Source organism: Cryptomeria japonica, chromosome 5 (assembly GCF_030272615.1).
Source record: "Cryptomeria japonica chromosome 5, Sugi_1.0, whole genome shotgun sequence".
Taxonomy (NCBI): domain Eukaryota; kingdom Viridiplantae; phylum Streptophyta; class Pinopsida; order Cupressales; family Cupressaceae; genus Cryptomeria; species Cryptomeria japonica.
In genome coordinates, this window is record NC_081409.1 from 795,912,876 (window position 1) to 795,984,964 (window position 72,089).

Sequence of the window (72,089 nt, forward strand, 5' to 3'; positions counted from 1 at the left end):
GTTTATCATTTTCTAACCATGCTTGTAATGATCTATTAAGTGTTTGTGTTGTAGCTGTAGGTATCACACTTCATAGGCACGACAGTCATGAACTCTGTGAAGAAGAATGTATACCGGTAATAGATCTTTAACCGGTAATGATTTATGGTTTGGCGATGGATCTTATCATGTTCATAACTTAGTGATGACGTGTCAGAAATCGTGTGTAATAATAAAACGGTGTTTGAGCACGTACAAGGATTAGATTTCTTGGGAAACAACAAAGTGCTTAGTAGAATGTGACAAGGGTTTGATTGCTTATCAAATTGATGTGCGACGATCATTCAACGGTGCAAATTGTCTAGAAATTTGTTGTAATGATCTATAAATGTAAATTCATTGTATTTTGAATATAGTTAGGGTTATATAGTCCACCTAACTGAAAAATGAATCCAAGACTAGTTGAAGAAGAGATTGTGTGTCGATGATTTGAGAAGAAGGTGTTTCCGAACTAGATTGAAGTGCCTACATGTGTGTAGCAGAGATTGTGCTGAAAAGTATCTATACTAGCAAGAAACGAAGTGTTGTTATCAGATCATTTGCCTTGTTGTTCCCTAACAGTTACACCAGTTTGAAATCCCTTAATCCAGTAGATCCTAATAGGTCTTTATTGTAAATCCCTTCATCGGGTGGCTCATTAACTTGGGTTCAAAATCTTCCAACAAGGTTACTCCTAACAGGGTAGAGATCTTAACAGGGCTAAGGTAAAATACCTTGACTGGGTGACTCCTAACAGGGTCTGCTCTTAACCAGGCATATTGTAAGCTCCTAACCGGACTAGGCCTTTAACTGGGCGCATTCCGAAAGAGTGCAAATATTTTATGGATGCTAATTCCCACCGTGGTTTTTCCCAATTGGGTTTCCACGTGAAAAATATTTGTGTTCATGTGGTGATTGCATTGTTGATTTGAGCATTTGATATTTTTACTATGTTTTCATAATGATGAACACTTGAGTGAATGGTTTGGTAAATCTTCTAACCGAATTAGTTTGAGTATTTACCGATATAGTTTTTTGAAGTATTGCATAATTGTTTAACTATTGATTCAACCCCCCTCTCAGTAGTAACCGGATCCTCATAATAACAATTTCCCTCAACCATGTCGAGTGATCGGGTACTTGTGAAACTTGCGAACCCTGTGACAAAGTTAATAAGGCAAGGGATTGACAACTTAGTTTTTAAAATGTATAAAGTCACCACCCAAGATTCACATTATTAAAGTGGATGAAGGAAGACCCTAAGGAAAAACTTCAAGACATGGCAAAGTTTAAAATTCATGGGTAACAGTGCATTAATAATTGGATATAGTCTAATAAAATTAAATATAAAATTGTTACAATACTAAATATGGTGTAAATATGCAATTTATTTTAATTTAAGTTATTTAATTTCTTTTTTTTTAGTTTATTTTTTTGCTCGGTAAAAGGCCGAAGCTAGAATTTTATTAAATAATAAAGAACATTACATTCTCCGCTCAATGCGGGCATTGGCAGGAAAGAGCGAAGAAGAGAAAACCTCTAGCCTCGCCCGGGACATTAAGTCCAATCAAGTAATGGTACTAAATCTCTACAACAATTAAAAATTACATAATTTCCTTCTTAAGCCCTTCATCCTGTGCTAAACAGGCTTGTACCAGCAAGTACTTTTCTTTTCTAATTATTGCAATACAAGTGACCCATCACAGAGATACTCTTTTCTACATTCTGCCTCCAATTTCTATAGAAACTTGTCTCCTTTATCTTAATTCACAGACTTCTAGCTAGCACAGTCACCTGCAAAATAAAATCTCAACACAACCCTATGGCATACCACTTCATGATTTGTTAGTGCCAAAGAAAGACTAATTTTATATCAAATAGCTTTTAGTATACTTTCCACTATTGCTAGTGCAACCAAGGCATCTTTTATATTGAGACAACAAAGAATTCCTATAATGTTGATTGTAAGATGAAAGATTACCTAGGTTACAATAACATTTGTGAGAAGTATACCTGCATGTCACATAACCGACATTTCCATCTGTCTTGTTATCCATGTTAGCACCTTATTTGCTACTTAAAATTATAATCAATGGGGTCTCTTAAGGGAAATGATTCAATGAAAATTAAACCAACTAGGCTAGTTCCACGGTACAGTCTGGAACACAGTGATATTTACTGCATCTGCATACTGAAGATAATTATATCCAAGAATGACCATAATTCATACCTGATTAGTCATATCTGAATGCTAATATAAGAAAACTACCATTAGAGTATATGCATTACCGTAAGGGATACCCTAATTGTGACATAAGCTACTTCAGTGTCCTTGTCCTTAGTTATCTATACTAGAACAATATCAATATCATTATAAGCATGATTCTGTGTATTTAGCAGATCCAAGTCATCCCCTTTGTTTAAATGTAAACATAACCAGGCATTTGTAAAAAGTTTACTAACTATAGATACTTCCTTGCCTATATAATAGAGCTAATTATATCTGAATTCAAAAACCTTGCTATGAGGATATCCTTATCCCTCATTGTCCTCTGTGGCTTCCATACTAGAAGCTCGTGCATCTACAACCCCCATGTAGTTGGGGTTTTTGGCTCGTATCAGAGTCCAACCCTCATCGATCATATAGTTGACCCACCATTCTCCTTTTGGTTCTTTTACCACACCAAGCCATTGCTTGAGGAATGTGATATTCCTTCTTATATCTAGTTGTCATTGTAGAAAGGATTTTTGATCCTTGATAATGAGAATGGGCCTCTTAAATTATATTTTGAGTGATTCACCTTTATCGATGGCCTCAAAAACCCTAACGTATTCTTTCGGGTAGGGGATAAAGAGATTTTCATCTACACAATTAATGGCCATCTCCAGATTTACCAAGTATTCGTTGTTAAATATTAACCTGCATATGAGGTTGTAGCTACCTTATCATCTCCCATTGTGAGTAGAATGGCTGCAAACCCAACAGGGATGTCACTATTAACTCATTTCCTGTGCTCTATATTCATAATCTCATTACCCAGAATCCTCTTGGTCGCATGGATAACCAAATCATCCTCCGATCTCAAAATAACTGACCAACGTTTCTTAGAGATCTCTCCAAGAAAGGGCATCTCTCATTTATCTGGACACAAGCAAATACTAGAATCCATTGTTTACGACAGAGTGCAATGTTGGAGTGTAGGTATTACCTCTAGATATAATGATTTTGCTAACCGACTCTATCACTCGATACATGGGTTAACAATAAACCCTGGTTAAGAGATAAGCTATTCTGCAATGAGTGACTCCTCACCTCATGATAGGTGAATATAATTATTATCGGATATATGTACACACACACAATATATATATATGTGTGTATGTATGTATGTATATGTATATGTGTGTGTGTGTGTGTGTGTGTGTGTGTGTGTGTGTGTGTGTGTGTGTGTGTGTGTGTGTGTGTGTATGTATATGTATATGTATATGTATCTGTATGTATATGTATATGTATATGTATATGTGTATATATATATATATGTGTGTGTGTGTGTGTGTGTGTGTGTGTGTGTGTGTGTGTGTGTGTATACATATACATATATATACATATACATATAAATATAGACTATATATACGTATACATATACATATGTATATGTATATATGTATATATATACATATACATATGTATATATACATACATATATATACATATACATATACATGCATATATATAGACATATCTATCTCTCTATATACATACATATACATATACATACATATACATACATAAACATACATATACATATATAAATATACATATGGATATATATGTATATTTATATATATATATATGTATATTTATATATATATATATGTATATTTATCTATATATATATATATATATGTATGTATGTATATGTATATGTGTGTGTATATGTGTGTGTATATGTATATGTATATGTATATGTATACACACACACACACACACACACACACACACACATATATATATATACACACACACACATGCAAATATATAAGTATAAATATATATGTACATCTCTCTCTCTCTCTCTCTCTCTCTCTCTCTCTCTCTCTCTCTCTCTCTCTCTCTCTATATATATATATATATATATATATGTCAATGAGAGTGTGGGGATGAAAATATGAGAATGTGAGAGTAGGGGATGAGTGTACACTAGTACTATATATATATACACACATGCAAATATATAAGTATAAATATATATGTACATATATATCTCTATATGTGTATATACATATATATATACATATGTATATATGTTAATGAGAGTGTGGGGATGAAAATATGAGAATGTGAGAATAGGGGATGAGTGTACACTAGTACTAAGATCTAGATGTTTTTTCAAGATGCTCCTGGATGCAAGGGAAGGTGAACTCTTAAGACTGACCAATTGGAAACAACCAAACACAAGAGTTGACTACTAGTGCCGGTAGGGCTCTACCCCGTTGAAAAGACCACCGTGGGTTGCCTATTCTGAGTGCACGGGGATTAAGGACATGGTTTTATTCATTCCATCTGCCCCTATATTGGCTAAATTATCTGTCAATGTGTTAGCCTCTCTCTCTATATATGATTTATTATGTAATCTGAGAAGCTTTCTAGTAATGACAGAGCTTTGTCCAAAAGTTTAGCATTGTTTTGATTCTGATTTCATTGATTGTAATGGCTGAGTCACCTCATATTTCTAATTTGGATATTTTCATTTGCCTACAAAGGTTTAATCCTTCTATTAGGCCAAACATTTATGCCTTATTGTTGGTGCATAGTCCTAAATGTATGGATTTAGAGCCAATGCAACTCCCATTGTCCAAATGTATTATACAACCTACACCTGCCAGCCTTGGGTTTCCTCTGGATGCTCCATCGAAGTTGAGTTTATACTACCCATTCCCTGGGGTTACCCATTTGCATGCTTTCCTCGCATCAGTTTTATCTATGCCATCCTTCCCGGTAAAGGGAGGGATTTTAATCCCCTTCCACTACTTTCTGATAAAGTTATCCTAGTCTGTAAATATCTTGTAATGTTGTGGGATAGTTGAATTCTTGTTGTTGGATATTTCCGTGATGGAGGCTTCTATCTTTGCTATGAGATTCTCCACCTACATTTTTGTATCCTTAAATATTCTCCTATTCCTCTCCTTCCAGATTTCCTAGATGACTATAGTTGGACTGCAAATCCATAAGTTGTGGAAAACACTGTTTCTTTTGATGATCGACCAACCTTTGAACCACTCCATCAAGGAGGGAATAAGAGTGTCTGACCATCCTAGTTGGGCCATCAACCAGCACCAGCATTTCTGTGAGTAATTGCAGGTTGTAAAGATATGGTCATTTGTTTCCTTGTTTTCCTTACATAAGAGGCAAATTGAAGGCCCTTCGTAACCTCTAAGTTTAAATTGTTCTGCAATTAGAACCCTTCCTTGAATTGCAGCCCAAGCAAAGAAGCCAGCTTTTGGGAGACAAAAATTATCCCAACATAGTGTAGTCAGGATGTAATCCTTACCAATGTTTGCCTCATCGTATATGGTTCTGAAGCCATCTTTAGAGTTGTATTGTCCATCCTTAGATTTAGACCATATTAGTTCATCTGACCCATGTCTGAAGATTATCATTCTACATTTGAGAATTTGATGTAGTTCTTGGAATTTACTATCCACAATGAATGGATGCTTGTCTTTCCATTTCCATCCAATTGTCGATTTTGGTTCCATTGTTATATATTCCCTTACATAATTACCCCATAAAGTTTTCAATTGTTCCTTTATATCAGTAGTATCCATAAGCTTGTCTATCAGAGGATGTCCCCCCATGAGTCTTCCCAGAACAAGGCAAATTTGCCATCATGAATGTCCTAGGACAGGTAATTAGATATGAGTGTGCGACGTTCTTTTATGAAATTCTAGATTCTGGAACCCTTGGGTGGATCCATATCCCTAAATACTGCCTCCCTTTGATTACTCATTAGATATTTGTTCCTAAGAATTCTGGCCCATTTGGCTTCTGAGGAGGTATATACTCTCCAAGCTAGTTTTGTCCCTAAGGCCTTATTTTGCCATAGAAGTTTCCTAATCCCTGTACTCCCATCACTCCTATCTCAAAATATTTTGTCCCATGATATCAGTTTAATTTTGTTCTTGTCCGCCAATAGAAGTTTCTGATTGTTTGAGTCAGTTTCTTGTAGGCCCCTTTCGAAAGTGGGATACATGATAGTAGGTAGATGGGCATCGTTGCCAAGACTATCTTAGTAAGTGTTAATTTTCCTGCCACTGTCAGCCATAAACCTTTCCAAGATGACAACTTTTTCCTAACCTTCTCATTTAGGGGGTCCCAGAGTTTATTGCTTCTGATACCTTTGTCCAAGGGCATTCCTAGATATGTAAATGGTAAATGACCAATTTTGTAACCTAAAAATGATGCTATTATAGATTCCTCCTATACTATCATGTTGAAAAAGAATATCTCAGATTTTTCCTCATTGACCTTTTCTCCAGATGCAAGCCCATAAGAGTGTAAGATTCTCTTGATTTCCTTGGCTTCATTCAACTGTCCTTTTTCCAGAATCATTGTATCATCAAGAAATTGTTGGTGTGTGCATGGGTCTACACCTCCTGTGATTTAGATACCTGGTAGCCTTCCAGCTCTTTGTGATGTGTCTAGGCATCTTCCTAGGGCTTCAAACATAATAATGAATAAAAATGGGGATAGTGGGTCTCCTTGCCTTAGTCCCCTAGTCACTCCAAAAAACCCTTCCGGCTTCCCATTCAGTAGGATTGAGAACCTTGGGTTTGATATGCAGAAATGGATCCAATTTACCCATTGTTTGTTAAAGCCAAAAGCTCTCATGCAGCTACAAAGGAAATACCAATCCACTTTGTCATATGCCTTTTTAATATCTATTTTTATCGTCATATTAGGTTGGCCTTGGACCTGACTGGAGTGGCTAGCTTCCTGGACTATAACTATCCCATCCAAAATTGATCTATTGGGTACAAAACTAGTTTGCTCTTTTGATATTATGGCTGGCAATAGTTTTTTCAACCTATTGGCCATGACCTTTGATAGTAGTTTTAAGTCATGTTGCATAAAGAAATGACCCTGAACTCTTCCCATTTTGAGGGGTTCTCCTTCTTCGGGAGTAGGGCTAGGAAGGTGTTATTGATTTCTTTCAGGAACTTCCCTGCATTTCGGGCAGATTCCAGGGCATCAATGACCTCGTCACCTAAAATGTGCCAACATTTTTGAAAAAAAACCGATAGGGAAACCATCCGGCCCAGGGGCCTTATCCCCTTGGAATTGAGATAGAGCAGTTTTAACTTCTTCATGGGTGATTTTGGAATTCAACATATGATTATCATCATTTGTTACTAATTAAGGTATTTTTTTAATGAGGCCCTATTGTTAAGGAGGTTTGAATGCTCCCAATTATTGAGAATATTTTTAAAATACTAGGTTGCATCTTCTGCAATAAGATTCTATTCTGTAATGGTCTGACCACTATCATTGGTGATCTGAGTAATTTTGTTTACTGCCCTTTTCAGTTTGACACTGTTGTAGAAAAATTTGGTGTTTCTGTCTCCATCATCTAGCCAATTTTCTCTAGATTTTTGTTTCCAGAATATCTCTTCCTTGGCCAAAATATCCTCATACTCACATAGAAGCTTTTTTTTTTGCCTTGTATGTTGCTTGAGTCATCCCATGTTGCATAACATCATTATTTACTATTTCCAATTCCTTTTCAATTCTTATCTTCTCCTTGAAGATGTTTTTGAATTTCTTTTTGTTCCAGTCTAACAATTTATGTTTAATCTCTTTCAGCTTTCAGACAAGACATTACATTTTAGATCCCACAAAGACACCTTCATTCCACCATTTCTTGATATTAGGGAGGAATTCCTCATGTTTGAACCACATCAGTTCGAACTTGAATGGGCACCCAGTCATCTTTGCTTCGCCCATTAACTCCAATAGCACCGGGTAGTGGTCAGAGCCTAACCGTGGTAATACAGTGGTTTTTAATTCAAATTTAAAGTTAGTCAAGTCTCCTTTGAAGAAAAACCTGTCAAGTGTTTCAGCAATATTGCAAAATCCCTTTCTTCTATTATTCCATGTGTGGAATCCCATCTCAGTCCTGATTTCCAAGAGGTTGTTATCACTTATCTAATAACTCAATGATGAACAATGAGTACCAAACCGGCACTGAGAGGGTGGGGGGGGGGGGGTGAATCAGTACAGCCAAAAACACTTTCCTTGAACTGGTTAGGAAGCAAACACTCCAAGTGACTGACAAGCAGTAACACCAGTTTGAAACAGAGTACAATCGGTAAAGCTAAGAATGACTGAGACAAGCATTAACCGGTTGACACTTATCTTGTCATACAATCTAATACTTCATTTCCATTTCACCCTAGTGCATGAACAAGTAATCTATCATCAAAAATATAAACAGCTAAATCCACATGTTTTACCTATAAACACAAGTCACTTTAACCATCAATGAATAACACCACACATGACACACAAATTTTTCACGTGGAAACCCAACTGGGAAAAACCACGGTGGGGATGAATACCCACAAGCTATTTTTGAACTCTTTAGAAGTCTGCTCTGTTAGGAGCCTTGTCCAGTTAAATACTGATACAATAGGTTCTGATAGGAACCGATCCTGTTAGGGATCACCCGGTTAAGGGATGGCTATAATACCCGGTTAAGGGTTAAACCCTGTTAAAGGTTACCTTGTTAGAGGATTTAAAGAACTCAATGGTTTCGAGTCACCCCGTTAAAGGATTTACAGTAAGCTGGTTAAAGCTACCCTGTTAAGGGATTTACCAACTATTGAAGTGGTTAAAGATCAACAGGTATTACAATGATCTGATAACAACACTCAATGCTAATGCAGATCCGCTTTAGCTCCTCTTCACCTTCTTCACTTACACTCTGCAGATATCACTTCTCTCCTCTGGTCTAGCAAGAATCACGTATCACTTCACTTGGATACACACACAACTTTTTGCCAACAACCTTAGACAGAAACATAACCTCGACCTTATAGGAAATAGGTAGGTTGGAAGCAAAAGCCCTAAACCCTAAACCTGTTAGGTTAAGCAATTCAAACGGTTCAATCCTGACCGTTGAGCACATTGCAATAAATGCAATAGTCTTGAACTGATCTCAAGACGTTCTCCATCGTTCGTTTTCCACCATTTTCATGGCGGCTGATAACCCATCACGCGGTATCACCGTTTACAGACTTCGCACATTCCTGAGGTAGATAGGAACAATCTCCTTTATGCAAGATCCTTCACGCGCACAAGGCTGACATGGCAACATGATCTGTTCATTGTTACAGTGCTAACTCATCACACAAAGGCACCGGTTGAATCACATAGGCTTGAAACACTTCAACCAGAAACCCTGAAGTTGAGACTACCAACCGGTAGTCATACAAAGCTTCCATGTACCGATTCTCATACCAACATGCCGGTTCACCTTGAATGAACATACCACTTCACTTTGGCACACACGGGTTCTCACATATACCGGTTCTTATCGGTTCTCTCTTCTTCAGCATATTGACATCAATGACAACATACAGTGTCATCATGTCCTCATACTGGTTCATACCAGTTCACATAATGCCAACAATCTCCCCCTTTGGCATTGATGGCAATATACACAAATATCTCTCCACTTCACATCTTCTCCCCCTTTGACAACAATGCCAAAGTGGAGGCACAAGCTTCCCTGATCCATTATACTACTCCCCCTGAGGAGTAGCATCCTTCAACACATCAATCCTGAAAAGATTTGCCCATGCAATACCTGACTAATGTGGAGCACATACCTTTAGTTCACCTCCTGAAGGGGCAACACCCCTAATTCACCTCTAAAGTGGGTAAATGTGGCCTTTGGGAGAGGCTTGGTGAATATGTCTGCTAATTGTTCCTTGCTGGAAACATGTTCCAGCGCAATCGCTTTGTTTTGAACCTTTTCCCTCAAGAAATGATACTTAAGCTCAAAGTGCTTGGTTCTAGAATGCAAAACCAGATTTTTGGAAATATTGATAGCACTTGTGTTGTCACAAAATATGCTTACCGGTCCAAAGATAGGAACTTTGAAGCCATTTAGTACATGCTTCATCCAGATTGTCTGAGTGCAGTTCATGAAAGCTGCAACATACTCCGCTTCTACTGTAGACTGAGAGATACAACTCTGCTTCTTACTCATCCATGAGACTAGTCTACCACCGAGAAAGAATGCACCACCGGTTGTGCTCTTCCGATCATCCACATTACCAGCCCAATCAACATCTGTGAATACTTTCAAGTTGAAATCATTGCTATAAGGATACCACAATCCATAGTCAACAATTCCCTTTAGATATCTAAGAATCCACTTGATTGCAACCAAGTGAGATTCTCTTGGGCTTTTCTGGAACCTTGCAATAATGCCAACTGCATGTGCAATATCCAGTCTGTTGTGCACTACATAGTGCAACTTACCAATCATTGATCAGTATTCTTTCTCATCAACCAAGGCTGAGTCATCCTCTTTGGATAGTTTACAACCGGTCACCATAGGTGTACCAACCGGTTTACTATCTTCTATGCCAAAGGTCTTCAGTACCTCTTTGACATACTTGGACTGAGTGATAAAGATTCCATCTATCATCTGTTGAATCTGCAGTCCAATGAAGAACTTAATCTCCCCTATGAGTGACATTTCAAATTCTTTCTTCAATCTCATCTGCAAAGTCATGACTCATCTTGTCATCTCCACCAAAGATTATATCATCAACAAATACCTCACATATCAGAATCTAATCTTCTTCAGATTTCAAGTAGATATTGCTATCTTCACTTGTTCTCTCAAATCCAATCTTTACAAGATGAGAGTGTAGACGTTCATACCATGCTCTAGGTGCCTGCTTTAGACCATACAAGGCTTTATGTAGCCTACACACCATGTCACTGTCTTCAGATAGGGCAAACCCATCTAGCTGCTCTATGTATACCTCCTCTTCAAGTACTCCATTTAGGAATGCAGATTTTACATCCATTTGGTATACTTTGAATCCTTTAAAAGCTGCATATGCAAGAAGCATACGAACTCCTTCGAATCTTGCTACTGGAGAAAAGGTTTCTCCATAATCTTCTCCTTCTTCTTGAGCATACCCCTTACACACCAGTCTGGCTTTGTTCCTTATCATTGTGCCATCTTCATTCAGCTTATTTTTGAAAACCCATTTGGTTCCAATGATATTTTTATGCTTCGGTTTGGGTACCAAGGACCATGTACCATTCTTTTCTATCTGATCAAGTTCCTCCTCCATTGCCTTGATCCAGTCTCCATCTTTATGTGCCTCTTTGAATGATTTAGGCTCAAATTCAGAGATCATACATGAGTTTTCTTTGACCTTTCTTCTTGTAAGGATTCATGCATCCTTATCTCCTATGATCTGCTTAGGATCATGATTCAGCTTGACATATCGAGGAATGGTCTTAACAGATTCCTCTTGCTTTTCTCCTTCATCCTCTTCTTCATCAGTATCAGCATCTACATCTACCAGTGTAGGAACACTGTTACTGGTACCTGGTTGACTGACAACCGGTTCCTAGAAGGTTACAACCGGTTCATTTACTGCTTGCTCACTGCCGGTTTCCTCAGTTTTCTCAAGGGTTTCATCAACTCTCACATTGATGCTTTCCATAATTCTCTGAGTCCTATTATTGAAACACTTGAGAGCTTTGCTCTTGGCAGAATATCCTAGGAATATTCCTTCATCACATTTTGCATCGAACTTGCTCTGATGTTCACTCCTCTTGATGTAGCATTTGCTACCAAATACTTTAAAGTAGCTTACCACAAGTGTCTTACCGGTCCAGTACTCATAAGGAGTCTTATCCTTTCCCTTTTTGATGAGTACCCGGTTCATTGTGTAGACTACAGTGCTCACCGCTTCTCTCCAAAAGGTGTGAGCAACCTTTCCTTGAATCAACATTGTTCTTGCTGCTTCAACCATAGTCTGGTTATTCCTCTATGCTAGGCCATTCTGTTGTGGAGTCCGGGGGGCAGACAGTTGCCTCTTGATGCCATGTTCTTCATAGTATTTGTTGAATTCACTGGAAGTGAATTCCCCTCCTTGATCAATTCTAAGGCACTTGATCTTTTTACCACTTTCATTCTCCACTAATGCTCTGAAAGCTTTGAACTTTCCAAAAGATTCAGACTTATCCTTCAAGAATGTGACCCACATCATTCTTGAGCAGTCATCAGTGAGAATCATGAAGTACCTATCACCCTGCACACTCCTAATTTTCATAGGACCACACAAGTCAGTATGCACAAGATCAAGTAAATTGTCAGCAGTGAAAGATTTACCTTTAAAGGTTGAGGAAGACATTTTCCCCAGTTGACACTCTCTGCATAGGGTATTTTCCAGTTTGCTCAGCACCGGCAACCCTCTAACTACCTTGATCTTATTGGCCTTCACAATGTTATCAAAGTTTACATTGCAGAGTCTCCTATGCCATATCCAGCTGTCATCAAACTTAGCCATAAGACAGGTACTGATATTTGCATTCAGTTGAAATAGGTTTCCTTTGGTCTACATACCGGTAGCCACTAATTCACCATTCTTTCCTTTGATTCTGCACACTCCATTCTTGAACTACAGAGTGAGTCCACTATCATTCAGCTGGGCAACACTCAAAAGGTTGTGTCTGAGACCATCAACCCAATACACATTGTCAGCACTACTCTTTCCATTTAGAGAGATGGACCCTCTACCCTTGACCATACATGGTGCATCATTACCAAAGCGAACCACACCACCATCATACTCTTCCAGGGATAGAAACTTGCTCCGGTCACCAATCATATGGTGAGAACAACCACTGTCAATAATCCACTCATTGGAATTGTCAAAGCGGGAGACAAGAGCCTTCTTGTTTGACACATCTTCCTTGACAGTGACAAACATAATATCTTCATTTTCCTCATCTTCTGATTCCTCATCAGTGACACCTTCATCAACTGCCACAAAAAAGTTTCTCCGGTTTCCTCCTTTGAATTTCTTGAACCTTTCTGGTTTGTCCTTGTTGTCACCATTAGGATAGTTTACAGCAATGTGTTCTATCCGGTTACAAGAAAAGCATTTCAAAGGGAGCTTGCCTCTGTATTTACCAGTTCCTTTAGGAAGTTTCCTGGCAAGAAGACCTTCAAACTCCATTAGAATCTCCTCATCATCCATTTCTCTGCTCTGTCTTGGTTCACTGTTGGTGCATGCTTCTTTGCCTTTTCTAGATGGTGCTGCTGATGCTCTAAAAGATGATTCAGTCTTCTACACACTGCCATCAAAGCTGTTTAACTCATAAGCAGTCAACTTTGCAATGATGGAGTCTAGGGATACCTTAGTCTTGTATATTGACCTCAACTCCTAAATAGTCGCAACCCTTGTTGCATAGACCGGTAATAAGGATCTCAGAACTTTGCTTACCACAGTGGAATCTTCCATGGTACTACCTGCACTCTTGATATCTCCGACAACAGTTTTGATTCTGATTCCATACTGTTGAATGGTCTCACCTTCAACCATCCACATGTCTTCAAACTTCCCTCTAAGGCTTTCTTCCTTAGCTTGTTTTACATGGTCATCACCGCCATAGATATTTTCAAGAGTATCCCATACTTCTTTGGGATTTACTTTATCTTGGACATCAATAAACTCAATGTCAGATAAACTACTAATTAGGGCTTTCATGACTTGCCCATTCTCCTGTATTTCTCTCTTTTGGTCATCGGTAAGAGTACCGGTAGGGGCTACATAAGCATTCTCAACATAGCTCCAGTGTTGAGCACCCATGCTTCTGATGTATATCTTCATTCTGTCTTTCCATATACTAAAATTATCTCTGTTGAACTTTGGACCTTCCCTCTTCATCATTTCAATAGGATCTTTTCCTCAAGCGGTTAAGCTTACAACACAGAGGACCTGGAAGTTTGCTCTGATACCAAATGATAACTCAATGATGAACAGTGAGTACCAAACCGGTACTGAGAGGGGGGGGGGTGAATCAGTACAACCAAAAACACTTTCCTTGAACCGGTTAGGCAGCAAACACTCCAAGTGACTGACAAGCAGTAACACCAGTTTGAAACAGAGTAAAACCGGTAAAGCTAAGAATGATTGAGGCAAGCATTAACTGGTTGACACTTATCTTTTCATACAATCTAATACTTCATTTCCATTTCACCCTAGTGCATGAACAGGTAATCTATCATAAAAAATATAAACAGCTAAATCCACATGTTTTACCTATAGACACAAGTCACTTTAACCATCAAATGAATAACACCACACATGACACACAAATTTTTCACGTGGAAACCCAACTGGGAAAAACCACGGTGGGGATGAATACCCACAAGCTATTTTTGAACTCTTTAGAAGTCCGCTCTATTAGGAGCCTTGTCCGGTTAAAGACTGATACAATAGGTTCTGTTATGAACCGATCCTATAAGGGATCACCTGGTCAAGGGATGGCTATAATACCCTGTTAAAGGTTACCTTGCTAGAGGATTTAAAGAACTCAATGGTTTTGAGTCACCCTGTTAAAGGATTTACAGTAAGCCGGTTAAAGCTACCCTGTTAAGGGATTTACCAACTGTTGAAGTGGTTAAAGATCAACAGGTATTATAATGATCTGATAATAGCACTCAATGCTAATGCAGATCTGCTTTAGCTCCTCTTCACCTTCTTCACTTACTCTCTGCGGATATCACTTCTCTCCTATGGTCTCGCAATAATCACGTATCACTTCACTTGGATACACACACAAATTTTTGCCAACAACCTCAAATAGAAACACAACCTCAACCTTATAGGAAACAGGTAGGTTGGAAGCAAAAACCCTAAACCCTAAACCTGTTAGGTTAAGCAATTCAAATGGTTCAATCCTGACCATTGAGCACATTGCAATAAATGCAACATTCTTGAACTGATCTCGAGACGTTCTCCATCATTCGTTTTCCACCATTTTCATGGTAGCTGATAACCCATCACGCGTTATCACCGTTTACAGACTTCGCATATTCCTGAGGTAGATAGGAACAATCTCCTTTATGCAAGATCCTTCACGCGCACAAGGCTGAGGTGGCAACATGATCTGTTCATTATTACAGTGCTAACTCATCACACAAAGGCACTGGTCGAGTCACACAGGCTTGAAACACTTCAACCGGAAACCCTGAAGTTGAGACTACCAACCGGTAGTCATACAAAGCTTCCATGTACCAGTTCTCATACCAACATACCGGTTCACCTTGAACGAACATACCGCTTCACTTTGGCACACACCGGTTCTCACATATACCAGTTCTTACCGGTTCTCTCTTCTTCAGCATATTGACATCAATGACAACATACAATGTCATCATGTCCTCATACTGGTTCATACCGGCTCACATAATGCCAACAATCTCCCCCTTTGGCATTGATGGCAATATACACATATATCTCTCCACTTCACATCTTCTCCCCCTTTGACAATAATGCCAAAGTGGAGGCACAAGCTTCCCTGATCCATTATGCTGCTCCCCCTGAGGAGTAGCATCCTTCAACACATCAATCCTGAAAAGATTTGACCATGCAATACCTGACTCTTGTGGAGCACATACCTTTAGTTCACCTCCTGAAGGGGCAACACCCCTAATTCACCTCTTAGTTCACCTATGACGATGTGCTTCTCATCCTAATTTATTAAGAATTGTTCTATTTCTTGCCAAACTAATATTTTCTTGTCTGTTGGGATTGGACCATAGACATTCAAGATTATAAACTCAAGGTTTAGGCTAAGGAATCTTACTTTTCCAACCATCCAATTCTGCATTTTGGCATAGAATGTAAATGTGATTGAGTTCTTTTTCCACATTATTGCCAGCCCACCCAAAGCCCCTATGGAATCCACCATTTTCACTTGCCATTGGGTGAATTTTCTACTAAAATTGGTCATGTCAATCTTTCCCAATTTCGTTTCTTGCAGCATTACTAGGTCCATAGTAGATTTTAGTATACTGCGCTTAATTAGGCACAGTTTGTTAGGGGTCCCCAGGCCCCTAACATTCCATGTCAGTATATTTATTCCTTTACGGGCGGTGGGGGGGACTTTCTCAGACCCAACAGAGTTGTGATTTTGGTCTGCCCCTCTGCTTCCCCATCCATTTTCATCTTGTCTAAAAAAAGACTTTCGACCTCTTTTTTTGGTAGTGGACTTGGCACAGTCTCGAGTCAATTTATCACCTACCATCTGGAGGATGCCTCTGTTACACGAATTACTTTGGTTGTTGTTGTTTAATACCATATTATTTTCCACTTCCTGCATATTGATCAGTTCTTTGATTACGAATTCTCTCTCCTCATTTTCATTTAAGCCTTCCACAGCAGGAGAAGAGTCCTCCATATTGGGAGAATCTAAGATGATCTCATCATGTGCAACCTTAGTTGAGTTATTGCCCAAAGTATGAGGTCTAGGGGGGAGTCCATTCATAATCTAAATTGAGAGAGATGTTATTGTTTGCAACGTCTGCCAGAGCATCATTGTAAACCTCCTCTATAAATTCTTCTGCTAGTTTTCCCATTAAGTTATCGATGACGTTGTTTAATTCCCTCTTAATTTGGTCCTCATGCCTACACTCAAGGGACTCGTTATTATGTTTTATCTTGTCTGGATTATTTCCTGCATGTAGATTCGAGGGAGGAGGGGGGGTTGCATGATTATATACCTCTTGAGGGTCAATATTTATGATGAAACCGCCTATATAATTGTTAAATTGAATATCCACTTTGTCAAACATTTCTTTATGCTTATCTAGTTTTGGGGCCTTAGGCTTTTGTATGCTAGGGTTAGTCCTTTTGCAGAATGATAAATTCTCAGAGATCGGACCATGATACCATACCGAAGATAAGATATAATTGCCATCTACTATATCTAGGGTTATATTATTTAAATTCTTCATGCCATTATCTACTTCTATTAAAATTTTGATATTGGATTTTTCTGACCAATTCGCTTCTACGGCTATGAATTTGCCTAATTTATCCCCAATTTCTATGAGAATTTTGGAATGCATTAATTCAACAGGAACATTGTGAATTTCAATCCATTTTGAGGTTGATTTGAATTCAAATTTTTTAGCATCGAATTTAGATTGCCAGTCGATGAAATTAAAATTTATTTCTTTGTAAAAAACATGCTCCTCATTCAATGGCTTAGATTTAAAAGATTTCTTATGACATTAGATATATAGAAAATTATTAGCTAGGGCAGTGATACTTACCTATCCTTGGAATGTTTCTTTCCACCATTTGGCTATTTCTGCAAGGGGTTGGTCATTTCCTCCCCATTTTGCAAAAATCCCATGCTCTTCGCAATAATTCCTCAACTCTAGGGCAACATTGGGAGTAGAAATCTTAATGCAATCTAGGTTGGGTGTTACCGGCTTTAGGGCACACTTACTCCTTCTTGCCTTGAGGGCAACATTACTTACATGGTTAAGAGAATTCCTAATCACCGGAGTAGGCTCGATGTCTTTTACATTGTGGCATTGATGTGGCATGGTTGTTCCTCCACCACCGGTAGGTTTTATGAAACCCTCTGCTTGATTGATGCATGGTTGTGAAATCCATAGGGGCCTTTGAAGGGATTGACATGAGCCAGATGCAATCGACCTAGTTCCTAAGGGGATGTGATTTACCTTTGTGGTGCAGCTTGGGATTCGTGATGTAATGGGAACCGCCCAAACATTCGACAGGTCTATCGAAACCCTAGCCTCCCTTCTTTCAGCTCTAGCATCTCGCCTACTTTTCACCATTTGCATGGTTGATTCTGCAGAGGGGGAGCCCTACCAGTAGATGAAGGAATTCCTGTATTGTGAATATTGAAACCCCTATTCTGGTGATTGCTTTGTCCGACGAATTGCAGAGCCATTTCTCCTTAATTTCATTTTATTTAATTATTTTAATGTAAGTTATTTAATTTATTTAGTTTCATTTAAACTATTTAGTATCATTAAAGCTATTTAATTAATTTAATTTATTTTTGTATTAAGCATAAAAAAATAGCAGATACAAAATTCGAGAGTTTGGGCTGGAAACCACACAGCCAGTCTACAAAGTTAAAACATAAGATGTAGCAGCTATATCAGGCAGGAGCTCAATATACGATATACACACATTTAGATAGGAGCTGATTACAAAATTATACAAAATGATAGACTTGTCCAAGCGTCACGGGGGGTACATCTAACTGAACATAAAGGAGGAAGCAGGGTCATTGTTGTCGCCCACTGGGGGGATCCATGCAGTCCAGCCTAGCTCTCCTTCACACCGAACCAATACATTCCCTTCGGCAAACTGATCTCTGTAAGGGTGAGAGGGAAGTCCTTCTAGCTCTAGCTCTATGAAGTCTTCTCTCTGTTGTCATGCCTCCATCTCTTGCATGAACCTCATCAGCCCTTGTTCAAAATGAGTCTTATTGCTTCCCATGTGGTCCCATGTGAAGCCATGTGAGAGTTCTCTTATAAAGACTAGAGTAGAGCCATTCTTTAGCCACCTATCAAATTTGTCCTCCTCCAGTCTTAGTACCACTGTGACCTGCATAGCAACAAGGTAAAAGATGAGTCTCTTAAGAGACTCAGTGAGGTTCCTGCTCTTTCCATTAAACACATCATCATTCCTATATTTCCAAATGATCCACATAATTTCCAGAGAGAGAGCAGACCAGAAAAGATTAGCATGTTTCTTGCCACCTCTAATATAACCAAGTACCATCTCTTCAATAGTAAAATAGTTGTTATTAAGTGAGATCCCAAACAGATTCCATATTTCTCTAGCAAAATGATAACCAAAAAAGATGTGGTATACAGATTTAGGGATGCAGCAGAGTTTGCACAGCAAGGGGTCTTCGTTGATGCCCTTAAGAGGCAGTTTATGCAGAAGGAGTCTCTAGGCAAAAAATTTCTTCTTTGGCTCAGTTGGGGAAGACCAGAATCTCGATAGGGTAGAGTGCCATAGTTTGGAGTCCCAGGAAAGATTCTAGGAGCAGTTAAGGTGGTCAAGGATATCCCCAGAATCAGTAAGGGCTGAGTAGATCATTTTGGCTTTGGTTTGTAGGAGGGGATATCCATCTATCCAGCAGAGGGAGGCTAAGGGGGGGGAGGCAGGGGCAGGAGCAAGGAGGATGGGAGAGTGCAAACTTAAGGACGAAGTAGGTTCTAGCCTGGGAGAGGGGGAGGTTGAATTTAGAGCTAAGAGATTCCTAGGAGATCAAGGTGCCATCTTGCAGAATGTGTTCAAATGAGATCAGTCCCAAGTTGTGCCATTTCAGGGCAAAGCATCCTTGAAGATAGGCTAGCTGTTTCCCATTGTGCAGAATATTCCACCATACAGACCTTTTCAGGTTAAGGGTTCCTTCCTTATCTATTATGTCTTTATTACTATTGAATTGCCTAACATGGTTCCAGGCTTTCCATATCAACTTGAATACTTCTAACGCTGTAGGGGATACCTCAAAACTCCCAACAATCAGATCACTGATGGATAGGTTCTTCCATTTTTTTGCTGATTTTGGGGTGGATCATTGAATATTGTTTCTAACAAGCACTTTCCAGGGCTCGTTGCCATCAATGGCTTTACAAATCCATTTGGCAGCCAGGGCAATTCCTTGAAGTTTGAGGTCTTTGAGGCCTATACCTCCCTGAGTCTTAGATCTGATACACCAATCCCATTTAACTGCATGTTGTTTCTTGTTGCCTTTTCCATCTGACCAGAGGAAGTTCCTGATCTGTTTTTGAATGTAATTGAACTGGTAATTGCTGAATAACCAGGCTGAGGAGCAGTATATGTTATAGGAAGATAGGAGTTTCTGGCAAACTTGATAGCGACCTACCAAGGAGAGGAAGTTATGGTTCCACTTGGTGAGTTTCTTGTCAACCTTATTTCTGAACCATTCCCATATTTCTTTCAAGTTCGGAGAGACAGAGAAAGGGATTCACAGATATCTAATGATGGTATATGGGCCTCCCCACTTTAGGTCAAACTTAGACAGGCAGATAGGAGGGGCATCAGTCCAACCTAACAGGGCAGACTTGTGGAGGGCAATTCTACTGCCTGATGCTTTGCAAAATATCTCGATATTATGAAGAAGGTGTGATAGATTCTCCTCTTCTAGAGAGAAGAGAATAGTTGTGTCATCTACAAACTGTATATTGATGACTTCTTCTTTGTTAGGGAGTGTTATTCCTTTAACCTTAGGAGATAAGCTGAAGTCTTTTAGTATGTAGTGCATAGCATCCGCAGCCAGGACAAACAAGGCCAGGGCAAGAGGGCACCCCTGCCTAATTGATCTGGATAGAATGATGTTATCAGATTTTAGTCTGTTTACTTCCACAACTGCATTGGCATCACTAAGAAGTGTCTGCACAATCCTGCATAAGGAGTCTGGGAAGCCCAAACTATATAGCATCTGTGTAATGAATCCCCATTCTATCCTATCATATGCCTTCTCAAAGTCTATTAATAACATAGCCCCATTCTGACCGGAGGCTTTGGCCCATTCTAGAGACTCCCAGCAGGTCACCAAGTTCTCAAGGATAAACCTGTCTTTCACAAAACCTATTTGGGTAGGGCTGATAATCTTAGGTAGTATTCTGATTAACCTGATTGCTACTACTTTAGCTAATATTTTGTAAGATACATTTAGTAGCATGATAGGCCTCCAATTCTTGACCAAGGTCTTGTCTCCCTCTTTGGGAATGGGTTTGATAAGCCCTTGGTTGATCTCTTTACCAAGGGTTCCTTTGGAAATGGCCTCCAAATATAGGGCATGGAGGTCATCTACAATCCATTTCATATTTTTCATATAGAACTCCACTGGGAATCCATCTGGACCAGGGGACCTATCATTACCCATAGAGGAGATAGCCACGACTATTTCTTCTTTTGAAATAGGGCGCCCCAAAATCTCACAGTCCTCCTCATTAATTTTGGGTGGGGTCAGTTGCTTAATAAGGATTCTAGCTTATCTGTGCTCTTCATTTACTTCCTCTGAGGCGAAAAGCTTTTGATAATAGAGGGAGAAACATTGCAGGATCTCTTGGGAGTCTGTGATGTGAGTGTTATTGTCCCATAAAGCGTTGATGTTGACCTTAGCCTCTTTAACTTTGAGCATGTGGAAAAAGAATTTGGAGCCCTTGTCCCCCAAATCCAGCCAATTTAGTTTGGCCCTGGTTTTAAGCCCTTTAATTTTCTGGTTCTGAAACTTCCTGAGGTGGTCTTTGATTGTCATCAGAGTGCAGGTGAGGTTTTCATCATTCGGAGAGTTTTGAAGATTCATTTCTGCATTACATAGATCCTCCTGGAGAAGTCTTTCAACCCTCCTGGCATCCTTGCCCTTTTATTTGCCCACTGTTTGACAAAGGATGGTCCAAGTTTTAATGTTTGCATTCCAGGCATCTAGATAGGATGGCTGCATCCTATCCTTTTTGTTAAACAGTCTGATAAAGGCCAGGGCAGAGCAGAGGTCTTCATCTTCTAGAAGTCTAGTGTTTAGGATAAATAAAGAGGCTCTTGAGGAGGAGGGGGGGTCTCTGGGGAGAGGTCAATTCCCATTATTATCGGGTGATGATCTAAGAGGGTGTATGGGGAAACAGAATAATGGTCACCACTGGGGCCTTTGTCTATCACAAAGTGGGCTTTATTGAGGTAGAACTAATTTAAATTATTTAAATTAATTTATTATTTTATTTTATTTACATTAATTTGAAATAAAATCTATTAAATATTTAATTGATTTCTATTTATAAAGAGAGAAATTTAATTATTTTCATTTAAGTTATTTAATTGAATTTATTATTTTATTTTATTTACATTAATTTGAAATAAAATCTAATATATATTTTATAGATTTCTATTTATACTCTATAATGAAAGTTTTAAATATTTAATTTGAGAGAACTCTCATTATAACTAGTTGATCGGATTAAAAATATTTAAATTATTTAAATATTTTAATTAAATTTATTAGTTTATTTTTATTATCACTATTAAATATTGAACTGATTCTAACTTGTTACAATACTACATGTGCAATTTATTTTAATTCAGCTTATTTAATTATTTTTATTTAAGTAATAGTAAAACTAATTGTAATTATGACATGTGTCATACAATATGATGGGTGTCAAATTTAATCATAGGGGGTTTTTAATCGTGCATATCTATCAATCCATTATGTGAGTATTAATACGCCTCTCGTGCAATTAAATTATATATATATATATATAGAGAGAGAGAGAGAGAGAGAGAGAGAGAGAGAGAGAGAGAGAGAGAGAGAGAGAGAGAGAGAGAGAGAGAGAGAGAGAGAGAGAGAGAGAGAGAGAGAGAGAGAATTATCAATAAAAAATGAAAAATGTTAGTTAAATTATTTTTTAAATATTAAAAAATATAAAAAAAGCCAATAAAATCTAGCCATTCCTATAAATTTGCTCCTATAACACCATTTTTTTTAATCTAGATAAATAATTTCTAGTTTAAAAATATAAATCTCAACTTTATAAAATCATGTTTATTTTGAAAACAAAAATAATGATAACTTTTGATTGGTGCAAAAAATCAATTAATTAGGCTTGAATGAATGCAACAGTATTAGCATAATTGCAAGTACTAACAAGAGATGCATTGTTTATTCCATAGTGAGTATAATTAATTTTGTTAGGACATGAAAATAAATTTAAAGCTAATTTTATTTAGGTAAACTTTTATTTTTATATTAATTTACTTTGTCATATAGAAAAATGTTATTGTAATGCAGACAATAATGTCCATGTCACTATAATCATTAATAAATCTAAAAAATGATTTAATGAATTAAATGCGTTGGATTAGCTATGTGCTTTACAAAAAAGTTAATTTAATTTTAATTTTTATACTAAATATTTCCAACATGAACTAACAGAAGCAAATATGTGTGTCATTTTTACAATTATTTAAAATAGAAAATTAAATGTAGATTATAAGATTGTTGCTCAATTTTTTTAATTTTTTTTGCTCGGTAATAATTGTGATTTTATTGCCAAAAAAAAGTAAGTACATAAGTCTAAAGCTCAAGAACCTCCAATCCACCAAATCAAAATTGCCTTTACGACTTCTACCCAAACCACCCCAACAACAAAATAATTCATCTGTAGTTACATTCATGATCATCTACATAAAAACATACTAAAAAAAACCCCAGCATACATTTATCTACAGAGTCGGCCATACTCGTAATAACTATCATTTCCCATAAACATAAAAAACTAAAGAGATGCGGGTTACACCGCAGAGTTCATACGAAATATAAACTAAACACATCACACCTCGATAGACGAACAATCAAAAAAGAAAATTTGCAATTGAATCATCCCCTGCGAGAGGAGCACACCACACCACCGGGACTAGAGCCAACCTTAGCCTTCCTTGGATGAAGAACACGCCTTCCTGCTTCTGCCTCCTCTGCCTTTGCTTGCTCAATCACCATTTTCAGCTCCTTAATCTCAATCAATAGCTTTCGAGCTTCCCAACCTCGCCGTGCCTCCAAACTGCGATGGTATTTGGACCATCCTCGTGCCCATCTCAGAAATGGTTTGATGAATTGCTTTATACCTTCACCTTCATGCTTTATTCCTTCCCCAATGTCGAAACCAACTCCTGGGACTGCCCATTCAAGCAGTAAATCCAATTCACCCAGGTAGGCAACATGAACTAAGGCTTCCATCACACGCTTCACTGTCCCTGTATTGTCATTGCTCTGCAAACCCCAAGCCATCACTAATGAATAAACATCCATTCTGGTCTTATAGTGGTGCTTTGTTCCCTCAAAAGCACTTCCCACAATCAAATAAATACAGGGTACTAGATATTCATCCCAAAAATTAAAAAACCTCTTCACCTTGCGAGTAGTCAGCTCTCCATGTAACGGGCAAAGCTATTTTTGTGTCTTGAGAGTGAAATTTGCTTCCATCTCATACCCTTGCTCACAAAAACACCTCCGCCACCTCTTTACAATATCACCACCACACTCGGATTATGCTTCAAACCCTTCACTTCCGTTTCTTGCTTTGTTTGCGCATTAATTGGCATGAAGCAAGTAGTTAAATCTCCCTTTAACTCAGTTTACACTCCCTCTTTAAGACTCTGTGTGACATTAAAATAACGTCGCCTTCCATACCATCCATCACCCACTTTCGTACTCTTCACAATCTCAGGGATCTCAAAGCTGCTTTCAACTAACATCATCACCTTGTTCGTTAATCTTCAAAACTTAGTTGTCTCATGTCTTCAATTCTAACTTCACCAATTTCATTAAAACCCAATGCCCATTTTGATAAGACATCCACTTCCACATTACCCATCCTTTTAATATGGCTAATTCTAAAATCTTCAAAATTATTTGTCTTCCACAATGTTGAGAATGGAGTTTTGCAAATGCCATGCATCAATCGATCCCTTCATGATTGCATGTATGATCACCAGTAAATAACCTTCAAGATGTAATTTCCTCACCCCCATCTATTGACAAAATCTTACTGACATCAACGTCACATGTACTTCTGCTACATTATTAGTCCCAGATTCAAGTATTTTTGCCCCTAGAAACAAAACCTCACCAAACCAATCCTTTACAATGAATCCTGCCCCTGATGGTCCTGGATTACCCTTTGAGGCACCGTCAAAATTTACCTTCACCCAACCTTTCAAAGGCTTTTCCCACACCACCTTAGGATGCACCAATGAACTGGATTGAACCCAACCATGCCCATTAACGAGCTCAACTTTTTTAATTCTATATGCTCATCGACAAACTAGTAAAATAAATTGATGCATTAGTATTACTCCTCGAGATAGATTAAAAATAGATATAAAATATATTAAAAATATATGATTATTCACTAACCTTAATTAAATATTGTCGTTAGAATAATTAATTTGTTGATACTATTAATATAATAATATAATTATATTAAATGAGATTTGTTGAATTACTTTCAAAGTTTTGCTTATAAATGATCTTTAAAAGTTAATAAAAGAACTTGATTAAACAAAAATTGAATTATGTTGCAAATGTTGATCAAAGAGAGAGAATGACAAATGAAAATTAGAGTTCTAAATATGATGCAATTTATTAATTACATTTGAATATGAATGCATTTAACTTTAAATTGATGTTAAATGTTAGAATTTACAAATTTTAAGTATATTTATTTGCTATTTTTTATTGTTAATTTTTAAAATAATAGATGCAAATTTTATTTATATTCTTAATCATTTTAGGCACACTCTCTTATATTTTCTTTATTTCATGTTTTCAATAAATTAAAATGATCTCAATTATGATTAAAAAAGATAATTCATTGCCCACAATCTTTTAAATAAAATATAATGTCAGCTATCAAATAAGATGCTAAATAGTGACATGAAAATAAGTTTGCACTATTAACTTTTTTATAGTCAAAATGACAAAAGTTAAAAGATTGCATAGATTACATCACACACTGATAAACTCTTCACATCTTTCATCCAATGGAATGGTATATAATTTAAATTTAATATTTTAAAAGAAATTTGAGAAAAAATATACATTATAAAATTTGATTGAACTATTTTAATTTTAGCATTACATTGGTTCATTTGGTATCCATTGATAAAACCTAGTTAATGCATTAGTATTTCGTGGTGAAACTAATAAGCTAAGTAGTCCCATGAGATCATAGTGATACCATTAAACAGTTAAAAAAAAGATGATTAACAAGGAGAATCTTATACATCGAATTGAGGAAGTCTTTGATTTAACCTTATAAAATCTCATGTGAAAAGTATATACAATTCAAAATACTATAATCTTTGTGTCAATAATGGTGATCTCACTGTAAAGCGGAAAATCGCGAGCGAACCCTAAGTGTTCCCCCCACCACTCCGAGGAGAGGGGAAGGAGGTCACTAGGGTTGACGGTTTTCACTTAGGGGAGACTTTACATTCAAAAGAGGGGTTGAAACCCACAAGATCCAATCCCACACAATGCAAGATTGGATTCTAAATGAGTTTCAAGGGTTAAGACAGCAAGGCTACCCTCTTTTGTAAAGAATGTAGATAGAAGGATTAAGCTAGGAATGCATAGAAAGTGAGAAAGATTCGCTTATGAACAGAGATAGGGATATAGGATGAAGTTGCGGACCTGGAATTAGCAGTAAAATGTCAGGACGACGCTGTCCTGCAAATTTGAGCGAAAGTTGATGGGACGATGGCGCCCGGCGTGCACACGGTCCTCCGAAAAATCCGCGAAACGAAGGGGGATCTGTTCGTCTTTGCACAAGGATTCCAGATCTTCAATTACAGCCGCGTACCTACAACCTACACACAGAAAAGCGAAGACGATTGGGGGGTTAGGGATTAGGGGTTTGCCCTTAGGTCAAACCCCGGTTGTGGAATTAACCAAGAAATGAGAAATGCTGTAAATGTAAATGATTGTAATGTAAAACAAGTACTAGTACCTTGTTGTAAGAATGTTTGTATTCTTACATGCGAAGGTGTAGATGTTGTTGTATGTTGTATGTTGTATGTGATCTCCTCTTCAATGGTTGAATCCTTGTCTTGAATGCAACACTTAGCCTTGAATGGAGACTTAGAATGATCAATTGCTTGAAGGAATGCTTGAATGTTTGAATATCGCTTCCGCCTTTTTTTCCTCTTCTAAAATGAGAGAGGAAAATGTAGTTTATATACTTGTCAATTAGGGTTGATAGACTGATTTTTCCGACCTTAGGCCGACCAGGAAAGATTATTTTCCAATTTGCAAACATAAAGACCCGAGGCCCCAAAAGAGACCGGGCCCAAAATAGGGCCAGGGACCAGGGCGCTGGGCGCCATGGTCCCACCTCCAGGGACAACAGGGTGCAAGGAGGATCAGGCCAGGGTGCTGAAAAATGCAATTTTTGGTGTCATGGACAAGTTTCGGGGTCTCCATTCAGGTTCAGTGTTGCGTCGCCATCGTGAAGACCCAAATGCAGTCGAAATTGCAAGTGTCACAATTTTAGGACGCTACACTCACACAAAAGCGCCTAATCACAAGCAAGTTTAAAATCAAAAGTTTGGTTAATTATGATATTTTGGTAAGTGAAGTGGGGGCAATGCCTATTGAAGCAATTGCTTTGATGCGTCTCATAGGATATTAAAAATGAATTGAAACAATGGAAGCAAGTAGATGGCCTACGCTTGTTTTTGGTGATCGTTTGAGCAAAAGAAAGAAAACATGGACGAGACAAAACACTAGATGGACATGAGTAAATAGAATATCTATTTAAATGTGTGCCCCATAGACAAAAAAGAGATTAAGACCTTTGTTACAGATAAATTTAGTAAGCATACTTGGAATAAAGAGTTGGGGAAAAAAAAGAGTTATTATATCAAGGAGTTCAATTCCACATGTGATCTTTTTTAGAAAGCTTACATAAAGGCTTGTATCCCATGATGAGCCAAAATTCTTATTGCTCAATTGAGAACTAACTCTCATCAACTCTAATGTTAAACAAGGCGGTGGAAAAGATGAAAAGAAACCTAGGAAGAAAGGGTGTGTATTTTTTGCACTTTTGAGGCAATTGAAAGTGAAAGACACTTTATTTTGGAGTGTGATGCTTTATAGAGACATTAGGAGCATTTATGATAATGTTTTGATAGTTGGTTCTTGGTGTAGTCTTTTCAGTGAGGGGTAGTTGAGAAATTGGGGGAGCTCATCATCATCTTGTATAGAAAAAAATAGAAATGCAAAAATCAATGATGGCAACGCTGATTGTTTAGCATCATATACATTAAAAGTTCTTCTTTATAAAGATATTCTACAATGAAGAATGAAGTATAATGGGATGGGTATGTTTACAAAAATTCTAATCTTTTATTTCAAATTAATAATAAGTATAAATATACTAATAACATAAATGAAATATTTTTGACATCCTCTTTCTTTCATACAAAATTAAAAAAATAAAATAAAAATAAAAATAAAAAAGAAAGTATCTTAAATATTGTCGAGCTTTCCCTGCTAACTTCATCGTTTGTAAACCCTTTAACCAAGAAAACAATTATAAACGCGAGAAACATTTCGAAGCGCAGGGGACCTTGCAGCACAGCTTTAGATGAACTGGTATGGCGGCTGTTGCCTTGTTCATTCAAATGCCTGTTATTCTTTCGTAATATTGCCTTATTTCGAAATTTGATGCTTTATATGATATGTTACGGAAATTGTCATTCACTCCTCTACCATTTTTTCCCTAACCAGAATGAATTTGAAACGCTTACATGTGTTTGGGGTTTTAGAGTTTTAGGCCAAGGGTTTCTGAGGCTATTAGGGTTTGATTTATACGTCTTGAAGCTTTCAGTAAGAAACGGGACGACTTTGGACTGTAACTGTTTGATAAAGTGCGTGAAAGTGATTTTATGATATTTAAATGCTGCTCCATATTTGCATACTTGGAGATATGATGCTTTAAATGGTATGTTGCTAAAATTGTCGTTTACAGCCCTATTTTCTGCAATTTTTTTTCCTTGCCAGAATGGATTTAAACCACGTAAATGTGCATTGGGTTCTTGGGTTTTAGGGCAAAATTTTGTGAGGGTTGGGTTTGAATTTTACAACTTAAAGTTTCGAGGGACGTATTGCACGAGGTTGCACGGTAAGTGTTTGATAAAATGATTTTATGAAATTTGAATGTATATGACAGATTGTTTAAAAAATGGAAGAAAAGAGACAAATGGTTCATGGTTTTTGTATCAAGTGTTTTTAAAAATCTATACAAGTATATGGCAGATATTTGATGTACTATGTAGTATGTACCATGAAAACATTGTTATCAATACATGTGTGTATGCATGAATATATACTGTGGGTCAGAGTGCTAAGGGTTTTAGGATTTTAGGTATATGTTTTGAAGTTTTGTGGGGTAATGAGTTCAGGTTGAAAGATGATTATTTGACAAAATGCTGGAAATAAATTTTATGAAGTTTGCATCGGACAAAATTGTAAATCAAGAAGCTAAAAATAGCGGTTCAATGGTTAATTTACAGAACTAAAAATATAATCCGGTTGACTTCATACTGAGGAATAGGGTTTCCCATACAGTTACAAACATAAATTGTTAAACACACGGTTTAAATATACATGCTTACAACCATAAGCATATGATTTTAAATATAAATTTTGGGTTATAGGGTTTAGGGGTTTATGCCGTGGATTTGGGTGGGCTTTAGGATTTGATGTTTAAAGTTGTAACATGCTAAAAATTTAAATAAAACGTTTATTCAAAAATGTAACTAACTGAAACGAATATAGTGGTTAAGATAAGCATTGCAACTTAACATAAAAAGGAAGAGATTTTTTTTTTTTTTTTTCGGTTTTAAAGATAAAAATAAGATAACTATAACTGAAAGTAATTACATTGATCTAAACCAAACATGTACGTAAAATAAGGAAATAAATAACATTGCATTAATTGAAAGGGAAAGGGTTTAGAAGGTACAGTTCATCTGATGCTAACATTTGAACTTCATAACTTTATCAAGATACCAATGAGGAGGGAAAGTATCATCAGGATGCTTTTTCGCTCAACCACAGACTTTTAGTCCCCCGTGCCATATCCAACTGGATTGGCTCGACCTTTCGCAGGGAGGTAACGGGAAGAGGAATTCAATGCCATCTGAGACTTGGTGTTTAGGACCTACACATGCTAGTCGGCCATACACTATGGGTAACTCCCAACTAGTATGATGCTCCTGACCAGAGGTGTATCTGGTACTAATGATCTGACGGTTGCATGCTTTACGCAGCACCACCTTGGCCAAGGTTTAACACTGCAAGCATGAATTCACGTGCTGTCAATGATCACCACCCTTCTCGGCAATAAGTCTAGGGTCAAATGAGTTCAACTAAACTCAAAAGGAAACTATAAGGCCAAACTTATGTTTAGCGTTCATTTGTTATCAGTTTCAGTATTCTTAAAAGTAATCGTTATTTCTTCCTCATTTAAGATTGCAATGATAGAGATGATTCAACTAAACCCCTGGCATGGGAAAATAGGGGGCACAAGAGCCGCCAGCTGTACATCCAACTCATAAGTATGGATTATATAACCGTGCCTGACATGTTTCTGCTGTCCTGGCATCTTGAGAGTAATCTCTCAATAGTAATGTTATCTGCATTGAAGTACAACGGTGCCCTTCTATCCACTGCCTTCCTAGGCTAGGGTATTAGTCGATTACATAATTTAAAGAGGATAGTCTCAATTAGATGGGTTGTCCGATGTTTTTGTTTGACTGATTAGACTTAGACAAATTTGAATTAGCTCAGATTAAGGTCAAATTCTTCATAACACAGTCTCGGTATGAACACCCTCCAATTGAATGGTATAAGGTTGCACCTCCATGCTGATTGTAAACTTTATTAATGATTTTCAGGTTTAGTTTGACTGAATGGTGCATTTCTGCACCTTAATACTGGTTATATTCTTTATGCATTTTCAGATTTAGTTGACTGAAAGGTGCAAGCAAATCTAGAACATAGACCTGCAATATGTCAACAACATTTAAATATCTATATTTATAGATATAAATACACACATGAAGTGTACTAACATATATAAATATAGACCCCTGTTTGCTAGTTTTAAGCCGGCTTAAACTTGCTATGCAATTGAAAAATCTAAACCCCTGACTGTTAATTTTTATACTTTCAGATTAATGTAAAACTCAGAAATCAGAATTTAGTTTCTAATTAGATTGTTTGTTGTAAAATTTAGAGATTTCTAGATTTAGGCATAACATGAAATGAACAAATAAGAACAAAACACAATTACCCTGCGAAAACCTCCTAGGAGGAAAAACCCAGCCAGAAAAGATCCTCAGATCTGATTATGGATTATATTCAATATTCTGATTACAATACTTATCTCAGGTACTTGTAGAGGTTTGAAATGTTCACTCTTAGGGCTGATGAAATCTTCAATAAGTCTACTCTCTTATAAGCATTAGGTCTGCCCCTTTGGCACTCTAACCAGCAATCAGGTTCATACACTAGATCTGCACTTTTAGTGCATCTTAAGTCTGCACTTATGCTTGAAACTGATCAGTAACCCTAGTGCCTTAATTCTGGAGTAGTTCGCTCTCCTTTACGACAGCATGTACTTGATATTGGCACCTTCAATGGCAGGTATGATTTGCATAAGTTCCTTCTTCAGCCTTCACATTAAGCAGATGTATATTTCGCATCATTAAGCAGATGTATATTTCACATGAAAGGATGTATTGATTGTGTGTAGAATGAGGTGAAGATGCCCTTTATTTATATGTGGTGCAAAGACTAAGTAAGTCGGCCTTTACTTAATTGATGGCTTTTAATTATTAACATCTCTTTTTATTGAAATGCCTTATTAGAATAGGGTAGGCCCTATTAATGGGAGCACGCTATCTTGAGTGTGGCGTGAAGATTTAGGAAGTGCCGTGAGAGAGGACCCAACCCTACACGCTAAAGGAAGGCCCAGACCTTTGGGCGGATTCCAATGTTGCCTAAGGCAATTGGAATCCGCCATTCCTACCTAATTATAATCAACACTCCCTCTTAATTAGGGAGGAGAAAACATAATCATAATCTTCCATCTTGCACACAAGCAAAGAATGGATTACATAATTAGAATATTGTAGTCTTCCATCTTGCACACAAGCATATAATGGAACTACATAATATAATCTTCCAGCTCGCACACAAGCATAGACTGGATCCACCTTACATTGCCCGCAGAGGGTGGAGAGGATCTTTTCTACCATCTTACATTGCCCACAGAGGATGGTTAACAATAACTCTTTTCCCTGAGAAGATTACAATACCACCTTACATTGCTCGCAGAGGGTGGTTTGATACAACACAATGTATCACTGAGGTTGAGACTCCCTCTCAACCAAGGCGGTGTTCTCCACAGCTCCAAGTCTATCTTTTGAAGTACTCAAGCTTCAAGAGACTTGGTGAGAACATCTGCAACACAACATTGTCCTGCCATAAAACATTGAATTGTCAGGCATCTCTATACAACCCTGATGATAAATCAAAACAACATAACAAGAATTTTGAGAAACCACACAGCTTCTCTTGATGCAACACTTGCAACAATGTATTTAGCTTTAGCAATACTCAATGCAATTGAGGACTGTTCCTGTAGGTTCAAGAGATCGCAGCGGGTGAATGCTTGAAGTGTTTTCCTTGTCCGTAACACTTCTTAACCATTCTGAACCTAAGTAGTCTTCTAATGATGGCAGCTTTAGCCCATAATCAATTGTGTCTTGCAAATATATCAAAATATGCTTAGCTTTGATTAGCTGAAGCACTCACCAATCAACCTGCATCTATTCAGATGAATCTGCAAGATCATAGTTGGTTGCAGACATACTCAACTTCTTCAAGTTAGTTTCCATGTAAGTTTACAATCCATACTTCTATAACAATAGAAAACTTGACTTAGAATAATTTTATTAGATCCTTGCCACACTTCTAACCTAGAAGTAATGCATTTTAATTTTAGATCTTCCATCTCAATTCTGAGCTAATTCTTTCTTATATCAAATCATGAGACTATCTTTATCAGTTAGAGTTAGATCACCCACATAAGGAATCAAAATTAGCATTTCAAATACTTTAAGGAACAAGTTTTACAAAACCCTAGGTTTATCAAGTACTCTTTCATACCAAGAGTTTTATTGAAGATCATAGGGCTCCCTCTTAATCCTCAATGTCAGACTGATAGCCAAGCATCATAGTATCATAAGTATTCATAAACAAGGATGAGAAATGCCAACTTCACCTTTTATGAATTGGACCCATGGCGCAATTATGATCATGACATATCTTCAAACTTCTTCTAATTGAGTGTGAAGATCCTTATGCCTTATTTCAAAGCTCCCTCTGAAGCCACATCAATCCAAGCTTATGGATTTCTGATGTCAGTATGACCTTGGCCCTCGACATGCATCACCTACTATATGAGGTTATATAAAAATGACCTTGGGTGAGGATCACAACATTCATGATAAGTTAGATGCATCCCTTTAACAATATAACCAATGATACATAGAATGCTGAGACAATACTTATGTGACACAAATTAAAAAAAAAAAGGCCAGCTTGTAGCATACAACCTGAAACTTGTACATCACCATACAGGTTATAACAAAAACTCAATTAGATCATAGATGAGGAATTACTAATACCTTTTAATAGTGAAGTACCACATGATGGTGACATAGAATGTTTACAAGGAGAGTGAAGTATACTTACCAATGAAGATACTAACCAAGCAATGATAGTTAGAGCCTGAAAGAGAACTATACATCCATGGATCAATAGCAATTAGTAAGCTGCAGTATAATCAAAATAATTTTGATAAAGGATATAAAGGTATTTCAGACCAAACCTCTAGTCATACAACAACAAACACATCAAAGGAATTAATCTTCGGATCAAGCATAAAACAACAGTCTAATATTATTTTCAGATTTGCCCTTTTTAGCACTCCAAATTCCAACAACTGCTGTATATATGTGTGTGTGTGTGTGTGTGTGTGTGTGTGTGTGTAATGTCCCCTAATGGGACCCTCTTATATTAAGATCTGTGCATAGTGATTACAATGTGTGTGTGTGTGTGTGTGTAATGTCCCCTAATGGGACCCTCTTATATTAAGATCTGTGCATAGTGATTACAATATGGGAACACTATTGTCAACCAAGCTTGGTTTGGACCCTGCACAACAGATTAGTCAACATTTCCATTATGCCTTGATAGACTATGTACATATCATAGTTATGACACAAATATAGAGTATCATCTCTATCACTTTTATAACATCTTTGTATCACTTGAGATTCAGAAGCAAAGGTACAACATATATAATGGAAGTTAACTTATAGCATATGCATTATACATACAATGATATAGTATAGTGAAATAATGCACTATAGTGCCGTATAAATTTTCACAATATGCTGATATTCAAAGTAGAATAATCATGCATTTGAATCACTGCAAATCAATAACTCTCAATAGAGTATAATCAAGAATGATATCACTTTCTGATACAACTAAACTCATCTCAAAGAGTGCCTACAACAATATGCATATATAATGTTCTTTATTCAAAAACTAAAATAAAACTGTCATCCTCTTAAATAAAAGAAGTAACAAAATATACAAATGCGTCCTTGAATACCTTAACAAATAGTACTTCCTTTTCAAATCCGTTTTGAATTTCTTTTAACAAATAAACAATAATAGTCATCTTGGAAATTGCTCAACTAAAATAGTGATCAGCTTAACAGAATAGAAGAAAACCTGTTACCATAATACAACTTCACCAAAATTGAGCACCAAATCTAAACTAGTGTTATTGAAAAGTAAACATTGATCATATAACCACAAATCCTTGAACGATCAAACTAAACCATAGGCCGGAGACATCGAACAAGGGTTAATTGGAACAAGGTATGCAAAACTATGATAAACATAGATTACAATAATCAAACCCTCAATTCATAATACTGGGGTATACAAAATATAAAAGGGAATTTGAACTAGGGTTTACATGAACAACATTAACCACTGTCTATTCCAAACAGTATACCCGAACAAGGGTTTGAATACTAGTCTTAACTTTTAACATAGTAAGTCTTGAGGACAACATATGGGTTCAACTCCATAACAAAGATTATATAACTTTTCTTGCAACAAGCCCTAACAAGGGCTTACAAAAACAAAACTAAATACATTTAACAAAAATGTTACTTCAGAGGCGAAACCCATACTAGGGTTTAACGAACAGTTGCAAATAATCTTTCCTTAATACACAGCTAAACTTGTTTTTCAAAATTTAAGTTTAACACAAGCAAAACCACAATAATGCAAAGATAAACAACAACACGCAACTCTACTAACACAATAACCTTTTTCAAGATTATACAAACAACGATAAAGTTTAGGGAAACAAAAGCACCTGAAACCGCCTCATGTTTCATGTTGTGCTCATACTGTAGGTAACCACCTCCAAACTACCATCATGATGCCACAAGCCCTAGTTGCCCTGCGTGCCCTAGCTCGAGGGCACACAAAGATGAAATAACAAAATGCATGATTAAATCTGATCACTGGTTAGTACGAACCTGGTTCTGATACCATGTTAATTTCAAGCAATCAGATGTTAATCTAACCAATTAATTATAATCAGACTGTGAATAAACAGTAATAATAATAAAACATAAGACACAAGACGCGAATACCTTGGGAAAACCTCCCTCGTGGAGGTGAAAAACCCAGCCTTAAATATGATATGTATTATCTCAATTGTAGGCAATTACAATATAGCAAACTTATCTCAGATTGCTGTCCAAACAGCAAGTTGACAAGGTAATGAAGGATGCAGCCCTAATCAACAGTAGATGACCAAAAGAGAGGATCAACAGCAGATGACAACAATAGGCTGGAGCAGAATTGCAAAAGATCTTGACAACTTCGTCCAACAATATCCTTGACTGAATTCGCACAAGTGAAGAGTTTGCTAAAGTGTAGGAGAGCAGATTGCATTTGCTAAGAATGAATATGTAAATGACTTCATCTTCAAGTGGATTATACACCATCCTTTTTGGCGCTAAACATCCTCAAGTCGGCTTGCAAGATAAATAATTAATATTATACATTTTCCCACGTTAGGTATTGGGTCCAACCCAATAGCCACCGCGTTACAATTGAGCCCAGCCCAAAACATAGTTAATTGTTACATTTTGGTCTACCCTATCTATAAGTTACATTTAGTATAGGACCACAAGTTACATCGCCCAATTAGGGTCAGACCAAATTGCAAGTTACATTTATAGGGCCTGTCCTATCCACAAGTTACATTATATATAGGTCTTGCCCAAACAAGACATAATTACAAGTTACATTTATTTGGGCCCAGCCCTAAGTTCAATTTACATAATAGATAATACATGTGTATTTTAATTGTCATTGACAACATTAAAATACAATAGATAGGTATCCGAGCTAGCTACTATTTCAACAATTCATTCCATTTAAACATGAAATCTAGGGCACATTTGCTCAAATTAAACATGAAAACTAGGGCACGTTAAACATCTTGCAAGTATAGCATAAATGCACTAGGGCAAACATGTATCATGGTGTAAATACTGCATATTAACTAGGGCACAAGAGGGATGTAACAAAAGTGCAACTATTTGAAAAATTGTTGGATAGAGGTTTTATGAAAACATGGACCATTTTGAAAAAAACCCCACATAAGGAAATAAAAAAGAAGTGGGCTATATTCTAGGCAATTCTGAAAACGTATGGTGAATTTATGGAACCTAACATCTATTAAAGTTCACCCTATATTATAGAAACAATGTTATTCATACAACTAGAAACAGTGTCACAACTATTGGCTCATCTTTCATTAAAAAAAGATTTAAAATTTATAATTGCCAATTATTGTTTTATTTAAAAGTACTAGCCAATTGTTTGGACAAAATATGCCTCAAGTTATTAGATTCTGCTAAAATTGATTAGTATTAGTCATAACTTCAACATTTTTTCTAGAGTATTAGCTCATAATACCCTTCTTACAAGCAAATGATAGTATTAACTCAATACTTGGTGCACCATCAAGCTAGAATATTATTTTCTATAAATGTCACATCTCAAGCATTTCTACCATCAAAGTTTGCTTGGGATTCGCACCAGTTTTGTGGGGATGTGATCGTATTTATCACAACTACTTTAACTTGGGGAGCAATGTGCCCATTAGGGCTTGAACATGGGCTATCACCATGACCATGGCTTCACTCTGTATCATACAAGATTTAAATCACACCTACTACTCTATCCTTGTTAAAAAAGTTCCATTCTCGAAAACTTTGCTTGCCTATAACCCATAAAGTAGTTCAGTTAGAATGTGAAGATATAAAATGAGAGTTGTGTTCAGTTAGTGCATCAAGTGCTTATGAAAATTAGTTCCTCATGCCAGATGAATTGCTTATCAAGGACAGCACCTAGTTTGTGCAAGTTTAAAGATCTGTGGATCTTAATGTTCAAGAACCATAAAATCTAGCCAAGGGAAGTCTGCTTGTCCTTTTGGGTCTGATTTATCCTACTCAAAAATCAAATGCATTAATTCATTTTTTTGTGTATAGCAATATGCATGAGAAATCACAAGTAAAAACTGTATATGACACTTTTGAGAATAGGAAAATGTAACTCAAACATTGAGTCTTTCTCCTCTGCTTTTGACCTCACCCTAGATATTCAAAAAACTAACCATAGGTATATTCGAGAACTGAGGAGGTACTTTATCGTTATTCTTGAAAAGACTAATAAGAGCTAAGTACAATGACCCAATAATTTCCTCTAATGTACCTACAATTTACGCTTATTAGTGTTCAGCAATAACCATGCTTGCTAATTTTTATCACAAAAGCTCGCACCCATGCTAAGCTATCAACTCAACAACCTTGTGAAACATGGAGACAACCCTGAAGTGTGGGACCTTGCGCAAGGGGGTTGAATCTTTGGAGAAGGCTGACTTCCTTCTCAATCCAGGTGCAGGTGTGGAACCAACTCAACACTTCAAACTTGACTCCTAAGCCTATCCTAACAAATTGCAGAGGTAAAGGGAAGAGAGAAATGCTTGAAATAAAAGGAGGTGTTGCACCAAGAAGAGATTGTTTCTCTCCCTACTCGAAATGACACAAAAAATCAACTAAAACACGCAGGAGATGCATAAACTTTAGTTGTATGAGTGACCCCAATGCATGTATCAAGGTTAGAATTCACTGAATGCAAAGAGGGGAGAAGGTTTCCCACAAGTCACACTCAGAAATAAATTTAACACAACATATATGAGAGAACAACCACAAAACATACACCTATGATGAAGGTAAGGAAACATACACAACATACATAAGTTGAAAGTAGGCAAGAATGGTGATTTCAATTAATTATAAGGCCAATGGCCAAACTTATAGTTGCACAAATGCAAGATAAATACAAGAGAAGTGAGAGAGCATGGAATAGCTCAAGGCAACAGGGAGAGCCCCTTTACAATGAGGCTTAACAACCTTTATATAGAAAATGGTTACAAGAGTGATCATGACCCCTGTATGTCAGTCTGGGAGTGCAGGGAAGTGCATGCACTTGACTTGTACTTGCAAGCAACCTAGCCATACCCACAAAAGGCAATGGCCCCATACCTCCTTGAGAAGGTGGATTGACTGACCTTCCAAAGTCAGAGTATGCAGACATGACATAAGTTGCCACAACAAGCATGGCCCTGTACCTCCTTTGATGGAAATTCTGCCAAAAACATTAAATGCACCTCTGTGGCTCCACAAAAGAAAGTGAATAAGTCACCAAAACTGTTGGAGCATTTAAAGCCTTGAGTGTCGATCATGCCATCCGGAAGTGTTGCAAGCCAGAAGGAGTTTGGAAGATTTCGGAGACCCAGGCCACCGAAGTTGGGGGAACTTCAGAGACCTGGGTCACCGAAGTTGGGAAGACTTAGGAACTTGGGAACCTAGGGGTTCCGGGGTTGAAGACGTAGGAACTTGGGGACTTGGGGGTTCTGGAGTTTCGGGGTAGAAGAACTAGGAACTTGGGAACCTGGGGTTCTAGAGTTCCGGGGTAGAAGAACTAGGAACTTGGGAACCTGGGGGTTCTGGAGTTCCGGGGTTGAAGACTTAGGAACCTGGGAATCTGGGGGTTTCGGAGTTCCGTGGTAGAAGACTTAGGAACTTGGGAACCTAGGGGTTTCAGAGTTCTGGGGTAGAAGAACTAGGAACTTCCTTCTGACAAGACAACACTTCACACTTCATAATTCCATTGCTTTTCTCCTTGATCAACTGGGGCAGCGCTGGTCCATGGAACATATCTTTGATTGGTTCTCACTGATGGACCAAGGGTGTCATAAAATGACAACTTTTTCGGCGATTTCTGTGGGATGCTTGCCTGCTAAGGATGAAGTCCACAAGCCTTAAGCATTCATTGGGCACTGAGTCATTGAAAAGACCCAAAACATGTGTGCGTCACTACTTGGAGGAAAACTGAAAACTAGAGCGCACACCCTCTTAAGGAGAATGCAGCAAGTGCATAAGCACTTATGAAAGCAAAACAACCTCTAGTCTAATATTTACATAGTCATCAACACCCTCTTTAGAAGCAGGGCTTGAGATGAATCCCATTCACTAGGAGTGGAAGAACTTCGCCATCAAGCTTGGAGAGATGAAATGCATTGGCCTCCTTGCAACTAGTGATGACATATGGACTACTCCAGATAGCATCAAATTTGGAGTGTCGCCCAACTTTGGCTCTGTCTGCATCCCACTTGAGAACTAGATCTCCCTCTTTGAAGACCCTATTAGTAGCCCTTTTGTCAAAAACCTTCTTGCCCTGCTCTTGGTGAGTCTTAAGTGTATGCATAGCTTGACTTCTAACCTCCTCTAGCTCCATCAACTCAACTAGTCTTACTATCATGGCATCATTCTCTGTCAATTCCAACTGATGTGCTAGTTCAAGAGAGGGTAACTCTAGGGAAGTTGGGAGTCTTGCTTCCTTCCCATATACTAGCATGAAAGGGGAGTTACCAATCGCCCTCTTGGGTGTCATCCTGTCAGCCCATAAGGCTGTCCTCAACTTAGTATGCCATGCCCTCTGATTGTCTTCAATTGTCCTTTTAATTATCTTGATGAGGTTCTTGTTGGAGGATTGAGCTAAGCCGTTACTTTGAGGGTAATAGTTGGATGACGTCTTCAAGTATACACCATGCTTAACTGCCCAGGAACTGATTTGGGTTCCAACAAATGCCCTGGCATTGTTTGATATGATGGTGGAGGGGACACCGAATCTTGTCACAATTCCCTCAAGGAATTCCAACACTGAGGCCTTAGTGGCATCCCTCAATGCAACTGCCTCTTTCCACCTAGTGAAGTAATTTGTTGCAGCTAAGATCCACTTATGGCCAGCACTAGAAGGTGGGTTTATCATGCCAATGAAGTCTAAACCCCATTGGGCGAACGGTTGATCTGCTTGGATGGGATGAAGAGGTAGGGTAGCTAGTCTTTGCTTCCCAGAGAAGAGAGCACATTTCTTGCAATTCTTCACCCATCTATGTGAGTCACTGAATAAGGATGGCTAGTAATAACCAGCGCTCATTGTTTTGATAGCCGTAGTCCTTGCAGAGAAGTGGCCCCCTGAAGAGCCATCATGAAATTCCTCTAACAGTCTGCTGACTTGGTTTTGCTCGATACATCTTAGTAAGACTCCATTAGAGTCTTTTCGAAAAAGAGTGCCATTCACTAAGACACAGGGAATGGACTACAACCTGAAATGCCTTCTTTTGGTCCTGTCCAGACCTTGGGGGTATCTACCTTCCATTAAGAAGGTGGTCATGTCACTTACCCAACTAAATTGAGTGTTGTTGCCAGCTAGTTGATCCTCTTGTAACACAAGGGCGATCTCCGAAGTAGTCTCAGAAGATGAGACAAGCTGTTCACCTAGGCCCCTGCCTCTTACAAGCTTGGTGATCTTGATGTTGATGTCATACTCCATGACCTTGGTTATCCACCCAAGCCTCTTCTCACTGATGTCCTTGTTTAGAAGGAAATCTTTGACACTTGCATGCGGAACTAAGAGTTGGATCCTGTTGTTGGACAACATGTGTCTAAACTTTTTTAATGCCCTTACAATAGTGAGGACCTGCTTCTCTACATAGCTATATTTAAGCTCATAGTCCTTTAGCCCCTCACTAAAGAAAGCAATAGGTTGCTCCAAATTGTCATTGTTCAGCTGTGTTAGGACAACTGAGATGCTAGATTCTCCTCCGAAGGTATAGAGGATAAAATCCCTTTAATAAATAGGATTGACAAGGGTAGGGGCCTGAGCAATTGCTTGTTTGATCCCTTCGAAACCGGCCTTTCCCTCCTTGGTCCAACTGAAAGTCAAGTTTTTCTTCAACATGGAAGTGAGGGGTTTTACCATGGTGGCAAGGTTGGGAATGAACCTCCTCACAAAGTTGATCCTACCAAGGATACTTTGTAATCCTTTCTTGTGACTGAGAAGTGGAAAAGAAAGAATAGCCTCCACTCGCTCTGGATCAATGGTCAAACCCTCTTTGGATACGATGTGTCCTAGCAATCTTCTTTGATCAGTAGCAAATACACACTTGCTAGGGTTCAAGGACACACCATACTCCCTGCATTTCATTAAAACCTGCTCAAGATGACCAAGATGGTCAGCTGCATGCTTCGAATAAATAGTTATGTCATCAAGGTATACAAGCACAAACTTTGCTTATACACCCTTGAAAGCCATGTCCATTGCTCTTTGGAACGTGGCACCTGCATTGGTTAGCCCAAAGGGCATTTTACAATAAGCATAGGTACCCCACTTAGTAGTAAATGCAGTCTTGTATTGGTCTGATTCTTGGACCAAGATCTGATTGTAGCCTGAATACCCATCCAAGAATGAAAATCTTTCCGAGCCATTGACCTTTTGGAGGATCTGCTCCATAGAGGGTAGGGGATAGTGATCCTTGAGGGAGGCTCTATTGAGATCCTTGAAGTCAACACATAGTCTGATTTCCCCATTCTTCTTCCTTACAGGGACAAGGTTGGCCACCCAGGAGGAGTGCTTGATAGGGAAGATGATATTGGCTTCTACGAGCTTGGTCAACTCCTTCCTCATCAGTGGCTCAATCTTGGGGTTTATTGGCCTTTGCTTTTGTCTAACTGGCTTTGCATCTGGGTTTAGCTCTATAGTATGTTGGGCTAAGCTAGGGTCAAAACCCATCAAGTCTTCATAGGTCCAAGCAACTATGTCATCATACTTTTGACAAAGCTCAACAAAGACCTCTTGCTCAGTTGGGGAACACACCTTGCCCAAGTTTAAGGACCTACCCTCGGCGACAACAACTGGCTTGTAATCAACCCTCTTTGCAGCCAAGTTCATCTTCTTCCTTAACTGGTCATTTGAGATAAAAATGCCCTCCAAGGTCACTAGACCCTTAGGCAACTTGTTGGAGTTGAGTTGCATGATTTGATCTCCATACTGGTCTTGCAACTTAGACTGATTTTTTGTAGAAAATTCTGCTTCATTTTGCAAGAAGTTGACGATCTGCTGATCGCTTTCAAACACTTGCCAATTTACCTGATTGTCTGGGACAGCAGGCCTCACAACAATCCTGATGTGTTGCTCCTTCTCACTTGCAACATGCGCTGGTATGTCGAATTGAGCACCAATCGCTGCAAGCCTATCAACATGCTTGTTCTGACTTCTAGGAATGCTTTGGATATTGAAGGCCTTGAATCCTTCAATCAAATCCCAAACCTTGTGTTTGTATGATTTGAGTAGGTTGTTTTTTGATACACTTTGGGCTCGGATGTGGTTAACAACCAACTCACTATCTCCAAATACTTGCAAAGATCTGATCTTTCTGCTTAGTGCAAGTTGGAGATCTTGGATCAGGGCTTCATACTCAGCGACATTGTTGCTGCAACCAAATTGAAGCCTAAAAGAGAAGAAATATTTCTCCTGCTCAGGAGAAACAAGCATCACACCGACACCTGCACCATTCTTGTTTCTTGAACCATCAAAATACATGTTCCATAACCCCTCTGAGTCTCCTTGTGTCTTGATGAGGTTAGGGATAGGACTATCCTCTTCATGGATACGATAGGTGCCAAGCCTAGTCTCTTCAGTCTCAGCTAATGGATCGAACTGAAAAGCATTGGCCCATTCGTCCAACAAGCAATCAGGAACCTCTTGCAAAAGAGTGGCAGGCTCACAGATAGTACACTCATGTTTATAGGGCTAGGGGTGTAGGGCTCAATGTGGTTTTGGGCAATGGGCTTTGCACTTATGGTAACCTTGGTACCATACCTTGTTTGAAATAGCATGTGGGACCAATCAGAAGACAGGTACCCACCTATCTTGGTGGTGAAGTCTCTAGACAGGCAAATGGCAAAGAAGGCAGGGAGGTTGATAATTGATACGTCTTGCAAGACAGTGCAACCAGGGCATGCATGCAAGGTTAACTTCAATTTTTTTACGACCCCTACTGTCTTCATAGAAGTGCCATCTAATTGGACCACCCCTTTGGTCACAGGTTCGTATTCTATGCCAAGAAGATCAGCTACCTTCTTAGGCATGACTGAGCTACTAGCTCCTGAATCTATCATGCAGTTGTGAACCAAATTATCTCCTATGATTAAGGAGAGATAGAAAGGGGGAGGCTTGCTGATCTTGCTTGAATTTTCCTCCACCTTGGGTTGCACCAAATTGGTGGAGACTGCTTTTCCGCTGACTGCTGCCTCACCACTTGACAGATCGACGTCCTTCAGTGCCTCGTTAAGCAAATCCCTTTGAGATGGGATTGAAAGGGCTTCCCACATAGTGACGTTGAGGTTGGCCTTCTTCATCTGATCGACTATGTTGAAAGGAACACCAACTGACTTTAGAGGCTCCTTTGAGGCTACAAGGTCTACTTTTGTTCTTTGGAAGACTTGGGCCTCTTCCTGCCTCTTGCTCCCTTGCATGGTACTTTGGCTTCTATCATGGACGGCTACATTGGGTGTTGGAGCTTGGGTTGATGTTGAAGGTGAGGTAGCCTCCATGGCTCTCTTCTTTGACCTTGTATATTACAGCATAGACTCACCTATTGTTTGGTTCAAACCACATAATTCTGCCTCCTGCCAATTGACAAAGGTAGAATCCCCTTGCAAGTAAGTTTGAGTGTTAATACTAGGCTGATTTGGGTCATATTGCTGGCTAGAAGTGGTCGGCTCATCTTGCACCACTAAGGTTTGGACAAACCCTCCATTTTGGCATGCACCTTGGTTGTGTGGCTGATTGCATGGTTGACACCAATCTTGCTCTTGGGCGAGGTTATTTTGCATTGGAACTATCGCCTTTGAGTTGCTTGCGGTTGTGGGGTTCACACTATTCAAAGGCCTGGCGTTGCTCTGTTGGTTTTGCCCTTGAAAGGGTGGCCTATTCTGCTGATAGTTCTGATTTTGTGCCGGATAAGGTTTGTTATGCTGGGCTTGCTGCCTCTTTAGTGTCACCAACTCATTGCTAAAGTTTTGCAATAGAGCCTTGACCTCATGGAGCTCATTGGAGGATGTGGAGGGTGTGGATGGTTGACCTGCGGGTGCCATGGGGATAGGAATCATGGTGGGTTGTTGAGTAGGAGCTTCTGGGAAGAGAGGCATTGGAGGCCTTGGAGCTATCTTCCCAGCCTGAATAAAACAATTTTCTGCTCTTATGGCTATGTTATATGCACTCAGTAGAGAGGTTCCACCCATTGATTGTACCATGACAGCTATATCGCTGTTTAGAGCTCCAAGATAATACAAGAAGGCATGATTTGGAGATGGCTTCACTAGAGCAGGAATTCTATTCCATGTCTTATGGAATCTAAAATTGAAATCTCCCATGAACTTGTGGGGTGCCCTCTTGATCGTAGTCAACTGCTCCACAAGTGATAGATGATCACTTTTGTCTTCGAAATGGTTGCACAACCTCTCCTCCAATTCATCCCAATTGTGAATGGAGCTAGGTGGCAACCCTCTATACCACTGCAAAGCTTTGCCTTTCAAAGATGTGGGTAAGAGTCTGACAACAACATCATCCTGAGTGATATTATGGACGAAGCAGATGTTTGCAATGTCTTGAATGTGCTCAATGAGGATAGTAGCTGTTTCACCAGTGAAGTATGGTATACTCTTCAACGCAGCCATTGGTATGTCATTCCATTGAGTCAAAATAAGGGGACTCCCCCCATTGAAGGTAACAAAAACCTGATTTCTTGCTATGCGAAACTATGGTCTATTGATATGAGTGTTGGGAGCCCTTGGTAGTAATGGTCTTGTAAATGGAGGGGTAGAATGAGACCTGGGAGATGGAGTGTTTACAACCCTGACCTCCCTAACTGGTGATAATGAAGGTCTACCTCTCCGCCTTCTAGAGCCTGAAGATGAGAGTTCTTCGAATTGGAAACTACCTCTAGAAGACGCCTTCTTGTGCACCAAGTATTGAGTTAATTGGGCATGAAATCCGGAGCTGCAACAAGTCATGAGCATGCAGATTGAACTGGTGAGCAAAGACTTTGGAACTTGGGGGTTCCGGAGTTGCGCACTTCGGAACTTTGGAACCTGGGGTTTTCGAAGTAGTGGACCTAGGAACTCCGGAACCTGGGGGTTCCGGGGTTGAGATGGCTTAGTGACTTCGGAACCTGGAGACCTCGGGGTTCCGGAGTTAGCAGCAAGTCACTTACAAGAGACTGGTCTTGTGAGCAGAGTCGCCAAGTGCTTGAAGATGACTGCCTCTAAAGGCTGAGATGCCAAGAACAGCATTGAATCCTTAGCATGTAAATCGAATGAAGTCCCACCGGGTGTGCCAAAAATTGTTATCACAAAAGCTCGCACCCTTGCTGAGCTATCAACTCAGCAACCTTGTGAAACATGGAGATTCAACCCCCTTGCGCAAGGTCCCACACTTCGGGGTTGTCTCCATGTTTCACAAGGTTGCTGAGTTGATAGCTCAGCAAGCGTGCGGGCTTTTGTGATAACACTCACACAACTTCCAAAATTTTGTTAATGCCCTTAGATGGTCACCCTGCACGCCACATGTGCACCATATTCGGATTGAAAATTCTTAAGGTTGGGCTATAATTGTGCTTTCCAACAACTTCTTGCTTACCTTGTGGTAATGCCCCTAAATAGTCACTCTACTTGCCATATAAGCAATAGTTATCCAAAAACATGTGTAAAGCCTGTAGACTTGTCTTTGAACAGGAGAGGTATTCTATGGAAAGTAGTAGGAGCATTGAATAAGTCAATTGTCAAATTGCGATAGGTGTATGTTCTGAATTATAAAATTACTGTGGTTCATTTGGGCTTCTTCCACTGTGTTAATTTGATGATACCCAGTAAGCTCACTCAAGGAATATTTACAGATGGAATTTGAAGAGATATTTAATTGCAAATATTTTGAAGCTGTGGAAATCTCCAGAGACTGTTAATTTACCTGAATCCATTTTAAGGGCTTTCAACATGGCTGATATGTAATTGTCAGTAACCACCCTATTGGCTGAGCCCTTTTTCAGTTTCTAAGAAACACACAGATATTTTCTTCCACTTCTTCATTGGAAGCTCATTATCATTATACTTTGCATGAATTAAGTAGGCTGAGCTAAACATCTATTATTCTCCGATGCCAATGCAATAATTACCAATCCAAATAATGATTAACTTAAGAAGGATCATCCAATTGTAAGTCAGCTTTACCCAGAATGTTATTACAAGTCAAAGATGGTGCTGGTCTTGATCTGTTTGAAATAGTGTTTCTTTCTCTGCTTTGTTTTCAGTTTATTAGGAACACATTTAACAATACTAAATTTTCTAATTGGCAATAATTTGCCTTTACACTGACTTAAGTAATTATATTAAGTTAAACATTGCACTTTTTTCCATGCAATTTATTTAATTCCCTATTTGAATGATGAATAACTTGAGAATAATCAGTAATAAGCATTGCAACTATATTAGTTTAAAATTACTTTTTTAATTCAAAGTTTACACTAGAGCTAGATTGCTCTTTGTCAATAATTTCTTCATTAAGAGTATTGATTATCATTTAAGTGTGATCTGTTTTTAGTGCAATACTTTTATTCTTCATGAATGGGCTTGACCTCCTCTAACAATTGTACAGCAAAAAGTCCCCATTTTTCATAGGGATATGGAAGGGGAATGTCACCAAGCAATCTTCTTTAAAGGAGATGACTTGAGGAGGGCCCTACATTTTCTACCTATCCATCTACCATGGGGACTTGCCCCTCCTTAAAAACAAAGAACAATTTAGATCATATATTTCATACTGTGATGTAGTTTTTGAATTTTTAGCTTTTGTATTGTTACATTACACTGTAATATGGTAGAGTATCATTGTGCTATATATCATAATTTGGCTACCATTAGTAAGATATCTTTGATTACTTCAAATTTGGCTATTGATATAGTTACTGTTTTTTCCTAGGAATTTCATGCCACTTTTAAGTTATAGTTGTGCCCTTTTCCTATAAGTTTTAGGGTACTTTCTGTTGACCCCTTATTGTGCGCCCTTGTTTTCCCATTTTTCAAATGGTAATTTAATGGGACATGGTAAAATAACACCATATTTGTTTGAGAATGGTTTCTGTTTAAGTGATGAAAAAAATCCATTCTAATTTTTTTTTCCAACAATAATGTCTAGTGACATGTATAACCTTCAAATTATTTGACATCTTGAGACTGAATGTTGCTAAAATTAAGTTTGTTTTATTAAGCAATATTCAGATCTGTTCTAGAAGTATATTTACCTCCTATTAACCCACATCTATCAAAGTTTTATAAAGTAGTAAATTATTTGTCTCAATTGTTTTCTTGGGATTTCAATCCTCTTGTAATGCAATTCTTCCTTCTATTTCTTGGTTATTTATTGGATTTGCAAAGTTGTTAATTGTGGATTGCAGTCAACTAGTGCCTCTATTAGTACAATCATTTTTGTCTGATGTGTAAATGGGATACTGTTGTAAGTTTGCAACAGTGCCAATAACTGTTGCTCTTGGTCCGTGTCATTTTTCAGTTTCACTTTTTGTTATGGTCTTTACCTTTTTACTAGTTTATATATTTATGGCCATTTTCTTGTTTCTCCAGGTGTAGCTTCTCATTCCCATTCAATATCATTGGATTGACTATTTATATCATCAGCTGGTTGAATGACATGATGTATCTATAGATATTATACATACATGTCTTATTTTGCCTCCTTTCTTCTGCACTTTCAAACAGATTTTTCTCCATTGACTCCTGATCTTTAATCATATCAATTAATTTACTTTTGAACAAAACAAACCATACCTTCATGGTCATTGGGTTCACATTCTGAACAAGCTTTACATTGTTACATACACGGTTTTCAGAAGACTCTTGCAAGATGCTCTCATTTGTTGTGACATTGCACAATAGGTCTTCACTTTTTCTCTTTGAATTGCGATCTCTAACCTTTTGGTTTCTGTAGCTACCACTAGTTGGCATTTGTTCTGTTATTATGTATTGTCTATATTTAATGGAAATTTTCTTATTGAAAAGAAAATCTTTTGTATTGAATGCTCAACGTCATAAACTAGACAGTGTCATACTGCATTCAGCTTCTTTGTGATTCCTTTCTATATGGCAATTTTGATAGTTTCATACAGGATTCCTAAGTTAGTAGTTTGTCCCTGGGCAACCCTGAGTCTCGGTCCAGTTCAAATTGGGTTTGGGGTTCTGTTTCAGTCCTTTGTGGGTTCAGCCAGGGTCCTGCCCACAGCCTGTGAGTTTGGCCTGGATGAACCCAGGCAAACTCGAGCTGAATTTTACCTCCAGATGTATCCAGCTGGCTAATTTGTGTGTGTTTTTTTGGACTTTTTATTGTAAGGTATTCATCAGTAACAGTGGTAAAAAGATTGCCAAAACCATGGCATCAAGGAACAATCATTACGTTGCTATGCTGGAAAGAAAGTGGAAGGTTTAGTATAAATCATAAACCCTTGCATATTCAATTCTCAATCTCTAATGGTATCAAATTTATAACAATACATGAATCATGTTTATCATTGTTAAGTACAGTGGATTGTGTCTTCAAGAGTATCAAATTACTACCTTCAGCACTCTATCAAGTTTGTTGGGGCTGTGTTCCGTAGATAATAGTGAGAACTTAGTGTTAATTTTGTGCCCTAGATCTGTAATCAGATTTATGTCTTTTAATTATGCCCTAGTTTGTTAATCAGATTTGTAATATTTTAGTAAACCATAATTCAGTAAACTTAGAAATGAAACAAGTAAACAAGAGACAAACACAAATACCCTGGGAAAACCTCCAAGGAGGAAAAACCCAGCATTAAAGACCCACAGGTCAGATTATATATTCTCTCTTAATTGCACAAATACAATACTTAGCTTGCTTTTCCAGATCTGATCCCTTTTGTATGTCAGATCTGCACTTCTAAGCACTTCAAGTCTGCACCAAAAGAGGCCTATATCCTCTTGGACAAGTTCGCACAATCCTTGGATAAATTCGCACTTTTATTAGCAGAGCTAATTCGCTGATTGCATGAGGAAATGATTGATTGATTTGAGTTTGCATTTGATCTTTATTTATATGAGTCTTTAACCTTTATTAAATCCAAGTCGGCCTTCCTCCTTTTGGTGCCAATTTATTTATTGAGGCGTGGTGTATTTTAGGGTGGCGTGAGGGTATGGGGCTGAGCTTAACTTGGGGGCACGTTACCCTTTAGGATAGGACCCAGTCCTATATGGGTTCGGATGTTGCCTTAAGGCAATCCGAACCCATCTTACCTAGTTACAAACAACACTTAGAACCAAAGAAGCATTTAATCGTTTGGGGAATTAATCGGCAAATCAAAAGTATAAATCAGGAAAAAATTGGAGATATATAAAATCATAAAAAATTATAGAAAACAATCAAAACCTACTTTTTTATATACATAAGGGCATTTCCATACCATAGAGATATTGTAGGCAAATAAAATAGACTTCAATAGATGAATTGTAGAAAATAGATTTTTGTTGTTTATATTCATTATCACTGATTCAAAACATACCACAACATAAATAAGTAAACTAAGTATAAAATTTAAACAATTTATTGATATTAATTAAGTATTTATATATTTTTTAATTTATTTGATATCTTTTATTAATATCCTTTATAGATCGTTTAAAAAAAATACCCCTTTTTGTGTTATTATAATAAAAAACAGTATTTAATATTTAAGTTGAGATTCAATACATTTCATATATATTTTTGTAAATAATAAACTTTTATTCTTACCATTAAAAACATTTGTTTCAATAAATAAAAATAAAACAATCAATAAATTTTATTTAACAAAAAATTAAAACATCTATATAATTTTTTAATTTTTACATCTAAAAACAAAATAAAAATACTAAATTCTATTTTAAAAAAATTTATATTTTTAAAGTTGAAAACAAAATAAAAATACCAAATTTTATTGTATTTGAAAAACATATGATTAATAAGTATATTAAAATAAAAGTAAATTTAAATATATAAAAATTTAATTTTTTATATAAATTTTATATAAATAAGATGATAAAATGTAAAATCATTGCTTGAAATTCACCACGTTCGATTTCAAGTTCAACTCGCCAATAATAAAATTCGAATAAAATTAGCAAAATTCCGCAAGAGAAAAAAATTAGAAAAAAATTTCGTCATTAAATTGGCTTTATATAAATTTGATTCTAAAAAATATAATAAACAATATCAAATTTGTTTAATTTAATTGAAATATTTTAATTCAAATTTCTCAAATTTTATATATTAATAATTGAAAATTTAAATAAAATATTCTAAAATATTTAATTTTGAAAATATTAAATGTAGAATCCCACAAATTTTATAATAAATATTAATATATTAAATGTTTATCAAAATAGACTTTATATTTATATTGATTAAGTTCTACTCAATTTTTAATATTAATTGACATTTATATCGGACAGCTATTCAAATCCTGCAATTTTTTGAAGTCTTTTTTAACATTATCAAAATGCATTTATATTTGATGGCATTAACAAAAATCTGGCAATTTTTTTAGATGCAACTACAAACCCTACTGGCAGAAGCACTGCATCAGTGAGTGGCCCTTCGGGGGCCCTCATACTTCCTGACAACAGCAAGGGTGAACTAGTCGTCCGCCAACAGAAGACACCTCTGCAAGCTATCCATCGAATTTAATTTTGCAAATTTTGTATGATTTTTATACATTCGCTGAATTTTAATTAGGGTTGGCATTTTTTCCGCGTTTTTCTCCTGGCTAATCCTGATTAATCCGACGTTTTTTGGTGATTTTTTTGGAAAAAATCATTGACTATCTTTGACCAATTAAATCCGATTTTCCCCAAAAAATCGGCAAGTTGCCCCGACTGCCGATTAATCGCAATTTTTGCAGATGTTTGCTTCCATGCTTAGAACCATGTTAAAACCTTAGCGCCAATTCATTACTTTAAGGATACCTTAAGCCTTATCCAAATTCTTGACACACTTCAAGGTCCTATAAACTCAAAAAGAAGCATGCTCAATATGCTTAAAGACCTTGTGATACAGCACCAAAGAAAGACAGTGTATAGGGAAGCTATCATGAGAGTGATTGTAAACTTCAAATGACAGTGATTTTGAAAGAGAGATCATAGTGTTCTATGAAGAGTATCCTATTTATCACAGTTTTCTATGAAGACCCATGGATATGATAGTCATCAAGTTGTTATCTATGAAATGTCATTCATAATCCATTGAGACTATAGTCTATAGAGCTCATAATCAGAAATGATTGTCATGGCAAGTAAACCCAAGTCAAAAGACCTATATGAAGATTGTTGTCTGATATGGATGGTGATGATGATATTTTTGATGACCCGCATGATATTTTGTCACTGATGGCTGATTGCTGACACTTGACATTATTATTTTTTAACTTAAATAAATATCATGACATTCGAGTATGACTAATTTTGACTACTAATATGGTGGTGTATTTTGCTATGTTATTTGACTATTAATTTGGCAGTGTTTTTTGAACTTCATTACTGCTACAATATGTACATATTTCCTGATTTTTATATATTTTTGTATCAACGAACCCAAACCCCACAAAGGTTTTGACTGAACCAGTGAACCAAACCCTTGAACCCAATCCTGAACCCGTAACTTGGTCCTCAAGCAAATGCCAGTTTTAGTTTGTCAAACAGAATCATTTTTGCTGATACCAGGCTCCCAAATCTTGATTGCATTTTCTCAATTTATTTTTATCAAAGATCCTAGGCAATGAATGCAAACTCTTGATTGTCATTGCTGACATCCAAATTGATAGCATAATGTTGCATCTTCCATCATGATGCATTATGGGAGTGTTGTGAATACTAGGATCCCACTCCTTTGTGCAAAGCCAATTTTGTATTTGAGTAAAGGGATCTAGGTGTCCTTCACTACAGGTTATATCTTTCACTTCAATTAGCATCAAGCTCCTCGAGGTGATTATATCCATTTTAACTTTAAGTGTTATGGGATGACAACCTGGTGAATGTGCCCATACCTGAAAATTGAAATGATGTTTCTTGGACATCATTTGCAATTATAGGCATGTCTTTGACGCATACTATTGGCTCTTTTAATTCTTTGGTTTAACTACTTGTGATTCTAGCTTTTCTTCTGTTGTAATTATTGATTCTCTTGGATCTTGTTCCTTGATCTCATCTTTGGCCATTTTTCTTATGCATTCATATAGATCTCTTCTGTTCAGATAATAGTTCCCAAGTGTCTTCAAACACTCACCAAAGGGAACTTTTGGTACTTGTCAATAATTTTGGGAGCCTCAAGTTTGTACAATAATTTTTTAGTAGGATCCTTGTCCTCTTCCTTTTGTAGCCCTTTCAATCTAATCTCTATGCATAAAAAGGACTAATCCACATAATACTTCTCCATCTCAAATTTGATCTATTATATGATGAACATTCAACCAATTTAGCAAAAAGAAATTTGTGTATTGGGAAATTATACAAATAAATTTCTGAGGTGATTTTGCGATAATCTGCTGAAATAATATTGGCTGCAAACTATTTGACTAAATGTCCATGTCAATTTAATGAACAATGCTATGATTTTAAGTCTAGTAGCAAATACTATCAGTGTTGGCACGTACTTGTCCACATCTATAGCACCTACTTGTCCACGCCTGTAGAAGATTCCTTTGAAGCCACCTCCTCTTTGACCTTGTCTTGCTTTGCAGCTTGAAGTCTTCTCACCTTTTGATCTCTATGTGAAACTTGTTTTTGTGGCTTCTTTCTACATGTAGGTACGTCTTCTAGTGCTCTCTATATTTTTTTATCTATTGTCTCCTCTTGCTCTCTATGATTTGCACGACAACTTTTGCTTTGCTTGGAGCACTACTTGGTAGGCCTCTTCTGTGAAATGTATATTAAGCAAACATGATTCATTTTAAATTGAAATTTACAGCCCATTGACATGCCTTGAGACTTTCTCTGATCGGTTCTTACTGATAGACTATATGCTTCACACAGTCTCTTTAGAGCTGACCTATGCTTCGTTCTCTTGTTGACTGTATGCCTCACTCTTTGTTTCTGAAAGCTTTGTCTCCATTAGCACTTGTGCAAGAATCTAATTTAGCCTGTATGCTTGTATGTGGCACCGATATCACAGCCAATAACCCTTCACAGAGAGAAATCGTTTTAGCCTGTATGCTTGTATGTTGTAGATTAATTAGGCTCACAAACACCAACAACCAAAACTATACAGGCTCACAAAGCCAAAGAAAAGGGAAAAATATGAGAAGGCAGAAGGGAGTAAATTATGAAGGCCAATATTCAAACCAGCACGAAGAGATTAGAATGGAGAACAAGATGTTCAAGAATATGGAAAATGCATTTTTGGAGCAATCCTTTTAGCAGTTCTACTAGTGTTGATGCTTCTCTATCGCTGGCCAAAGAATGGGTTGTGAAATAGTGAAGGGGTGCTGTCAATAAGATGTCAATGATAGGTTCCTTGCAGTATAACATTTATTGGTGTCTTTCTCATGTTGCTTTGGGAAATGCTATTAGTAAAAGTTCATAGTTCATACTATGTAGTTTCTTTTTCAAATATTGTAAAAGTAGTTTACAAATATGGGTCAAAGATCAACATTAATACCAAGGATACTAATAATATGTCCAACATATAACAAAACAGTTCCAAGGCATAAAGCCATTATAGACAAGCACAACCAAGTATATTGAATAACAAAATATTCATAAACTATTATAGATCAAGCACAATCAAGTATACTGAATAACAACATATTCATAAACTGTGTAATATCAACCAAAATGGAGACAATCATCAAATGTCATCTTCAATGCAACATTAGGTAGCATCATTTTCTTCTTTTTCATTTCAGCGTCAACCACATCCTCAGCTTCAATGATCCTTCTGATCTTCTTTGCAAGGTCACTGTGTGCTTAAGGCACTTTCTAAGCCATCACTCTGGATAAACAGAAATAGGAATATTATCAAAGGTGTTGAAATCATGAAATCCAAACACATCATCTAATCAGCTTCATCAGCAATACTCTTAAAATTTGCTTTTATTAGCCAGATGAATAACGATTTCTCTCTTGATCGCATCCTCTATTAGCTCCACCTGTTCATGTATTTGCAAATATATCAAGAAAATAGTGAAATTTCAGATTTCTTAAAACAACCAAAACTAATTCACACAAAGTAATAGACTAAACATTAGCCCAGTAGGATTAAACAGCCTTTGCATAGAGACATTAAAAGCTCAAAGGACTCATAGTATCCACAGGCAAGACACATTCTTACCAGACCCAAGAATTTCACCCACAACTAACATCGTCATAATCAAAAACCTTTTAAAAAGGACTTTTTAGGTTCAATGCCACTGGACTGTAAATTGCCAAGCCTGGTTATCTATCTAGCCTCAGAATCATTTAACCCCCAAAGGGAGTTGAAGTGTTCATGTAACTTCCCAACCTTAGAGAGTAAATCACAACATTCTTAACAGTAGCGTCTACAAGCTTATCACAATAGCTCCAAGAAAAGTTGTCCCAATGTCTTAATTTATAATTCTTTTTTACTTTTTAACATAGGATGATCAAACACCAATTATAGAAACAATCAAGGAAAAGTTTCTTTTTGGTTCTTAGGCAAATCAAACATGTCTGAGAGTAATCCAAGGGATAACCCACATCTTCATTGATATCTGACCAATTACCTTTTACTTTTATTAAACTGATTTAAAGCAGAGAATCCCCTATGAAGAGCCGTGGGTTTCCATCACTTTCAATAGACCACCATATAGACACGAAAGAATAGGATAGGAGTGTTTATGTTTTGTATATTTAACATTCCAATCTAACTCAAATTTCTTAGCTTTATTCCAAGCTTTCCAAATAGAGCCAAAAGCAACTAATCCCCTAACATGATTGCTAAAATTGTCAAACACCAACAAAACCATTAACTTTCCACATGGTTTACTTCTAGGAGAACCAACTTCAATATTATTTTTAATTGGTAATTGTAGAGGTGGATTCTGATGTAATTCACTGCTGAGCATAAGAATTGAAGAATGAGGATTTATTTCCAGATTCAGGGATTTATCAATAAAGGGAAATTGATTGGAAGTTTTGCAAGCAAACAATAAATTTAGTGAAGAATGTTTTTTGTGGCTAGGTTAATTTTGAAGGGTTTATTTTTATTCCAGCTACCTATTCCAGAGATTCAGTGGATTTTGTGATTGGATGTCACACTGGAAAGTTGGTGTTGTTGGATTCAGAATTTAAATGCAGGTTGGCTGCCACATATAGAAGAACATCTGCTGCACATATCATTGTTCAAACTCATTTCAGCTACTTAGGAAATCACAGGTGTCAAGGGATTGTGTAGGATGCACTTTGTGGCTGCCCTATTTGGGAGTCAAACTCCTTTAAACATCATTGCCACCACTACCCAGGAGAGCAAATGCAATTAAAATAAGGTGACTGCAGCTTAATTATTATCGCTGTGCATTCAAAAAAGGAATGGGGTTGCGAGAAATTAGGAGGTTGACTTGGTGATAATTGATAAGACATGGAGGTTCTTCATAGCTGGCACACTAAACAGAAGACATGGGCTTACAAACTTCAATTGCTCCATTTAGAACTTAGTCATAGTCAAATGAGGAGGTTGCAGTTGTATTTGGGTGACATGATTTATCTAGCTAAGGTCAGAAGTGAAAGGTGATGCCAACAGATCATGGTGTCTTTGTTAAGGCTATAAACCTTTTAACAACAGTCGCCAGCATATACAGAATTTGAAGCAGCCACATAAGATGAAACCGCACCATATTATGGATAAACAATAAATATTATTCAGGTGGTAGCGTCTAGTTCGAGGAAATATTACTAGCAGCACTATTTAGATAAATTCACACAGGTCTGCAGTTGTGTCTAAGCATCAAAGTCAGTACTGTTAGTGGTAAAAAGGAACTGACTAATCTAATCTCTGTAGTATGCGGGAGAATTTCAGGGTGGAAGTTTAGCAAACTTATAACTTAGTACCTCAGTCGTGTATTTGCAAAAATTAAGTTGTTCAATGCCTTATGTTTGATAAAATGGCCATGAACTATGTTCCTGTATGGCAACTGTTGGATTAAATTATTATGAGTTGTTTCTTGATTATTAATTATTTGTGAGGTTGCGATCATCATTGAAAGTTGCAGTTGATGCTTGTCACAAAACTCAGAACTGTTTGACAAAATGTCTGAGAACTAAATTTGAAATCTTAACAAGTTTGTTAAACAAATTTGGTAGAGGCCATTACATCATGGTAGGATACTTGTGCAATTGAAGCATGATGCTCATTGCTGTATCGCTTTGTTGCTTTAATAAGGAACAACGTATAACAATGGAAGTGTGTTTTCTGTGAGTCGAACAATTTACTTCACTGCCTATTTTCATCAGTTTAAAGATATTTTTCTCTCATTCTTTCCTGTAATAAAATGTGAATGACGTGATTCTGAAATTGAGATATATATTCTTTTCTACAGTTTGAACTAAACCATGATTTCCTTTTCAAAAAAAAATAAAAATACTGATGTATTTTGTGAACACTTGTACAGGTGAGATCACAATAGAAAATAACACAGCCGTGGTAATGGAGCATAGATCAAATAAAAACAAAAGGAAAGATGAAGGAAAAAATTCATCTAGTCAACTGACAGAGTCTAAGAAGAAGAGATTTGTTTATATTTATGGCAACTACCACAGTTACTATAATTACCGTATTGATCAGGCTTTGGATGAAGACCCTAGGATAAAGGTCTTAAGGAAGGAGTGGTTTGAAGACAAGAACTGCCTAGATATTGGCTGCAATGAGGGTTTCATTACAATCAGCATTGCACAAAAGTTTGCGTGCAAAAGTATCATGGGCATAGATATTGATGATAGGCTTATATGGAAAGCAAGAAATCACCTCAAAAGAGTTGCTGGTGTTAAGGAAGCCATTGAAAATAAACAATCTGAGAAAGAAAAACATGAAGGGCATGCCAATGAAGTTAAAGATAGAAACATGAGAGAACAGTCATATGAAGGTGAAGACAGAATAAATGAACTGGAGAGTCTAAACAGAAGGGATCAATCATATGAAGATGATGTCAGAGAAAATGGATTTCAGGTTATTGGTAGGATGAAACAGTTATCCAAAGTTGAAGAAAGTGCAAATAAAGTGAAAATCGTATGCAAGAAATCTGTCAGCGATAGAATAAGCATGTTATCACAGGACAATGTATCAGAAATTGTGGAAGGAAGAGTCACAGATCAGAGTCTGCTTGAAAGAGTTTGCTTCAGAACTGAAAACTTCATTCAGAAATCCTATTCCGAGTTTGATGCAACGTATGATACAGTGCTCTGCTTAAGTGTCACCAAATGGGTCCACCTAAATTGGGGTGATACAGGTTTAATTTGTCTATTTGCAAAGATTTGGCAAGTGCTTAGGCCAGGCGGCATTTTGATTTTAGAGCCTCAACCATGGAAATCTTATGAAAAAAAGCACCTCGTCTCTGAGGCTGCAGCAGAGAATTTCCACAATATTGTTTATAGGCCACACACTTTTAGGGATATTCTACTTGATAAGATTGGTTTCAGATCAATGGAAAGAATCAGTGCACAGGTGCCAAATAGTACAGCTGGTTTTAACAGGCCAATTTATATGCTTCAAAAATGAATCACATGTTTTGGCTGAAGAAATAATCTCATGTTAATTTTTCCCACAGCAACATGAGGGGTTTATTTTGCATCTTTTTGTGTTCTGTGCCTTTGTTCAAGGTAGCTGGTCTGAACAAACGGTTATTAATAATTTATTAAGAGGCAGCATTTTTGTTTCTAAGAAGGAACTCTGTATATTCACTACTCTTGAGGTGGCAACACGTTTTGCAGTAATCTCTTGTATGCTTCTTTAGTAGCTTGTACCCTTTTTGGAAGAAGAAATTCTTTATTTGCGGCTTTTGTTTTGCATACCATCTCTCGTATGAGGCTTAGCTGCTTGTATATAGTTTCAATGGACATCATGTTAAAAGGGAGATCTTTAGGGGTTATGAAGATTTTGTTTTTCGCTATTTAAGCTGAGGTTTGCAGCTTTTTTGTCACCATTGAGTATTATGTATAAAGATAGCAAATCAGGACTTGGCTGTTATATCAGAAAATTAGGTATCTTTCTACAATCTGTTTACAATTACTATTTTGAATATTTTATTCTGACTTGGCAGAATATATCGAGTTACTAAAATTTTGCTTAATCTAGTATCAAGATTGTACATATTTTGTTTTTCAAAGAAATCAAGAATATTCTAATTTTTGTTATCTAAAACTTGTCAATTTGTTTAATATTATGATTAACTTATCCACTCAACACTTTTCTGTTTTGGTTGGGGCCTTGAACATCTTATGTGAAATTTTCTTAGTTGACATCTTTTGTTATATCAGAAAATTAGGTATCTTTCTACAATCTGTTTACAATTACTATTTTGAATATTTTATTCTGACTTGGCAGAATATATCGAGTTACTAAAACTTTGCTTAATCTAGTATGAAGATTGTACATATTTTGTTTTTCAAAGAAATCAAGAATATTTTAATTTTTGTTATCTAAAACTTACCAATTTGTTTAATATTATGATTAATTTATCCACTCACACTTTTCTGTTTTGGTTGGGGCCTTGAACATCTTATGTGCAATTTTCTTAGTTGACATCTTTTGTATTTTTGTTTGTGGGTTGTTCCTTCAGTTAAGAGTTAATACAAGTTGTCTAAGCTAAGAAACAATTCACTTCTGAACATGCAACAAACTATGGATTTTGTTTTGCGTATTGTCTCTTGTACATCGCCCAGTGGCTTGTCTATGGTTTCAATGGTCATCATTCTAAGGGATGTCTTCAGGACTTGTGAGGGTTTTGTCACAGCCATTTAAGCTCAGGCTTGCAACTTTTCTGACAGCAGATGAGACCTATCAGCAATAATTGCAAATCTTTGAGCATAGATTCGTGCACAAGTTAGGTATGCATTTAAAAAAATCTGTCTAAAGTTTATGGTCAAAGTTTTTGAATCCGACTTAGCAGAATGAATTTACAGCTATTGAAAGCTTTCTTAAGGTAGAATCATGATTATAGATATTCTGTTTTTGTTTTTTAAACTTTTGTTATATTAGAATTTTAGGTATTTTTTAAATACAATCTGTTTATATTTAATGACAGACGTTTTGGATGACTCGGCAGAATTTAACAATACAACGAAATTTTCGATATATATTCTGTTTTTTAAAGGAATCGGGTATACTTCACTTTTTGTTATATAAGTAGCAATAATTTAGAGAATATTTTTTAGTTTGGCTGCTTGATTTGTTTTATTTTTAACTTCTAAGCCAATCTTAATATCTTATGAGAGAATTTTCTAGTTACATCTTATATAACTAGATATACTGGTTGTCCTCATTGCTAATATTACTTAGAATTATGCAAGCCAAGGGAGCAAGCTATGATGCATGCAAAATATCCCACACGACACAGGTGTCCTGTTGGCCAGAGGTGCCTCCCATCCCATTTTAAGGAAAGACACCACTTTTCCTTACCCAGTGTCATTATGTTGCATATTGCTATTACACGTGTTCTATGATTCACATTTAGTACTAGTAGTAGGTATGCTGTACAGGAGGACGATACTTCGCTCACCTGATCTTCAGGTCTTGAATTCTCGTTCTCTAACATTTTGTTTTGTACGATAGCAAGCAAGGCGTGCATACTTAAACCAGAGGCCAACAAAGAGATGTTGCCTACGAGGAGAAAGAAAAATACTGAGTAAGCCTATACTTCAGATGTTGGATAAAAGATACGATGTTTTTTGTATAAGTTTTTCAAGTACTCTAAATTTGCATGAAGTGTAGGTGCAAGACCAATAGTGGCTTATGGGATTGTGAAAAGCACACGAGAGAGATCTTGTGAGTTTCAAGAGATCTCCATTTAAATATACATGGGAGATGAATGGAATCCAGTTGAATAAGCAAATTTGCATGAAAGCGAGCATATTAGAATCAAAGCCAAGCTCAAATCCATGTCTTGGGAGTAATGAGGAGGCTCAAGAAGAGTCTCACAAAGAGGCGGATCTTCTCCAATGAAGAATATTTCTAGCATTGAAGATTGCAAATAAAAGTGGTATCTATGGTGTGAGTTTTAAGGCAATTTTAGATGTATGATACCTAATGAACCGAGTACCTAATGCAAGTTGCTTGCCATAAATTAACATTTCTCAAACAAAATGTGCAAAACATCATGAATGGAATGAAGCCAAACCAGAAAATGTGGATGTGTGCATGTTAGAATCAATGCGAAGCTCCAAATCATGACTTGGAATAATTAGGAAGCTCAATAGAGATGAATCTTTTTGTTATGAAGTATTTCTAGCATTGAAGATTGCAAATAAGAAGTGTCATGGGTGTTTTGTTATGAAGTATTTCTATCCTTGAAGATTGCAAATAAGAAGTGTCATGGGTGAGCCTAAGGGAGTATTTAGATGTATGATAACTGCAGAACTTACTATCCAAGGGAAGTTGCTTGTTATAAAGTCTTCTATAAAATTTAAGATTTTTAAAACAAAATGTGCAAAATATTTTTCTAGGGCCCAAACTATGCACTCTCTTGAAATGGGGTGTTCCTCATGTCTTAAAGTTGTGAAGGTCCTTTAGTTGACAACATACTTGTGAGGGATTGGATGGTGGGGTTAAAATCTGTCCTCCTTTCTAACCTTGAAAAAGATCACTTGCATTGACCAAGAAGTATAAAGGCGCTCTAATTACTCTAGGTGATGAAAGAATTCGAAAAACAATGGTGCAAGTTCAGTATTTTCCATTGTTGAACCATTCATTCTTCTATGAAATATCACTTGGAATGAGAATGGGGCTGAAGAGATAAGGTAAGAGACTTACTAATATTGTAATCTTTTATCCATTGTCATTAGTCTTGTTAGCAACTATTTGATAGGCATTTAAGAGGTTTTTGGATCTTTTGAATCTAATGGCGAGATCATATTTGTTCTATGACGTTCCTACATGAAGTTGTATGCAAAAATTATAAATCACAAGCAACCTTCATCCCTTTTATTAGAAGTGTCGTAACCAACTTTCCAAGACAATATATACACAATAATACAATTTTATTTTTATAAGGTTCTTGTATAAGGCGGCTTCAAGACAACCTATTGACTATATTAGAATCCTAGGAAGAAGATAAATCTATTTTGCACAAATAAAGAAGTTAGCCTAATTTAACTACAATGTCTTGAAATAAATCTAAAGAATAGAACAAATTCAAAGCACAATTACCTAGTGTATAATAAAGAGTTATAAATATATAAACATAGTAAAACCTTATCCATCAAATTATATATAAACAAAGCATCTATACAATATAATGAAATTGTATTTTATAGAGAATATAAAAAGAGAAGAGACAATTCAATTTCATAAAAATACTATTATTCTCATAAAAGTTGTAAAAATAATTTTTTTTTTTTTTTAATAATTTTATCTATAAATTTTTAAAACAATGTATAAAAAAACCATATTTATATATTTATATTATATTTAATTATCAATTATTAATATAATTTTAAATAATTATAAATTTGAAAGGTTTTAATGAATACACTTACATTATTGCAATCCATGCTTTTCTTGAACATTACTAAAATACTATTTAATGTAACTAACACGTGCATGAAAACAAATACTAAAAAATAATAAAGGCAAACACTTTTCTTTTAATAATTTTTATAAAACTAATTGCATTATCAATCATAACATGTGACCATGAACGAGATACTCTTTTTAAAGATAAACAACGATTTTTGCTTGATCATTCCTTAGTATTATGTAGAAACACTTAAAATAAGCATACTTTTACAAACAATAACATGATTATTTTGATACCTTGTCTACTTTAACTTGTCACTTTGAAAAAGCTTTTTTTTTTTTTTAATGTTATTCAACACAAGTGCTTTTTTATTTTGGACAAATTTATGCCAATATAGAATCTAAATATCTTAATCAAATCAGGGGTTAGTGTTACAATGATCCCATTTCTTTTTATAATTAAAAGATTTAGGGTTCATCAGGTTTATAGTTTTGGAAGTAGGATTGAATTGAATTTTACTTTTAGGTGATTTTGGTAGATTGATTTTTTTTCATATTAGTTTAATCAAAAGTTTTTTCTTAATTTAACTGTATGTACATTAATAATGTGATAATTTATTTATATAATAACAATTTTTTTGAGCTCAATGTATCTTTGGTCTTTTGATGAAATTGAATATTTTTTAACAAGTCTATTATGAATCAAGTTTGAATGAGTGCAAGGTCACGATACCATAAGAAATGAGACTAGAATTGTACCATAAGTGACTTTGATAGAATCATACCCTTTAATCTTCGACTTTTAGTAAAAAATTTCAACATAAAACTCGCACTCCTATATCAAACAACTAAACAATTCTATAAATTTAATATCAAATTCCAAACAAAATAAATTAAAGATTGAACTCCCTTTTTTACAATTTCAATTTTGTTTTACTAAATTGAAAAAACCCATATACTTCAACCCTAGCTCATGTTGTACATTAGGAGTGACACTTCCTTATCTTACACTAGCCAATGCTTTTGTTGTATCATTTTCCTACAAGCTTACTTTTGGTAAGCATTAGAATAATTAGATTCCTATTTCTTTGTCTCCCATGATGGAGAAAGTATTTTACTTTCTCCTAGGTTTTAAATTTTGCTTTTAATTGTATCCTCCTTTTTCATGGTGCTGTCCAAGGTATGGTGGCAACATTTAAGTTTAGTAGTAAACAATTACCAAAAATTAAGGTGGTTTGGAGTTCATGTGTGCATGATTGGTGTTGGTGAAAGCAACTTTCAATAGGGAAACACATGCAGTCAACATATTCTCCTACCCAACAAACAAGAAATATAGAACTGATTTTAACATATAAAAGCATTCTTTTTCTTTTGAAGAGTGGCAATTTGCTATTTTGGTCCATGGTCATTGAATGGAATGAGCACTTAGCTTCAAAATTATAGGCTAACAATGGACAAAGATTGAAGAATTCATTATTGCAATAATACTTTTTGATAATGGGTAATAAGATGCTTTTTTAGACTAGGCTTGAATCAAACACGAGCTTGATATAAATAATAAATATAGTTAAATAAATGTTTTAGTAATTAAATTGTAGTATTTTCATACATTTTACAAATTTTATAAATCAAATATCTAAGGATGATTTTATTTTGTTTGTTTATATAGGTGATAGTATGAATAGCTTAATGATAATTTATATGGTATTATAAACATTTTTAAATGTTATTTGATTGAATTAATATTATTGTGTTTAAATTTTTATTTTTTATTTTATCATTATTATTTAGATTTATTTTTAAACTTTTTTGAAGTATAAGAACCAATACGAAAGAAACATTTTAATGAATGAAATGCAAACTCTAAATTTAATTTAAAAATATAATGCAATACCTATTGATAAATGGTGTACTTTGTAAATGATACAATATTTACTCAAAATTGGAATTGAGATGATGAAATGATGGATTTAATTTTAATTTATAGATTTTTGTTGAAATGGAACTTATTTACCCTTTTGAAAATTGATTTAACTTGATTGTTTGAGATTGTTAACTATTTTGAACAATAAGTTAATTAATTTGATTGATTGATCATGATTTTTATTAAACTATTTGTAGATAATAGATGTATTTTAATAATTATAATTGTTAGAGTTATCTTGTATTAGCTAATAATTATTTATTTAATTATTAGTCTATTATACTCTACGCTTAAGCTAAACTTAGGCATTTAATAATATTGTAGGTATTTAATAATTATTCTAATTATTAAATACACTTTATCCCTTTAGGGTTTCTTTAGGGTTGCACATATTTAGGGTTGCTATTATCCTTTTATAAGCATTGTATTGTATTTTTTCATTTAATTGATTCCCTCTTTGAGTGATAATCTTCTTCTTCAGAGCTGTTATTGTGTTTTTGCCTCCAATCTTCTCTCGTGACAGGTATTTTGCTAACAGGTGTTCTTGGGATCTCTAAAGTTGTATTTTCTCAATTTCTTCATGGTATCAGACCAAACTTCTGCTACTACTTGTTCTTAAAATTTTTAGAATATTTTTGGAGGTTAGGGTTTCAGTTTTTTTAGAGCTTTTTTATTGGATTTGGGGTAGCTATTTTTTTTCTGATCATTTTGGGCTCAAACAAACCTCATTGTTGAGCTCATAATGCTCCAAAACCCCCCATTTCCATATAAAATTTGGGTTCTGGACATTTTTTTGGCATGGATTTCGAGAAATTCATCAGAAAAATCATTAATTTTTTTAGAGCAGTTTGGGCCAAAAAAGACCTCACTGTTGGCTTCCGAAGGGCATTTCTAGTCATTTTGATATATAATTCGACCTATTTCAATGACAAGGGCATTTGGCCCATGATTTTTTCATTGGCATGCTTTACGAGGCACCAAAATCCGTACGGCTATACCTGTAAATGCGTCAGAAATTTTTTGTCAAAAAAAATAAAAATAAAAAATAAAAAATAAAAAATAATTAATTATTTCTTTTTTACCCTTTTTATGCCCTAAAAGAGGGTTTTTTTTTCTTTTGGCTATAATTTGGTCATACAAAGGCGCTTTTTCAAAAAAATTATATTGTCGGAAAGCTCTTTTCGAGCTCTATTCAAATCTAGAGGTTCGATCTTCTATTTTTTTTTTTGATGGTGTTCTTCTATCAAAGCTAGAAGTTCCTTTTCGCACTTCGAGAGACATAACTTGAGCATCCAAACTCCGTTTTTCAAAAACTTTATATCGTTGGAAATATTGTTATGTGTTATTTCCAGTCATATGATTTTTCTTTCCAAATTCTGCTCCAGATACATTTTATTCAGTTTTTTGCTTTTCAGCACTCTGGTGAATATCTTGGATGTTTCAGGTCCTGGGATCTCTTTCTTTGAGTAGGATGTCTCGTCTTAGGCTGTTCTTTCTGTATTTCCAACTTTATGTCTCTTTTGATCATTGTAGACTATTTTTTTTAAAAGAATTTTCTTTATGCAAACGCACTGAGATAAAGTGCCACTATGCATTGTATACTTGAGATCTTGCAAATCTTGCACATCTTGTGTCTTATTGTACATGCACTACATTATAAAGTGCCATGGGGGGTTGATGTTTTTCTTTGTTTGCCATCTAACTTTTTCACGTGAGTGTTCCTTCCACGACATTAGCCTCATGAGTTGTGTCAAGTGAGTGTTCCTTCCACGACACTATGTACTTTCTCTGCACTTTCGATGTTCTTGGTTCTTCGTCATGCAATTCTTGTTGGCTGTCCTTTTTAGTGAACCTATCCCTCACCATTGTTTGCATTATGGGGGGTTTCTCCTATTGTTCTAATGCTTCCTTGGTTCGTTGGATCAACTCTTTAGGCTTTGGTGTTTTATGCCATTTGTATCTTCGAGTTCAGTCGTTTGCCTTTGTTTGCCATCTGATTCGAGTAGTGTTATTTGAGGGCACTCATGCAGATTACAATCTTCTCTTCCTGATCATCTTCTATTTCAGTGGAGGTTCTTTAGATCGACAATTATTCTTCGACTGTTTTTGTAGGTTCTTAATGCTTCAGTGATTCTTCTGCTCTTCTTTTGTTCCTATCTTCTGGAACATTCTTGTTTGGAGGCTTCTTCAATGATTCTCTTTTATTCCATCTCTTTTTGGAGTAGATTTTTTTTTCCCATGTGGTTTTCTCTATTTCTCCGGTTCATAGAGATTTGGTTGTGATTGGGTACCTCATCAGGCCTTGTTGCCGGGACCCAAATTTTTTGCCTTCTAATGTAGTTGCATTTTTTTTGCTTCATGCATTTAGTTTTTTAGCTACTCCCTAAGTTCATCTTAAAGGGGGATGTTAGAGTTATCTTGCATTAGCTAATAATTATTTATTTAATTATTAGTCTATTATACTCTACGCTTAAGCTAAACTTAGGCATTTAATAATATTGTAGGTATTCAATAATTATTCTAATTATTAAATACACTTTATCCCTTTAGGGTTTCTTTAGGGTTGCACACCTTTAGAATTGCTATTATCCTTTTATAAGGATTGTATTGTATTTTTTCATTTAATTGATTCCCTCTTTGAATGATAATCTTCTTCTTCAGAGCCATTATTGTGTTTTTGCCTCCAATCTTCTCTTGTGACAGGTATTTTGCTAACAGGTGTTCTTGGGATCTCCGAAGTTATATTTTCTCAGCTTCTTCAATTATTTTTTTTTAGTTACATCAATCAAAGTTTATTTAATTGATTTGAATGTGAGATTTGAATGTCTACATTTTCCCCCTCTTTGAAATGGTGTAACAATTGTAAGAATAATATCATTTAAAAAAAACTAGATATAAGCACTCAATGATATGCCATTAGTAATAGATGATGCCCCAAGTGTCAAAGACCAAGGGACGGTTGATTAGTAATGTTGTTGATGTAGGTGTAGCACCATAAATTGTAACATTGTATAATTCAAACCTCATTTTGTGCTTCTACTTTAGTGTATCCCATCCTAGTTCTCCCCTAGGTCTATTTTGGCCCTTTTTACTCCAAATTTGATGTCACTTGATTACATGATTGAGTGGACCCCATCCTGGGACTATGCCCTACTATTTGGTTGCTTGTTTTCCTTGTTTTGGGATGACAAGGTGCCTAGGGTGTCCTTGTCTAAACAGGGTGACCCAAGGGCCATAACCCTCCTTAAAAGGCCCTATTTCAAATAGGTTGGGGCACTTTCCCTCCTGAATGGTTTTTGGTCCTCGTGCCTCAATTTTACCATTGGAGGTCGACCTAATCAGTAAATTACCCAGGAAACCCTATATAAAGATATACTATCAATTCATTTTCATAACACATACATACCCTATCATTTGTGCATTCATTAAGAATTCTCAAGCATTCAAGGCAACATCTCATTCCACAATATTCTTCAAGCATCATGGAGAAAATCAAATCAAACTTCATGAAAGAATATGTTCATGTTTGAGTCTTCTATGTGTTGTCATGTTATTGCATCAGCATTCGTGATCCCATCTAAAGGACATTACATAATCAACCTACATTGATGCATAGCATCCACACAAACTCAACTACTTAGGGAGATCTTTCTCCCAACTCACCTAATCAAAAAGGCGATAACAACCCTCAAGCCTACTGAGTACTTACAAGGCCTCTAGTTTCTCAATCTACCCCCATTAACCCAAAGACACACTCCTACTTCTCAACCTCCATCCAATCATGGAAACATTCCCAAATAGGTCTTACCAACATGTTTAGACCCTTGACCAAAAACTTCAATACCAAACACCATAGATTCACTCAATGGCCAACAACACTAGGCCTTTCCCAATTAGGACTACCAAAGGCTTACTCACATAACTCACAGTGCTAAATAGGCATACCCCAACCCAAGGAATTTCATGGAGACATTATTTATACTCTCTTCCATGGCCAAAACACTTGACTCAACCCTCCCAACCACCCTAGGAAACATCATAAACCTTGCTGTCTCAACTCTGTTCATAGGGACAAAAACCAACTTTTAGGATAGTCACGTACAAGACGGGGACAATCATGATTTGAGGGATCATTCTTTACTCTCAAACCTTTAAATGAAATCCATGATGATGTGGAATATCTATATTACCCCCCCTAACTTCCAAGTTAGCCCCAAATCCACTCTAAAGCATGTAAAGCATAGAAATTCAAGTCACTGTCAAATTGTGACAGTCAAGCATAAGATTTATGACAACCAAGGGTATTTAATCTCTTTGGATTTTTCAAGGTTACCTATTTTGAGTACATTTCCTTAGACACTCCAAACACCCTTCTATTCCTTCACCACCATTTCAAGGCTCTCACCTTACATTTAGCCTTCCAAATCACCACCAAAGTTTTGATTTCTCAAATTGAGACATGGATTTCAGTCTTTGTATTCTTCTTTAGCACGTGCAAAATCCATCATGAAACCCTACAACCATTTGAAGACAAAGAAATACATATTTACAATATTTTCCATCCATTGGATGGTGTCTCAATCATGAATACAAAGAATTTTACATTTTCCTCTGTCTCAGATTACCCTAGTTTGGGGTTTTGACACATTTTAGGGAAAACAAGATATCTTCTTGTACAGTGCACCAAATCAAATTAAACCACTTGGAAAAGGAATAATACTCATTCAAAAATCATAACAAATAAGTTTTCAAAGCAAATGAATAAGACTTGTCAAGGAACAACTCCTTGGAGCAAACTGTCACGTGGTAAATCACAGGGAAGTGCAGAAAGTTTCAAGATTTTAATTGATTCCTCCTTCATACAAATAACAAACTTGATTCAACCTTCCAAGGTATATTTATACATCCACATAGTGGTTACAACTTCTCCAACTACATTTCAAACCATATGTACGGTGGGTACAATAATGCAACTTTTTGTGTAAATGACAACTTGACAATTTTGTGACAACATTTTGCAATATTGACAACTTTGACCTTAGACAAACCTATAACCCCCAAAACATCAAAATAGGTCCAAATGGACATAGTAACATCTTCATAACACATTTTACATCAAAATTGACCATTTAGACACCTTTAGCATTCTTTGACAACTTTTTACAACTTGTGAGTAATCTTGAGTAATTTTGCCAATATGAGTAACCTATGACTAGACATAACAAATATTGGTCTAGATGACCTTACTGCATAAAAAATGATCATAATTTACCTTATTTAAATTGAGAATCCATCAAATCACTCATCTTCCATATTTGACCTCATGGAGGCCTGAACCATTTCAGTAGAAACCATGTTAAACTCATGGATTCTGGTTCTGTCGATAACATGGAGGCTGATAACCTTATTTAAATTGAGAATCCATCAAATCACCTCCCCTATAGAAAAAATCATGTCCCATGAGGGGACTCCAACTCCGTGCTGTGAATGCACACCTGATACACCTGCAACAAATGGATAAAAAATATAACACAATGACACATTAGACCAAAAAGGATTACCAACTACCATAACACTTGGTTGATACCAAGAATTGCCTTGTAGTGCTTACACTTGTTCAGTCTCTTCCTGCTGTACCTACCCCTTAACACCTACATTTACATGTTCTTTGCTGATCTTTTCCTGCACAAAAGGACACATAACTGATCCAATCATTACTCCTACAAACAAATCACTGTTTTCAACCTTCTTTAGCCTTGAATTGGCTACAACTTCCTCATCCTTGAGTAGTGTCTTCTTACCAAACATAACTATTTTACTCTTACCCTTGACATCATCATTCATTGGCATTAGAGTATACTTAACCCCATCATTTTCAATAGTATAAGTGTTCCTCCTACCATCATAACAAGTATTATTATCATATTGCCAAGGTCTACCAAGTAGAATATGGCTACATTCCATGGGCAAGATATCACATAAAATACTATCTTTATACTGACCAACTTGAAAATCAACCTTTGCTTGTTCCTTCACCAACAATGTAACATCATCATTAACCCAAGAAACTCTATAAGGATTCTTATGATGTATCCTTTCCAAATTCAATTTCTCAACCATTTCAGTAGAAACCATGTTATCGGCAGAACCAGAATCAACAACAATAGTACAAACTTTACCTTTGCATTGACACCTTATTCTAAAGAGGCTTCTTCTTTGTATGGTTTCGTGTCCTTTTGAGGTCTTCAAAATAGTCTTCTTAATCATCAAACTCTCTCCAACTTCAAAATTACATTCAACCACCTTTGAACTATCAACCTCCTAATCTTCTTGGTTAAATGCAACCCTTATGTCAACCTTAGATGATAATGATGTCTTTTCAAGACATTTAAAAGAAGGATGATCAAATTCATTGCAGTTATAACATCTACCGGAGAATTGATTAGAACTGCTACCAAATCTGCCTCTATTGTTACCAAATCCACCTCTACAATCAGAAAATGATTGTTCTTTACCTTTGCTTGTATCACCTTGATCCTCACGGGTTTATTTTTTTGAAGGAAGTGCATGTCTACCTTTGTTATTGCTGCTTCCTCTTCCTCTTGTGGATTTCTCTTGCCTTCTTTTGACTTTCTCCTTAGCCTTGAGTACCAATTGGAAACATTCTTCCACACTTTTGGGGTTAACAATTACCAATTCATCTTGAATATTGAACCTAAGTCCTCCAAGGTACCTAGCCACCTTTTCAATTTCATCTTCACCCCTTCCTACTCTTATACTCAACTTATAAAATTCATCGGTGTAAGTTTTCACATCTAAATCTCTCTGTTTTAAACTTTGCATTCTTTTAAACATTTGAACCTCATAGTCTCTAGGGAGAAACTTACCTTTGAGTACCATTCTATCCCATGAGATGATCTTGGCTTTGCCTTTCTTCCTTCTTTCTGCCTGTTCATAATCCCACCATAGGAGAGCATGTCCTTTCAACTTTGTCTTTGCCACTTTGACCCTCTGATCCTTTGGCACATCTTCACTCTCAAAATATGTGTCCATAGTTGCTACCCAATCAAGTAACTCTTCTTCATTCAGATTTCCACCATAAATAGGTAGGACAACTCTTGCCTTATACTGATCACCTTTTACTGCCTTTAATAATTTGAGTGTCTTATGCTCTTCAAGATCTATCTGCTCTCCCCCTTGTGCTTCTTGGGACTCCTCTTCTTCTTCCTCTTCATCACTCACATCTCCTATATCAACATTCCTTCTTTGATTGGACTCTAAGGCTTCAAGACTTTCCATCACTGCATTATAGGATTCTTGTAACCTTGCGTTCTTTTCCTTCAACTCCTGCAACTCTCTAACAGTAATCACACTCTTAGGAGGCATCTTGTCCTCAACCCTGTTAGGGTTTCAAGCAGATCCAAAGCAAATATGAACTAACAATTATATGCAGATTTAAATACAAAAGATAAAGAAATAAAATAGGACACAAATAACACAAAGATTTAACGTGGTTCACTTAGAATGGGTTACGTCCACCATACATAGCCATCCAATCTTTCTTATTATCCAGCAAAAATAGTACATCAACCTTCCCATGCCTTAAGCATCCCAACCGCTTATAACATGCGTTTTTAGGGCAAAAACAACCTTTTTAGGGTTTTATTACAATGTCGGTTTTCATCAACAAAAAATACCCCCAAAAAAAAATCCCGACGAGGATACGTGCTGAGTGTACAGTACTTTGCTGATCAGTCGCCACATTTTAAGAATCTCCCACTTGGAGACTGATCAAGCTCCACATCGAACAATCTCCCATTTGGAGACTGATACTACACGACACCACCGTACATGCAACATCCGCTAGATAAAAAACTAGGACTCGACTGGTATAAGTTCCACAATTATCAATCAAGAAGACCAACATAAACTGATGAAGAAATCAGCTTCTCCCGTGGAACTGCCTTCGTGAACATATCAACAGGATTCTCACTTGTGTGAATCTTCTCAAGCAGTAACTGACCCTCCTCCAAAACAGTCCAGATGAAGTGGTACCTGAGCTGAATGTGCTTTGTCCTTGAATGAAAAGCACAGTTCTTCACAAGATGAATGTGTAAAGCAGAAAATCGCGATCGAACCCTA

The 72,089-nt window shown here is 36.6% G+C and overlaps 1 protein-coding gene across 3 annotated transcripts; it reads left to right on the forward strand.

Annotated features, from left to right (window-relative positions):
- The first annotated feature begins 28,166 nt into the window (after nt 1–28,166).
- Nucleotides 28,167–58,490, forward strand: LOC131074471 (probable RNA methyltransferase At5g51130). Of its 3 annotated transcripts, XM_059221752.1 has the most exons (3): nt 28,213–28,297; nt 48,686–48,775; nt 56,967–58,490. In XM_059221752.1, the coding sequence occupies exon 3, from the start codon at nt 57,002–57,004 to the stop codon at nt 58,067–58,069; it is 1,068 nt and encodes a 355-aa protein (XP_059077735.1). In that variant the 5' UTR covers nt 28,213–28,297; nt 48,686–48,775; nt 56,967–57,001; the 3' UTR covers nt 58,070–58,490. The 3 variants fall into 3 exon arrangements, with proteins under 3 accessions (XP_057867072.2, XP_059077735.1, XP_057867073.2); XM_058011089.2 differs by lacking the exon at nt 48,686–48,775 and having other exon boundaries at nt 28,167–28,297; XM_058011090.2 differs by lacking the exons at nt 28,213–28,297; nt 48,686–48,775 and adding an exon at nt 28,363–28,646.
- The last annotated feature ends 13,599 nt before the right edge of the window (nt 58,491–72,089 follow it).

Coding starts and splice junctions, on each gene's coding strand:
- LOC131074471 (XM_058011089.2), top strand. CDS start 57,002: ATGGAGCATAGATCAAATAAAAACAAAAGGAAAGATGAAGGAAAAAAT.